Source organism: Sparus aurata, chromosome 17, assembly GCF_900880675.1.
Source record: "Sparus aurata chromosome 17, fSpaAur1.1, whole genome shotgun sequence".
NCBI classification, from domain to species: domain Eukaryota; kingdom Metazoa; phylum Chordata; class Actinopteri; order Spariformes; family Sparidae; genus Sparus; species Sparus aurata.
The window spans coordinates 22,553,660-22,624,207 of record NC_044203.1 but is presented as its reverse complement, the minus strand read 5'-3'; the positions used below and the strand labels follow the sequence as shown (position 1 = coordinate 22,624,207).

The window sequence follows — 70,548 nt, the reverse complement described above, 5'->3', positions numbered from 1 at the left end:
GAAACAGGATCTATTTAGTTGAATTATCATGATGTGATGAGTTGCTCTCCCCTATGCTGTAAATACAAGTCAAAGACTTTTTGGAGAACTTGAGACTCACACAAGTGTTTTTAATATTGAGGGTTTTGGAAACAGTGGACAATATCTACCAAGATACATTTTGCACTTTTCTAACATTTCCAGTGGGTGTCAGCATTACACTGTGAACGTGCTGATGTCAGACTGGAAAAAAAAAAACAAAAAAAACAGAGCAGCTTTCAAACATTGCTGGCTGGTGTGAATTAGATAGTTATTCCAAACTGTTTGATGTTTCAGTTTGTTTCGACTAATTTAGATATTTTTGATGTTTTCCTGTAGGTCACTGGTGTGCTCCTTTGAGCTTCCTTCCTAAGCTTTGAGTTAAAGACACCTGGGCTACTAATACTATCTAATCTCAAAGTCCTTTAAAGATCCAGAATACCAACCCGAGTGAAAAAAGCAGCGAGTAAGTCCACAATAAAAAAAAAAAGAAAGGAAAGGTTAACTGATGTGATGATGACAGACAAGTGCATATCAGGGCGTCTACATGAATAGATGAGCAGATGAGCATGAAGGATGAGTTTGAAGCTGTAGGTCACAGTATGCACAGCTTTCAGTATGTGAGTGAATGACTCACAGCATCTCCGTCTTCAGAGGAGTATTCATTTCCCTGCATTTCTCACCCACTCTGTCTCTCTGGCTCCCTCTCCCTCTCTCCTCCTCTCCCTTCTCTGCCACTGCCCGCGTCACACTCTCTCCACTTGTTCTCTCCAACCTTTTCTTCCTCTCCATTTCCCGCTCTCTATCTCTTTCTCACCCTCATCTCCCCTCCTCATTTCTCCCTCTTCCACTCGTTCTCTGTTAACACAGAGGGGAATGCAGTATGTGGCCGGCTGTGGCTCTGTGGCTGTTGATACTTGCGACTCTGCTGCGGGGTGAGTGACTTTCATCTGTGCTTGGAATGAGACTGTGCTCGAACAAGTGTGTGTTTTCTGCATGTGCTGTTTACTGCATGCCGCGATCTTGCATTGTCCTCTGTGTCTGATAAGCGTGCACGCAGCAGCTCACTCGGAGACTGGGAGAGAGTGTGCTGTTGTGCAGCCAGAGGCAAAAAAAAAAAGAAAAAAGAAATTGATTGCTTTTTGTAAAGAGCAAGCAACCACCTGCAATGTAATGTCTTTACAGCAGATAAGAATACTGATAGATAGATAGATAGATAGAGAAGGGTGATTATGAGGCTACTGGTGGTTAATTTACTATGACAGGACATTATGGCCACTCTGGACTATTAACCTGAATTATAGGCATACCATCTTTAGAGCCATATTGATATTAATTAAGATCCAGTTAGTGAATACAGATTTGACACCGAACGCATTCAACTCAGACCATTTAACACTCCCTCAGTATGTACCGCAGTTTATAAAGCGGTATGGTCCGACATTGTGCAGCTATTTAAAGTACTTTTTTAAACTTACTCAGTGCGCCTCTCATATCCACCAGTGATAGCTCCCTGCACATCTAAGTGATTACCTCATGAAGAATGAATCACGAATGAATCGAAGCCCTTTCTGGAGTTATAGGGCGAAGACAGTCAGTTCCCCCGCTCTCATCGTCGTGAGTGCTGTGTGTGTCTGTCTGGGGTGTTTCAATGTTTAATGGCCTCACTATTTCCTGCACGGGATGAAACCGACAGATTTTACGGCCGTGGAAAGACTTTGACTGTCTGCTGGCGATCAATCAGAGATGTAATTGATTAGGAGGAGCGGGCCTCTTTGTGTCTGCTCCCCCCTCTCCTTTCTTCCTGCCTTCCCTCCTTTCTCTCACACATTTGCATTCTTCTCCTGTCCCGTGTCATCTACTCTACTAAAGACCTTCCATGTTCCTACAAGAGCAGCTCCATCTTTAAAACATAACCTTCCCCATACCCCTAAATGCTCAGCGTCTGTTGTACCTCCACCGGAGCATGTCTCGTTTCTCCCTGTCATCCACCTGGCCTACAATTTCTACACCACTTTTTTCTATCATCGTAATCACACCATTTTTCTGCAGGCACTTTCTCTTCATTGCTTTTTCCAGACATAGCCTTTCTCTTTGTAACTTTCACCTTTTATCTTCTTTGTGAGAATCCTCTCCCCTCCATTAAACTCTGTCTCCCCCCTCTCCCCCGTTCAGTGTCAATGCAGGGTCCTCACCAGCGGTTCTTGCTCAGGGAGCTGTTGAGGGACTACAACCCCATGGAGAGGCCGGTGGCAAACGACTCCCAGACGCTCACCGTTCAGTTCTCCTTTACTCTAATACAGGTCATGGATGTGGTACGCATGGCAGAAATGCATCATAAACACAACTATACACCCATACAATACATCAAAAAAGAGAAAATACACTCCCAAAAAATTATAGGTTCTCAAGTTATTCCGCACATGCCCATATGGGCGTTTAAAGGGTTACTGGTCACTGTAATTGTTCCACCTCTCCACACTGGGTGTGAATAGATCTAGAACAGCTGAAGCAAATACGAAGCTTCACTTGTCTGAATTAATCCTATCCCATTGGAATCTCCCAAACTTTTTAGGTATGATAAAAAAATGGAAATTTCATACTAAAAAGACAGCAAGATAGCGACCTGATATTTTTTAGTCAGCCGAGCCATTTCACACAGAACAAGGACTGGGGAATTTGTCCCATATACTTACATTGGAATCACATCAGATTAGATAAGTAACCAGAGGGGGGGTTTGGTTGTAGCAGAAGAACAAGGACAGAAATTAGTAGAGATAAGTAGAAAAAGAACCAACTAAAATAAGAATAGAAATAAAAATAGAAACTATACAAGAACAAGCAAATCATTTAACACAAAACTGCAAAGCAAAAGTGACAGAGGTATGATTAGTAAGACCAGACAGAAGGTTCTCGTTCAATTCAACCCCACAAAGCCAATCTTGACCTGAATGTTAAAGGCACAATATGTAAGAATTGGCCACCGATTCATTCTCATTTTTGACTGATTCAAGTCTAATTCTTACATATTGCGCCTTTAAGGTTTCATTTTGGGCAAAGCTAATGTCATTTAACTGAATAGTTACAGTTTAACAAACAACACTCATTATGTCATTACATTCATGTAGCTAACACCGTGATCTGCCCTCTCACTGACGTTACATAGTGCAGAAACATTCACCCTGTTACAAGACTGAACCATCAAAATGATTTTGAAGTTGTTCTTTTAAGGTAAAAAAGTTACATAATGTTGCTTCAAATCACCTATCTTTGTTATATTCTCTGCGTTATGCAAGGATGAAAAGAACCAGATCATCACCACGAATGCCTGGCTGCAGATGGTGAGTACGGTGAACGACAATTTATAATGTGATATTGATCTGTGTAGATCTTTTTGTATGCTCCCCATCGCTTGCAGCATCAGCTACACGGTATCGTCCCTGATGCTGGTCGTGTTTCAGCGTTACGATAATCGACACTTGAGCGGGACAAACACATTCGTACTTGATTGCAGATAACTTCATCTGTACGGGGCAAAAACGGGCCGAGCTATTTGTGTCTGTCAAGCCAAGGCAGGTCAATTTTATTTCACAATTCAATTTGGCCTCAAAGTGCTTCGCTCTCTACCATTAAACCCTCGGTTTCATCAAGTTAAACCGCCCCCAAAACTTTAACAGATCATTCCTCTGGAACATAAACACACAAGATAAGATAAAGTAAGATAATCCCTTATTGATCCCTAAGAGGTGGAAATTTGGGTGTTGAAGCAACGCAAGGACAGAATAAGTTCAGGTACTTAAACAGAGAAACTTAGAGAGATTAAATGATTAACTGTGTGCAAAGTAACAATAGAATAATATAGAAACTGACAAGAGCAACTAAACACACAACGCAGAATGGGAGCCTGACTGATACTGTACTTTTGGGTCCAATGTCCATATGATATTAGGGAGTAATAAGAACATATTCATAAACATAGTTTTGCAATGATCCTTTGAATTCAGTTATCACTTGTGGCAAAGATATGCATGGAGGAATGATCTCTTTTAGACTTTACAACTTCATTGTCCAGAGAATTAAATAAAAAGCCGAAGTATTTTTCTGTGTATTGTTCTATAAAAAAACAGACTTTTGATATCGAGGCATATCAGACGACTTATGAGCCGATACTGAGACATCTGTGATAGGTCAATATCAGCCGATAATATCGACTGATCTACATATGAGCTCCCTATTCAGCCAGTGTTGCACTTGAACTCATAGTGCAGTATCATCTCAAGCAAATTTGACATAGTGGATGCCACATGCAAAAGAGTAGACCAATAGTAATAGTATTATTAGTATATAATGATAGTATATTAGTAATAACAGTGTGAAAACTCAGGCTGCCAGTGTGTATCTTTTTTGTCTGTTTTTGTTCACGTGTAAAACCATTGTTGTGCTTGTGTCTCCCAGCAGTGGTACGACCACTACCTCCAGTGGAACCAGTCAGAATATCCTGGAGTAAAGAACCTCCGTTTCACTCCCGACCAGGTCTGGACCCCTGACATACTACTTTACAACAGGTATGTGCGGCACACAAACACACACACACACACACACACACACACATTCTCAGGGCTGCTGCTGCTGCCGAGCTCTAAATTGTCTCATCACTGTGCTGACTCCTTCAAGCGCTCATGATAAGTTCGATGCCACCTTTAAGACCAATGTGCTGGTAAACTCCAGTGGATTCTGTGAGTATCTGCCTCCAGGTATGTTTTTTTTTTAATTAATCAGCATCTTGTCCTCAAAACTAAACTTTGTCTTCAGTCATTCTGCATCCATACAGAATTACTCAAACTGCAGCAAATGAATTACTGCAATCCAGTATTTTCCTCTTCACTTACCTCCAGATGGCTGCACCAAACAACATTTTAATCAAGTTTCCCTTCATTGCATCTGGGATGATTTTACTTGACTTTGATAATTACTGCATTTTCCCCCTTTGCCTTTCAAGGAATATTTATCAGCACTTGCAACGTAGACGTGCGATGGTTTCCATTTGACATCCAGCGCTGCGAACTGAAGTTTGGCTCCTGGACATTTGATGGCTGGCTGCTGGACATCCAGATGAAGGAGGCAGATGTGTCAGGATACATGCCCAACGGAGAGTGGGACCTGCTGGGTAAGACTAGGTTGTTGAGGCACTGGATAACAACATGGTTGCTTAGTAACAATGCTCACATTATTGCTGTACAGCACTGTATCTGACCTGTGAAGACCTGAAAATTAATTGGATTAATATAAATAGATGTTTAAATAAATGGCAGGAGATGTTGTTGGAGTACACCTCATAAACAGAGACAAAACAGGTTTAATGCAAATGTGGCCACATTTCATGAACTTTAACTTAACTTAACTGGTAATCTAACATTTATAAGAGACAGGCAGACACCAACCTTGACTTTCATAAAATATAATCCAAGTTTCAGCTTTGTTCAATCACATCTATGATTTATGATTCTGCTGGTGGCATTTCACAGCTCTGTACATCCCATTTCCCTCTCACTCAGTCACAAATATTCAATGGTTGTAACAAAATACACTTTATATTTATATATATAGTTATATTGAGTGCTTACGAATCTCTACGTGCTTCCATCTTGCCCTCTCAGCCCTCACTGGTGTTTTCTGCATTAAAATGTCATCTGTGTCTTCCGGCAGAGGTCCCTGGAGGTCGTCATGAAGTTTTCTACGACTGCTGCGCAGAGCCCTATCCAGATGTTACCTTTGTGGTGACTTTACGAAGGAGGACCTTGTTTTACGCCCTCAACCTCCTCATCCCCTGTGTGCTCCTCTCATCCATGACCTTGCTGGTCTTCCTGCTCCCTGCCAACTCAGGGGAGAAGATCAGCCTGGGTGAGGACTAATAAGAGGGTGTGGAGAGGGACAGGGGTGACAGATGTTTTTTTCCAGTAAGAGAGCTTGAATATAAGAAAACAAGGGGAGAAAAATATATTTCCTGGGCTTTTTTTTTTAAAAAAAACTACTTTTCTAGAATTTCTCTTACAATCTGTCTGTCAACATTGCTAGAAAACCTTCAGTCAGCTATGCAAAGCTTTGAACAGTGTCAAGAGGGCTGAAAGTGAGGGAGGAAGAGACAGAGAGAAGTCAAAGACCGATAAGGCAGAGGGAGAACGAGACTAAAAGATGAAAATCTAATGAGTTTTCCTACGAGTGTAAGAAAGACAGATGATAGTGGCGACAAGTCAAGTGAAACATGCCAAATATTCTGTTCCACCGAGTGTACTCATGTACTTTCTTCTTCCCTTCTTTGCAACCCACTCCTCCCTGGTGTCTTGTGTCTGCTTCCAGGCATCACGGTTCTGCTTTCTCTGACTGTCTTCATGCTGATGGTTGCAGAGATTATGCCCGCTACATCAGATTCTGTTCCCCTGATCGGTCAGTTTCTTTCGCTCCATGCACATGTGTGTTTCTGTGGGTTTGAGGGGGGAACTGACAGTGATTGTTAGCGCCCTTGTGAGCGAAATGTGCTCCCCTCCTGTACGTCTCAGGTCAGTACTTTGCCAGCACCATGGTGATTGTTGGGATGTCAGTCGTAGCCACAGTCATCGTCCTTCAGTTCCATCACCACAACCCCAACAATGGACAAATGCCCCGCTGGGTGAGTTTAAATATTGTCATACTTATACTCATTAATTACAACCTTTGGTTCTTTTATGCCAAGACACAACTCGAAGACACAAAGCTGTGACAGGTTCTCTGTGAACCTAAACCTGTTCATCTGATCAACCTCACCTTCACTGATGTAGAAATGGGTGTCTGTCAGCTTCTTGGTTTTGCCGACGTTGAGAGGAACGGTGGTTTCAGTGCACAGCTCCACAATATTGTAGATTTCTTCTCATTGTTGTTTTCTAATCCTACTGATGATGTTGCTGTAGTCCGCAAACTTCCCATTTTCTTGATGTCTGTACAGTGCACAGTGTTAACAGGAGTGGGCTGAGCACACAGCCCTGGAGGGCTCCGATGTTCAGAACAAAAGTGGAGGAGGTGCGACCGCCAGTCTGAACTGCCTGCGGTCTGTGTTTCAGTTGCAGGTTGTGGTACTTGAGTACAGAGTCCTAAATTAAATTGTTTCAAGGGCAAGATTGTGTTGAATGTTGCGCTGAAATCAAACAGCATTCTGATGTAGGTTGTTATTGTCAAGTGTTATTTTCAAGGTGTAAAACTAATCAATGAAATGAATGATTACAAGGTTAAAAAGCTGCCTGGACAAGTGTTTTAGTCCATTTAAATGCCTACAGCACATAGTGGGATAGAGATACAGGCAAAATGACCCAAAACAAATATTGAAAGTTGTAAGTAGTAGTTGTATGTTTAGCTTTATCTGCATTGACAACACGGCAAAAGAGCCCAGAGGAAAATTTTACTGCTCAAAGCTTGCTCCTTTATGGCTTTGGAGCCGTAAAGGAGCTCAATGAGAGTTCTCATTTCAGTCTCGTTGTAGTCTTTTTTGGTCTCAAACATTTCTCATTTGTTTCTCCTAAAATTCCTTAGGAGCAATAGGTGAGACTTGACACTTTACCGCTTAAACCTTGCTCCTTTCCAGCACTGGGGAGAAATTCTGAAACTTCATTGAGAACTTGATGAGATCTCCTTTGAAGCTTACAGGGAGCCCAAGTTGAGATTTTCTGCACCTGTTTCTCAGGAGAAACAATTGAGAAACAGGAGAAATCAGCCACAGCCTCACTTTGGTCTCACATAGATCTCATAGTTGTCTAGGAGAAATGAATGAGACACTACTGAGATCTCTTTTCCAATTTTCGTTTCCTCTGGGAGCTGTTCATGCCTACTTTAAATGCCATTAACAGGCCATAAGATAGAAGAGGAAACAAAATGAGAGATTACAGATTTAATATTTAGAAAAAGAAGACGACATATTAAGACTTCTTAAGACTTTTTAGGGAAATTCAGTTTATTCACACTGTTGTTATAACTGGTTGTTACTGGTTGTTACTGGTTGCACTGTAAAGTTTTTGGAGCAATCTCTGGCACAAAAATTTCCTTGAAATCTTCTCCCTTAAATCGGGGCTGAAAATATTATTAATATATTATGTTGGAAAAGCTGATTTGGTGGGCTTAATAGGGAATTTTCATGGAACATTCTTCTGTATCACATGTCAAAAAGAATATTCAAAACAAACAAACAAAACAAACCCACACAGTATCATTCTCCTGTCAATTCAGTTTCATTGTATATGTGTTTTATGTGTTCTCGGGGTCTTCTGCTTTGTTTCCCCTCCTGTTGTCTGTGGTCCCCAGTCTGCTTTCCCTGCACACCTGCACTGCATCTCCTTCATTAGCACCATCCTGTTCTCTGTGTTTTTATCCGCTCATTACCCTCCCCCGTGTTTTCTGAGCCTCACTCCACATGCACCTCATCCCTCCTTCAGTTTAGTTCGTATTTAAGCGCAGTCTTTAGTTAGTCTTTGTTGAGTCATCTGTTGAGTTTCTCTGAGCCTACTATTGTGTTTCACTGTTTCAAAGGTTCTTGTTGTTTTTTCCCTGTTCCTGTGATTCATTGTGAAAAAAAACTTCATCTCAACCTGATCTTCCCGCCTGCTGTTTTCTGCTTTTGGGTCCACCTTCTCTGCACCAGTGTGATTCATACTACAATGAATTGCAGAAAGAAACATGAAAAGACAGGATTAAAACTCAGTGGTTCAACTTACTGGATAAAATAAGAGGGATGAATTAAGATCATTATTGTGCCCAAGTGGCCAAAATGTCACTGCTCAATCTCAGATGGTGTGAAGGTTCATCAGGACTAACACTTCATTTAATACAGCTATGTACCTGATCATGCAGTGCTTCGAATAGTTAACAGTCGAGATGTGTGATCGGTTCAACAGAAATTAAAAGCCTTTTTTTTATTAACCCAGGTCAACAGTTCATCTGCAGTAATGTGAATAAATGTGATAAAATAAAGGCTTGTATGACATTTTTTTTAAACAAGCAACACAGTGATTAGCATAGGCGGGGATAAAATGTTATATCAAGAATTATAGCAGGAGCTGGATGTGCTTGTACTTGCTCAGCAATATGTTGAAGGCCAGTAAAAGAAATCTTGTGCCCTTGTGTGCCAGGTGCACTTGGTTCTGCTGCAGTGGGTTCCCTGGTTCCTGCGGATGAAGCGTCCAGGAGAGGGAGCAGAACCGACTCTTTCCGGCAGCCAGGCAGACTCTCAGAGCAAGACCCTGTCCTCTCCTACCACAACCACTACCACAACCACCATCCCCACGCCGGTGCCCTCCATCCTCCCCCAGAGCCTGAACTCCCTACAGGCCAGCCTGGCTCAGCTCAACCACCCTCTGTCACACCCTCTGTCCCTCCGGCCCAATCCTCAGCCTGTAATCATTCCTAATGCCAGCCACAGAGATCCAAACCCCAATCCACACCCACAGCCCAACGGTCATCTGCTTTACATGGGCTTCCAGACCTTCCAGACCACGGCAGAGCTGGACCCAAATCAGAGAAGCAGAACCACAAGTTATGGGAGAGTTAACAGTGGACTAGGTGGAGGAGAAGGAGAGGGATCAGCAACAGGAGGAGGAGGAGCAGCTGGAGATACACCTATCCATTGCCACCTCCCATCTTCCAAGTTCGGGAGCTCCCCACAGGAAACTCAAGTGTCCCCAGATCCTGATCAGTCGACCACATCCTCTGGACCCTGCGGCCTGGAGGCTGTGGCAGGAGCAGGGCGATCAGCTGCCTTACATACCCACAGCAGTGTGATTCGATCTGTGGCAGTAGACAGCCAGCTGCAGGCTCTCCTGGCGGAGGTGCAGTTCTTAGTCGAACGCGTTAGGGAGCAGGACCGGCAGCTCAGCTTGGCGGAGCAGTGGCAGTTTGCTGCTGCTGTCATCGACCGCCTGTTCCTGGTGGGATTCAGTGTTTTCAACATCATCTGCACCATCGCTATTCTCATGGCTGCACCCAACTTTGGAGAAGCGCTGTCAAAAGACTTCCTCTGACAGACCAAAAGCAGAGAGATCCGAGAGAGCGGGGAACGTTGAGGAATAACACAGATTAAGATTTACTGGAAGCACAATTGCTGTGAATGACACTGGGACATAAAACAGCAAATATTTCCTTTGCAGTAAGAAAGGATGGACTGTGGTACAAGGTGCGATTTTTTTCTCTTAACTCGAAAGTCTGCCATTTTTCATGGTAGAGTAAACCTAATCATGTTCACGTTCACATTCTTTTGCAGTGGAAGCTTGATTGATCGTTTATGTCTTGATCATTTCGATGAATTAAAGTTGAAATGAATAAATACAAAATACTTAACTGAAACCTTCAACAGGGCATCGAATGTCTCATCACAATATGGATGATTGTTTATGGACCAATCGACAACAGTTGAGTAAGAAGTGAAGGGTTTTCTGGAATAGTTTTGTGAATGAAACTGCATGACTTTAGTAAATTTGTTATAGAATATTTGTACTGCCACGATGGGATGCTACATTTAAATGCTCTGTAGAAAAACTGGACACTGATATGCTGCTTCTGAAACAGTTACACTCATGCAGTGTTATTATCAAAGTTTACGCTTTTAGAGTTAATCACTTTTTTTTTTTAAGTGGAGACACTTCAGATGAAAAGATGGAATCCAGATGAAACTATCCCCATTGTATTACTTACTTAATAACAAATATTTTTTGCATTACAAGTTACCTGAAATTATATGTTTATATTCAAAAAAGGGGAATTATACAATTAAATATGCACTAATTTGCATACATTTCTAGAATAAAAAGAACATGTTTCATTTTGCTGATGTATTGGAGGTTTTTGGTATTTTAGAAGTTTTCTCTCCACCGGTCCAAAAAGACATGTTATAGGAGCAAGACAGCCCAAAATCTCTAAATCTAAATCTAAATCTTAATTTAAGGTTTTTCCAAAGTTTCTCTACTTTTAATAGGATCGTCAAAGTCACTGTGATCGTTATCTTTCCACACGAGTACCCTGTTCCTGATTAAAAACAGAAAAAGAAGAATCCTTATCCTTATTATCACAATAATACAGCCAGGACATCATCCGTGTAATGGGATGATGACATTGGTGATTCGCTTCTGCAGCAACTTTATCAATCACATTAGCTTTATTATATACTGCAGTAAGTGCACTGAAGCAGGAAACTCATATTCTGAGAAAAAAAATGCAGCCTATGGCAACAGGGCTCTATTTTTTCCTTTGTAAATCACTTTTCTATAAATCTAAACTGTGCATTAACGTGATATCCGAGCTAAGGGGGGTTGGGTGAAGTGCTGTCTCTTGTTTTTCTGAATGTGGAATTCACTTTTACAGTCACAGCTAGAAGAATATATTTCAAAAAGCCGTGGTTTATATCCGTGATGTGGAACCTTATTTTCTGTGTGTGCAGTGTGTTCAGATTGCAGTGTGAAAGAGAGAAGACAGAAAATCATAGGTCGTGTCAGTTGTTCACAAGGCTTTTTTTTCATCTCATAGATACACACACCACAGCACACTATGAACACACTCATCCCCTCACACTGTTGTATGTGCATAAAATTGTCAACTCCATAACCCTGGTGTCGGAGACTCGAATGCCAATAGTCTGTTACAGACTGAGCGGTAAACATTACGAAATAAGTTGTCTGGCCTTTTGTACTCCCTAGACGTGCATCATATGTTTAATTCTCTGGCTCCCCTGCCTTTCAGTCAAAGTTTCGAGGGATCGAAGTTTAAAATAGGATGCGGAGGCAGGAGACAGCACGAGTGAAGGAGGGGTGGGGTGGGGGCTGGGATGGGGGGACGAAGGTAATGAAGCACGGCAATAAAGAGGGCAAAAGGAAGAAAGAGACAGACAGAGAGATGAAAGGGAGGGCTATGCAGAGGCACAGAGACAGAGGGGGGAGCATAGTGAGGGGGAACACAGAAAGAAGGCAGTTGCATGGTTGAGAGAAACAGAGGAGGCAGGAAAAAAATGTGCTGAGAAGGCGAATAGGAGCCGATAAAGTTTTTAACTGATTGCTCATTAATGAGAGAGGGAGGGGTGGCGGAGGGAGAAAGAAGGAGGAGGAGAGGAGTGAATCCGTCTTCCTCCCCCTCCTCCTCCTCCTCCTCCTCTGGGATGCTGCTGCTGCTAAACTGTACTTAGACCAGCATTTAGGGGTGACTGGACATATATTCTCAGTTGGCAAAGGGCGTCTTTATGAAGATTTATTAGAGGGATTTTGGCAAACACACCTCCGTGTAAAATGATTGACGATGAATTAATGCAAACACTTTATGGATGATTGAATTTGGCTAATTGGTGTCTTGGCACGGCTCTACTCAAAGCTTCAGCACTGAGGCTTTTCATTTGGCTTTCAACTTTCACTCACGGTACAGTATGAGCAGGCAGGGCAGTTCACGAGTGGAGCATCTCACAGTGCATTTCAATGGCCTACTGAGTTCCTTTTGTCTGTGTGGCTGCCGGGGCTGCTGCCTAACACAGCTGAGCGATGCAATTCTACACGGGTAATAAATCTAAGATACTCTCCCCCTGCGGTGACATCCACCTGCTTGCTGTCGACAGCTCACGCGGAGCCGTTTGTTCAGGGGAGAAGCAAACCGAGTCATACAGAACAGAGGGGACTGTTGCGGCAAGCAGGAAAGCGGGATACAGAAAGTGTGTTTGTCATCAAGGGGGCCACTGCAATGTGTGGCTGCAGTCCCACAAATTCGCACCCACATCCACAGACACGTGAAGCAGCACAACCACAAACCCACTCACACATTAAGTGGTAACGTGAGGACCCTGCTGCAGACCTAATGCAGTAACCACACGTTCTCCTCTCTCTCTCTCTCTCTCTCTCTCTGCTGTTCTATTCCACCGCTGCTTGTGCAGTGCTGTCCGTTCTTTATTGTGTTTGCTCATGTGGAAAAAAATAAGAGAGGGGAGAATAAAAAAGGAGGGGAGTAATAGTTGATATTAATGTGGTGTGTTTCATTGGTTTAATCAATTCATAAATGCCAAAGAACTGGGGAAATCTGAAAGGGAACTGCAGTATTTTCTTAGTTAACCGGCTTATTTCTAGTCAGTCAGCTCATCCTACTTTAAAAGTGAAGAAGAGGACATTGCAGGCAGGTTTCCAGGTTTTCCACAGACGATCAAATTCCTCTGGACTTGCATATCTTTGCAAAATAGGAGGGGGTGAAAGAAAACCAGCACAGAGAACCACACTGTATGAACCAACTGAGTCATAAGTCTATGATGCTCCTATCTGAAAGGTGCAAGAAATCTGAATTTTTTTATTCAAGTATGGAAAGAAAGAAATATTTCTAAGTTTGTATTATTACCTCATCAATATTGTAAATATTATCTATCTGAGTTTTACAAAACTACATAGTGCCCGTTTAATATTCCAGATCATCCGTCTTACACTGTAAACATAGCTACAATTCAGCCACAAATTGTACTTTGTTTTGCTTTAGAGGTGTTATTCAATTAAATTAAAGGTCCAGTGTGTCGGATTTAGTGGCATTAGGTTGTAGACTGGACCAACTGAACACCCCTCTTCTCACCCTGCCCGCACATTAGACTTTAAAAGCACAAAATGCCCTCTCTGGAGCCAGAGTTTGGTTTGTCTGCTCAGGGATACTGTAGAAACATAGCGGTGCAACTAGCTCACTCTGTGGGAGACAAGCTGCTCCCTCTGTAGATATAAAAGACTCGTTCTAAGGTAACAAAAACACAACAATAATTAGATTCAGGTGATTATACACTAATGAAATCATAATTCTGAATAATTTTCCAATTTTGGCTCCTAAATCCGCCTTAATCCTACACGCTGGACCTTTAAATGATCATTCAAAGGTGTTATTGAGAACTTTCAGCAACTAAATCTGGCATTTCATTTCCCTCTTCTGGTCCATTCATGTCAAAACACCACTTTTATTTTCATCATCTGCCCCCTCATGTGGTTGCCAGTTTGTTGCACTACCTAACGTTGCTAACACTAGCTACTGATCATGTTGCTAGCATTAGCAGTTTTAACGATAGGTAGCGTTAAAGTCCCTAATACTATCTAGCTAATGTTACAAACGTTACAAACGAGCTAATGTTAAAATTGCCAATGACCTTTAAAGTGACTAGCACCAGCTACCTGACATTAATGTTGCCAACACTACCAAGTTATTTTAACAATGCTAACTCTAGCTACCTTATTGATGTCGCTAACGCTAGCTGACATTAAAGTGGCTAATGCTAGTTAGCTTACATTAGGCCAGTACAGTATGTTGGGCACATACTGTAGAACCATTATACTAACTTGCAACTACCAAGACTACTGGCTCTCAGACGTTGTTAGAAGCTGTAAACGGCTCTTTTTACAGAGTCAGAACTTTTACGCAGACAAAAACCAAAAAAAAAAGCTTGTATCCTGCACCTTTCTACAAGATCTGTACATGTATTAACTTAAAAAATGATGCATCTACATTCAAATGTTACAAATATGATCTTTAAGGTAGGCCGCATCTCCTGTCATATGATAAAGTAGTGGAATGAAACTGATCAACGATCAAGTCTGATCTGTGCAAGACATCTGTCAGGACAGGTCTCTGGCTGAAAGATGTTAGCTCTCAAAATTCAGATGTTCCAACAGAATATCCCCCACCAACAACACTCAATAGCTATTAATTCCCGGGTGCAGGTACTCGATACAGGTCGATAAGGAACGGCTATCTCAGTGCCTGTTGGGTAATTGTCTCCCAGATCTCATTAAAGTATGTTGGAGTTGGGGGGAGTAAGGCAATGCAGATAAAGAGAGAGAGGGAGAAAGAAAATAGATGTGGGTACACAAAGGGAGATTGGGAGAACAAGCGTGAAATTATCTTTACGTGATTAACCTCACTCTGCTTACTAAGAGCCTGGAGGGTAACTTTTAGCAGTCCTCAACTCTCAACTCCCACCTGCTGGTTTTGTCTCAGGTTCCAACACACGCAAACACAAAGAACCAACAAAAAACTAACTTTGCATCAATAAATCGGTTTATTTAAAAGAATATGTTACAATTTATTACAGTAAGCGACATAACCAAACACTTTGTCTTTAATTTTACATTTCAACATGTCAAAGAATCTGCAGGTTGTCAATGTCCCTCCTTTTTCTTAGCGTGGCTCTCTGAAAACCAAACCATGTCGGGTGAAAAAAACTGAACAACAGATGCTGAATTTAACATCGTATCTTACTGAAATAAATAACATTAGTGACATTTAAAGAGAAAGGGGGGAGCGCACACTTGGAGGTGGGCAGATCAGATCATTGTCAGACAATCGAACACGTCAGACATGGTCCAGTAAACAGACAAGAATCCTAGGAAATGCATTCGGCCTTCAGGGTTGCACATTCAGTCTCTCAATTCAAGGCTCAACACATTCAATTAAACCTCTTTTACTAAGGTCTTCTGAAGCTCATTCATCACCCAAAATGTCTCTTGTGAACAGCACCATTGTTATAACAAGCACTCTTAGTAAGAGATGTCAATCGACTCTTAACTTGCTTGTAGTTAACAAAAAATACTGCTGATATTCTCATTACGAGCTAAAAAGGCGCTGAGCGACAATTAAATACTATGATTTCATGATATTCATCGGCAATATCCTGATCACATGACCATATCTTCTTTTCTTTGTGCATCAGTTCATTATTATGTTACATGTATTTTTGCATAAATAAGCCATATCATGACACACAGTATATTGATTTTAGATCATGATAACCAGCCGTATCCCCCAGCGCTTACATGAGAGCACATCTTGTACAAGCTAGTAGCAACTGAACATGTAATATCATTTATATAATATATATTAAATGCAAGAAATAATGTCCTTCTAAAGAGTTTTTAATGCTATGAAGTTACAAAGACTTAAAGGGGCACTTTGTAGTTTTGGAGAAGAAATTTAAACTTAGGATTTTATGAGGTAATAATACAAACTCAGAAATATTTATTTTCTCCATAACTGAATAAACAAGCTGTTCTCAGAGGAAAATAAGGTCCCCAGAAACAGTTTGAAGCTAGAAAGGTGGCAGGGTCCACCACATATAAACAAAGTAAAACATTATGAAACTGCGTTTGTCCTTTAAGGTCAGTTTGTTTATTCAGTTTATTCTGTCATGAAAACAAATAGAGTTTATTTAGTTAGGCATGAAAAAAAAAAAAAAACAGTCAATGAAGATCTTTCTCATCTGAATTTAAAATTCTTCCCCAAAACTACGTAGTGCACCTTTAATGATTATGACAATTACAACACATATTTGCAATAAACAATGATTAATATTTAATATCAGCATTTAAAGTGTCAAGGTTTAATAGTGTAATCACCTGTAATTACATTATTTAATGTTTAAGTGTTCGTGTTTAGTAATTACCGATAATTATCCGATAAATACTGCATGTTATGACATTATCGTTACATTAATGTCGGAATGAGAACATTTACCAGCCTCATTTAGAAGGACATTAAATCAGACTGTTTATTATTACTTTACACTGCAGAGTTGCTACAGAGGCTTCAGTGAATGTGCAGTTATCTTCCTATCTACCATGTTGATGTAAGGTGCAAGCCACCCTTTCTCGCTAAGAAATCCTCTTCCCACTTAACCTGAATCTGGAGTGCATGGGTGGTTTAACAGTACAGCAATGGAGCCGCTACAGAGATAAATAGTGCTGCGGTTTGAATTACAGGCCTATTATAAATCCCGTGGGAGTTCTCAGAAACTAAGTAATCACGGCAGGAGAGCACTCAGGAAGAGAAGGACCCCTGCTGTCTCATAAGGGTAATGCACACTGAACATACTGTACTTCACTTGTCTGATCAGTTCTCTACAATGGCCCCAAAACATTAGCATGGAGTGTTTACGTAATACCATAAATACAGAAAGGTTTAATGAATGGCTTTGCACAGTGCACTCCATTTGATGATGCAGTACATAATCATACTGTAGTCAGTCAGTAAAAGCTGAATGTAAACTAAGTGCGAGTACTATGCCCATTATCTGCATCTTAGGTTACATTTCCCACATTTGGAGGTTGTTAATACTGTTGGATAAAGTGCAACATTAGTCGTAAGTTTAGCGCGTTCCCGCTCATGTGTCAAATCCTTGCAGCGGTGCGCCCTGGATGAAGAAATTTGTCTAACAATCCTACAACATGTCTGTATCCCTTCTCTCGTTTACCACGTTACAATGTTAATAGATTTCTTTTGTAAAAGTAAATTTAGCGGCATAAATATGATAATCAATGCATGTGGCGTAATTCAGCCCTCACTTACATTCTGAGGACCTCGCACTGGCTGGCCTCTTGTCTTCCGGGGGCCCCCCTTGCACGCATAGTAAACATGCACAAACACATTTGCACGCTAACAACTGGCCAAAAAAAATACCAAAGAAGACACTGCTGCTCTGCTCGCTGAATCAAGAAGCTGAGTCTCTTCCTGTGATCAACCCTCAGTATCGCTGATAATGTGTTATGTGTGTTCCCGTTTTTGAGCACTTACAGCTTTCACTTTCCCTTGTTAGTCCACTGATATTTCCTTATTCACTTCAGCTTTCTCTTCCTGGTATGACTGCTTTAGTGGAGGCTCATGTACTGGTCACATTCTAAGTCCCTGCCAGTAAGAAGGGTTTGCATGAGTCCAGTCTACAGAGGCCTCATTTCTTTTTTGACAGAGCTCTGCTTAATGCATGATTATAAAGCACTGGATTCAAGACTTCTGGTTCATGTGTCTGTAGCTTTCTATGCGTTCGTTTATCCGATTTGTTCAGTTGCGGATGTATTGGGGGAAGCTTCTCAGGGTGTAGCTGCTGGGGTGTAAATGATGACCATGTGCTTGATAGCTGAGTGTTGCTAGGGCTGGGGCTGGATGAGGGCCGAACTGAGCTGAATCGATGATGACATTGTCCAGTTAAGAGGTAACAATCTCCCTTCCTAGATGCCTCCATCCCTTCTGTGCCTCAGCAGCTGGAAAATATTCTGTGACAGAAATGGTAATCAAGACAAAGAAGCACAAACTCAGAAACAGAAGACTGAGAAAGTCACAGAAGGTTATTACTGGATCATAGACTGACAAGAGGCAGGCAAAGCCTTACCTTGCCACACATACCATCTTTGCTGCAGTTCTTATTGTCCTTGTCGGTTGCCTCCTCTTCCACCTGTAGAGACACACATCGCAAGTATGACGTATAAGTAAAGGGCACAAATACGTGAGTAGGTTTTTTTGTAAGCAGATGCTCCTTACCTCCTTCCTCCACTTCAGCTCACAGAAGACTCTCTCGAAGCACTCATGCATGTAATTGAACTGAACATCAGCCATGCAAAAATAAAGAGAGAAAAATTACATATTTTCATTTGAAGGAATAGTACGACATTTCACAAAAAGCGCTTTTTGGCTTTCTGGCAGAGACGGCTGATGATTTGACACCACTCTCATGTCTGTACTGTAAATACAGACATGTATTTACAGTACAGACAAGCTAAACTAAGCTAGCCAGCAGCCTAGCTTAGTTTAGCTTAGCACAAATACTGGAAACAGCACAGCACAACACAAAACAAACACAAAACAAAACAAAATACATTATATAAAATACACCTACCAGCACCTCTAAAGTTCACTAAATAACACATTATATAGTGTTTGTTTAATTCATTTGCAGTTTTAGGGAGAATTATGTGCCAGACTATTTCTTGGCTGGGACATTTCACCTCCTAGAGTCTCTGCTCATAGCCAGGAAACTGCTCAGAGCCAAGAAGTAGTGTAGAAATAGCTTTTACACTACTCATTTTGTATGGATTAAACAAACAGGACATAAAGTGTTAGTTAGTGAGCTTTAGGGGTGCTGGTAAGTATATTTTGTTACCATATGACAGAGCCAAAGAAGATGTGTTTCCATCTGTTTCCAGTCATTGTGCTACCAGCACAAACAGCTAGGGGAGCTTAAGCTGTGCTGGTAGGCTGATTTATTTGTGCATTCTTTATGTTAAGATAAACTGGCTGCATGCATTAGCATCATATTCACTGTACACACATGATAGTCACTATTGATCTTCTCCCAAAACTTGCCACAAAATATCTGGTAAACATATTACAATGTAACACTTTTTATTTAAATCATGCTGGTAACTCTGTTGACCCTTAGCAAAGTTAATTTTAGTAGGGCTGGGTATTATAGGGATATTATATCGCTATCATTATATGACTATGTATTGTCTGAGAGTGGACATCTTTATATCATGATATTTATAACATTAGCGTTGTCTTTTCCTGGTTTTAAAAGGCTTTATTCCAATAAAGCGATGTAATTTACTGAACTTACAAGACTGTTCTACCTGATCTAATACTTGTCTTTCTCCACTTATTATATCATTACTGAAGATTATTCATCAAAAATCTCATTGTATCATGTAGTATTATACTCATGTGTAATCATGTGTGTGTGATACTCACATAGGGTGTAAAAATCTTGACCCAGCGTGGTTTCTTCTCTCCCCTTGCATATTCAAAACAAAAGGCCATGCCCTCTTCATCCGTGTCCCACCTCTGCATCTCTCCCCAGTCAAACGCAATCACCTGGTTCTGAACAAGACGGAGGATTTAGTACGCTAACTCACCATACATACAATCTTATGTTTATACAAACGGACACGCAGTAACAAACAGCTGCCCTTGCCTCGAGCGTTCCTTCCTCGGTGCAGGCGTGAAGCTTGAAGTGGTGAATGCTGATGGCTGTGATGACGTGTCCTTTGCGTCGGGAGTCACATGAACAGTGGGGGAACATGATCTCATTGTAGCCCTCGCAACCCCTCATCAAACTCAGATACTGAGAGAGAAAGAGACAAGATTAGAGATAAATATACATAAATATCTACATATTACAATATGAAGTCTGCAACTGACTGGCATTTTGATGAAGCATGCACCTTCTGATGTTTTACTTCATCTAAGCTTTAAACCCATGATGCAGAGTACAGTCAAACACTAGTTGTTCTCTGGAGCCAAACTGATCTGAAAAAATTATAATATACATTTCCGCTGCATATTTCCCTGCAAGAATTTGGGTCTTTGACATCCCAGTCAAACCTACACACTCACTTAGTGAAAGGAGACTTAACAGGTGGGAGAGAGAGGGGTGATATAAGACACACTAAACCACAGTGAGTAACTCTATCTCTCTCTGTCTGTGCAAGTTTCTCAGGAACAGTAGTAGAGTAGCTGTGTGGTGTCTGTCCATAAGTGAGACACTGACCATGGACATTTTCTTCTGCTCTGCCAGCTTCTGCAGCTGGTAGGACTTCTGCTCTGCTTTGATGAAGCCTTTCTTCACATCATCCAAGGCCTGCAAAAATTGAGGCACCATTAGAAAACAAACAAACAAACAAACAAACAAACAAGAGAAACAGATACATATACACACAACGGAGACAGACGAACAAATGCACATACCTGGTGAAAGAAGTAGTTGACAGCAAGCTGGTTGTCATTGAGCAGAATCTCCTCTTCTGTGGTGAAGAGCCACTTGCGCAGGGTGAGGCAGGTTCCTGGGATGGCTGAGGTATAGTTCTGTACATACAGTTTGTGGGGGAACTCGTTGGGGGCAAGCTTACGCACTGAGGAAGGAAGACAGACCCATAAAAGAGAAAAAAGGGAAAACAGGGAGTTAGGGAGGGAAGGAAGAAAGGAAGGAGAGAGTTAAATCATATTCCTATATGATAAGTACTTTTCTTTCCGGACCTTGACTACATTTTCGAGCAAAATAATATTATCTTTCAGTGTGTTCAACAGAACATTTATACATAATATATAATTATAATATAATTAATACTTTCTATGCTCTGTTTGATGCTGATAATGTGACAAAAAGTCACATCGTTAACTAAAAAGGGCTGTGAAGAGAAGTTGTGGGCAAAAAAATAAATAATCTAGATGTAGATGCTGCCATCTGCAAATCCGATATATTATGGCTGCAGCAGTTGCAGCAAGAGGAGCAGATATGTGACAGGGAAACCGAGGAACAGAGTGAGCAAGAGGAGGGTGTAAATTGGTTGAAGGGAGGTGGGTGTGTGCCATGCTACGATGACAAAAAGAATGATGATTAATGCTTTCGGAATTTTTTCAACGTAGAATTAGATTAGATTTCGATTTTTCAAATCAGACTTGAAATCGTGACACCCCCCCCCCCCCAGAGGATAATGGGTCTGAATGACCAGGCCAGACCTTTTTGACAGAGCAAATGAAACATACTCGCAGATTTGTCTGGTTCGCAGGCTACATTTCAGGATCTGAATTTACAATTGTATCAATACCTCAGCACATTAATTAAAATCATCTCTCCCTCTCTTCAGATGTCTAACACATCTTCGGGGTGGCCCGCTAGAACTCAGGGCAGTCGGAGGGCTAGAGGGAGAAAGTGGGATTTCCTTGGCTTGATACTTTTAAAATGTAGCTTGTTCTTGCTGGTTCCTTTGACCATTGTTCAAACACATCCCTTTTGTTTTCACTGCGGCTTCTGTCTTTGTAGTGACAACAGGGCACACACATCATGGAAAATACAGTCCGTGGTGCTGTGTGAAGTAAAGACCTACTTCAGATATTATGTTAAAAAGAATAGTTGATGAGGAATCGAAACAAAGATTGAAAAGACATTTTCAGTGCAGGAAAGGAGCATACACCCAAAGTCAAAACTCAATTACATGTTGTTACTAACCAAAGGTGTGGTTGATGACCTCAAACAGAGCAAAGTAGCTGGCTGTTACACTGTCCATCCCTAGTTTCATAACCACAGCCTGAAAAGAGAGAGGAGGAGACAGAATGAGCAAGGGTGAGGAAATGGAAAACACTGGTAGATGACTATCCTGAGGTCATGGTTATAATGGTTAACAGTTAGACCGGCCTGTGTATGTAATTACCTGGTAAACCTGGTCTGTTGTGGAGTTTTTGCGAACTCTGACAGTGAGCGTGGTTTTGTCGGGCATGGCTATTCTCAACTCCACATCCGACACGCCGTTATAGTTCTAGGCCATGAGAAGGAGAGACAAGCAGTACGGTTAGTCACAGGACCACAGAGGACCACAAGAAAACAACACACACGTAGCTATTTCTTTTTACCTCATCTGATTCGGACAGGAACTCCTGCATGATGTCACTTTCTCCAATTACCCGTACAGAACACACTGCAGATCAGAAACAAATTTTATGAGGTCACGAGTTTCTTTATATGTAGCATGTGTAATAACAGTGGTTATACAACGACGTATCAACAGTGTAGTTACAGACTTTGGAGTGGAAAGTATTTCTATTGGCCTATTTTTCTTGGCCTTATCTAACTAATAAACCCAAGCGAGAATGAAACCAATTTCTAAATTCTGGCTTTAAAAAAGTTTTACAGAAGCCCAACACTTCCGTCTCGCTCTCCCTGACCTTTCTCCAGGTATTCTTCCAGGCCTCTGCGTCGTGCGTCCAGCTGCTGCTCCGACAGGGAAAAAGGCCATTTCCCAGGCAGCTTGGGGAATGTAAAGTTGGCAAACTCCCTCTTCAGGTTTTGGTGTAGGATCACAAACTCGCGGTAACGCTTGGAGCACAGCTGCCTGCCTGCCATGTACACATTATAAACCTGTAGGAGAGAGTGCGGGACAAGAGAATAATGATAATAGAATGACAAGAATTTCAATTAATAGGTCTTCAAAATTAAAATAAAATTCCTGCCCCAACAAAGATCATTTGTAACACTTCCTTGGAACATTAGGCCTGAGTACAGGGTTCATCTTAAAGTTAAAGACACTGTGTATCAAATTCATCACATTAATTCTCCTCCTCTCAATTAGCCGTTTACAGTGTGTATTCATCCAAGTGCACCCACCACAAACTTTTCCTGGTTGAGCTCAGTGTGTTTGTAGCTCGGCACAGAGATAGGGACGGCCTGCTTGTCAGAGTAGTCGTAGCAGGACTGGGCTGAAACGTCGTCTCCAGGATCCAGACAGTCAGCCTCCTGCGGCGGTACAGACAGCACGGCCAGCACCAGTTCCCTCTCTCCGGCCCGGATCAGGTCCACCACCTGCTTGTGGGTCGCTCCCTCTACGTTCACACCATTACTGTTGAAAACATGGAGGAAGACAGGCAGATGTTAGAGAGGCAACACTATTAATAGTTCACTTTTCTCACTGCTGGTGAGCTAACTTTTTTTTACTTTACTTTACAGAATTTCATTATATAAATACATTTTAATCAGAGTACTACTTTCTTAGTTTGCGTCTAAGGCATATTTTGAGGATTGAGCTCGTTTTGGACTAAATTACATGATAATGTTTTACATTTCCAGCAGCAAAAATTTAAGATAACAACAGTAAACAACATAAAAAAAATCTAATACAAGAATACTACACACCGCAGCAAAGTGCCCGAAGACAGACTAACAACAACACTGAAACATTTGTAAGTTTCACAAAGGACGCATTTATACAGGACTGTTGTATTCAGACACCTTAAATCCATCATCATTTTGCATTGTAAGCTTATCTTAAGGGCAAAGAGTGAAACACTAAATTATGAGACAGCCCAACGAATTTAAAGACATTTTGAGATTCCTAAATAGTACATACATTCTGAATGAAATGGCGGAAGATGGATGAGGTGTTAAAGATAAATGGGCTAAAATCTGGAAACAGCTCCTGTTTATGCATGGCAGAATGACAGAGGCCTTGTCCTAAAAAACACTCTGAGTTCACATCTTCCCCCTCTGGAATGGGAACTTTGGTTTATGTCATTAGCACAGCTGAGCATGAGCAACAGTGGGTGTGTGCCCTCTGGCAGGCATGTGTCAGAGGCCTGACAGTTCTGATGACAGCGCTGTAGCAACCAGGCCTATAGTTTACTTTACTCAAAACAGCCACAGTGTCTCTTATAAAAGGTCTCAGCATCACCTCAACAGTCTGTGATACCTTTACGACAAATAACGTTATGTTATGGGTGCCAGAAGGAAACTCAGTCAAATTAAATTTCATTATTCAGTGCTTTGTGTTTTGTGCTACTGTAATGGTTTTTTACAATTTAAACAACAGCTTGCAAATATGTGCATGACTGCATGACTTGAACATTTTCCAAAGACTGCCTAAAATGCCACTTGTTAGTCATTTGCATAACCCAGTCAAAACCTTGGAAACAAGGTCAGCTTGCAAACCTTTTGAATCAAGCAGGGAATCAATAGTAGTGAAAATAACAATCCATGGGGACATTAAATGATAAATGGGAGGGGGGCAAACTTAAGAAAAAGAGGAAAGAACTGTAATCAAAATAAAACACACAGTCTTCAGATTTGCAAGTTATTTTCGTGTATATATCAGCTAGAACTTGTGACAGACAGCTTATCTGTTATATCAGCCATTATATGTTATTGCATGGCTTAAAATGACAGCTGACAACTAATAAATCAATGGCAAGAGATAGCTAAATATGCAGGCCAGAAAAAGCAGGCCTACTGAGGCAGTCTGCACATAGCAAAGCCCAAACGAGTGTTGATGAGACGAGGATTATGTAAGTGTAAATAGACAAAGACTGATGGAGGAGACAAATAATACCATCTTGCAGGTGGAGGAACACATGCCTTGCACAACAAAAAATACAGACTAAGTATATTGGCAGCTCTCTTCGTTCTAGCAGTTTATGACTATAATAAGAACTTGATGTAGTGGCCTTTGCACTTGCACTGTCAGCAGTTCTGAACATGATAAATAGTTTTTAAGTGACTTTCTCCTGCGTGTCATATCTGCAGTCCTTTTGTCTTTATAATTCAAGGTTATAATGCATTTGTTTATATCACAGAGGTAGAGTAAGAGTAAAGATTTTTTTACTTTGTTCTGTATATACTCTTCGTTACACATGTGCAGCAACAGATACACGTGCTAAAACTGCCAGAATATACATTGTACAGCTTTAACACAGAAGTGGCATTGTTCTAAACATTTAACATTATGTATATCATCAAGCTGAAAAGAGATGTCTCGCACATAAGATTATTCTGCATCAAAGGCTCAGAGCAGGAGTTGTTTGTAAATGTGCAAAGACATATTGATTGCATAGCGAATAGCAGAGTACCAGTGCAGCTAGTACACAGGCACTCCACTGTGTGTATACTTACTTAATGTGTGCATACTGTGCCTTGACAGCAATGCTAAAAGGCTCTGGGCACCAAAGTCAAATCTAAAGCTGACAACAACAATAACTACATACAGATCTTCTCATATTTAGGCCTGACTTATCCCTTTATCTCAAATTAGGCTAGTAAAGCCCTAGTAAATGTAACCCACACTGTGGCCGCTTAACTAGGGTAACATGAACATGAGCACAAACAACACATTCAGCCGATAATCAAAGGATGATATTGATCAAAATATCTAATATGGAGATGAAATAAACAGGCAAACACACATACATTCATCCACATGCTCGCACACAAACAACATAGAAATAATGAGGTCAACAAACTGCCAGGTTACTGCAGGCCATCCATTACCAGAGCAGTGTGCAACAGCCAGCCAATGAGATACTGAACTTTAGCGAGCGAAGCCAATCAGAGTTGAACTGAAGGCATCCCTCCCTTTCTGCATCACCTTCTTCCACACAAACAGACATAGTGAAGCGCCAGTACTGATGCTGAGCTGTGTGCTGCGTGTTCCTCTCCATAGCAACAAAGCCTAACATCAGCTAGCAGTCTCCATGCATACTAACGTGGCTGTGAGGACAACCACCTCCATCCGAAATGCAGCACACACACATCAGTGCTCACTGATAGTGCCATCAAAACCATGTGTGCTTCATTTATCAGATTCAGAGATGCTGATGGGAGTGATTTGCCTTGTTTTAATCTTCGGGACCAATGTAAGCACAGCAAACTAGACTAGATGCAGTGTGTAACAGCACTGCACACTGCATCTGCGGTGACATGAATGTGTACAAGGGGTGACTAGAGAATATTTGGCATGCTGTGGACGAGTGGAATAGGTTTCTGTGTGATGGGAATCCATAATGATCACTGGATCCTTCTCCTGTGACACATACACAGACCCTCCTTTCATCAGGAGGAACTGCTACTCTTCCCTGTGAGACCAGTATGATGCATGCAAACACGGGCTCATGGTGGCCGACACTGGTCCCGGTAAAGAGACAGTAAATGATGCTTACACGTCCTGCTTTCCTTAATTTTGACTCACAGCCATTCTAAGGTGACACAATATATGCATTGAGTTTAGCTAAAGCAGTAGCCACTTACACCTCAAGAATCCTGTCCCCCTTCGAAATACCGGCTCTGTCGGCGGCACCCCCCGGTAGGACAGCACTCACATGCTGCAGCGGAGCGTACAGTTCCCCGTTAATGCTGCGCAGTTGCCCTCCTTCACTAACTTGTCCCCGAACATTGAACCCATAGCCCGAGTCGGACTTCACTATTCGGACTAGCCGTGGGCCCGATGTAACGGTGGTTGCAGTCTGGCAGCTGCCGCCGGTGCCCGGTGTAACGTTACCGCTACCGGAGCCGTTACGAGAGGAAGGGTGAGGCAACGGAGGGACCGACGAACAAATTCCTTGCTCCTCGACGTCCGTCATTTCTCTACACTATTGGTATCATCCACTCCAGGTCAGCTGGCGATAAATATCCCACAAACATTAGCTGATAGTAGCAGGCTAATCAGCTTGGCTAGCTAACTGACCGAGATCACCGGAAACAGCCGAAGGCGCCCGATGACTCCCGAGTGAGCCCCGGGATGCGTTCCATGTGGGTCACATCACACTGCTCTCTGAGCGGGTAGGCATCACGAACACATCATGCAGTCAGTTTATGTTGAGGGGTATGCAAGCACATTTCCCCGGAACAAGAAAGAAAAAAAATAAGATGAAAGTTTGGTGACAATAAAAAGAACTAAAATAATAATAATAGTAATAATAATAATAATAATAATAATAATAATGATAATAATAATAATAATAACAATAATAACAATGATAATGATACTGATAATAATATAAAGAAATAAAAAAGAATATTCCCGTAGTAGGTCATAATTGTGAGATAAAAAATAGAATAAAAATCAAGATAATGAGATAAAGAAGGGATAGAAATAAAAAGTCATGATTATGAGGGAAAAAGTCAGATCCTGATCCTGAGATTAACCCTAACCCAGCAGTCGAAAATTATGGTAAATCATAATCGTTTTATAAAAAAGTCAGTTTCGTGACATTAAAAGTCAAAATTGTGAGACATTAAGTCGTAATAAAAGTCAAAATTACATTGTTCTACATGATGTGATTAAAACTGCCACATGGATTTTTTGTTTATTAGGAATGAGTGTAATGAGCACTACCATCTCCTGTAGTCCATCCATCCATCCATCCATCCATTGTAACCGCTTTATCCCTTTTATGGGGTCACAGGGTTTTTTGCTGGAGCCAATACCAGCTGTCTCTGGGCGAGGGCAGGGTGCTCCCTGGACAAGTCGCCAGCTCATTGCAGGGCCCTCACTGATGGCAGAGGCTGCCATGCAAGGTGTCAACCGCACATCAGGAGCAATTTGGGATTCAGTATCTTGCTCAAGGACACTTTGACATGTAGCTCAGCTCAGCCCAGAGCTGGAATTTGAACAGGCGACCTTCCGATCACTAGCCGACCTGTTCTACCCGCTGAGCTACAGCCACCCCATCTCCTGTAGTATGGATCTCAATCTAATGCATACTGTGAATGGTAGGTCACTGAACCACATACCTTGTGGTTATATTCCTTAAGCACTCTGTCATGGAGCAGCACAGCATGGTTCAAATTATTGCACACACACACACACACCTTATGCTTACAGTGTGACAAAGGTGATGCTGTTACATAAAGGTTTCCTAAATTATCAATGATATTTACTCAGAGGTGGAATGTAACAAAGTACAAAAACATCATTACTGTACTCAAGACAAAAAAAACTTCTAACTTTTACTCCCTACACTTTCAAACAGACTTTTTATAAACTTTAGTTTTAATGCATTTGAGGGGAATTGTTGATTATCTTATTTTATCTTGCATCATTGTCACCTTCTCAAGTCTAATTTCAACATAAAAGACGTTATATGACTGAAACAAACAGGGGGGGGCTCGAATGGGAAGAGAAAGCGTGTTGTGACTGAGGCCTAGGTTCATAAATGGCCGATAGGAATGTATTTTAGACGGATACTTTGCTTTTATGCTTTGAGTACATTTCAGATTCTGTACTTACTTTTTCTTGAGTACAGAAACTGAATTGGTACTTCTACTTATACCAGAGTCATTTTTTACACAAATACAAGTACTTCAACTTGATTAATTATTGTATGTACTTTTTGCACCTCTGTATTTACTTTAGAGGAAAGAATAAAGAGATCATGAAACAAAGCAAAAAACAAACAAATCCAGATCTCAGTGCTGGGCGCGGTGTATGATTGACAGGAAAGTAGCACTAGCCTTGTTGTTGGCCAGCTGGCAGAACAAATTATCCACTCCAACTTTGTTTGTGAGCTAAAGAAAGACAAGCAATAAGAGTTGCAAATATCTGTAAAACATAAAAAACATTTCAAAGAGGTATTTACAGCTCTCACACCAGCTCTCTTACAGCTCTCTGATGCTATTGTGTTACAGCCTTTCTTCTGACTCCTGCCCCAGGAACCTCAGTTTGGAGCAGTTTAGCGAGTTCTAGCCAAAAAAGAGGAGAACGAAAACAAACTGAGGAAAAATGTCTGTCTCGTGTCATCTCGACATTACCTACTCTTACACATGTGGACCCATGTGATAACATGTTTTCCACCTGGGCCACCTATGTTATGTCATGTTGAGCACATGTGGATATTATGGTACCACATGTTTAAGCGAAGTGCTAATGGCATGATTCCTGCAGAAATGGTCAGGTAGGGAGGGACTTGTCAGGGCCTTCAGGGGAAATGCTGCACACCTATACTGTCTGGCTCACCTGTAATTAAGTTGGCTGCATACCATGCTCTGGTTTTGGTATATTATTTGCTCATTCTTCCTTTTACACACACCATATCACACACTCACCCATACCAACACTACTGATATTACTGATTTCCACATTTTGTAAATTTGTAGTTTCACCCTTCAAGGTAATGTTTTGTTTGAGCTTCTTCTTTTGTAACAAGACAGAGACGATTTGGAACTAAACTCTCAGCTGTTAAACAGCCCGCAGTTGTTGTTGGAATATCCAACATATCTTATGATTACTGCTGCACGTTCATATGCAGAGAGGAGGGGGTAGATTGCTAACTGCAATATGGACAGGAAGTTAGCTAAAACAAAGACAATGCTTTAATGCCAGATGATCCACTGTATCCAAACTAGGCTATAAAAAAAAGATTTCAAATTTTCAAGATCATGGTGGAAAAAAATAGGCCCACCAACAGGCTTCAGTTTTTCAAACAAAGCATATTCAAACAAGACAATTTCATTTAAAAGATATAAATCAGTTTACTTTTTTTTTTGTCTTTTAATGTCTAACTCTTACTGCTACATTCTGAGCTGAGACTCCCTGTCACATAGTAGTGACTAAAAGATATTTAACTATTTGATTCAAAGCAGTTTGACTAAAACAACTCAGGAAAACTAATGTCAAGTAAGCTTTTTTATTATGAATGACAGAGGTGAATATAAAAGAATAACATTTCAGAAATGTTTTATTTGTCATTAACACGACAGATACTGTGCAAACTCAGGCAAGTGACCCTCTCTAAGTGGAGTGGAGAAGTGAAGTGGACAATTTCCTCAGTGTGCTTGATAACAACGGAGAGTTTATCACTCTAGCACCAGCCCTCAGCAAGGACATACATGTGCAAAGGAGAAAAGCAAAATAAGAGTTTAAGTTTGTGTTTAATCATTTTTTTAAAAGAATCATTTTAACATTACAGCTTTAATTCAGCCCTTTGAAGTGAATAAAGAGAGTAAAGACTGGACTACACAGTCAGCAGTATTTTCTTGTTCCAGAAAAAGGAAGACACGACCAAAACTGAGTTTCCTAAAGCGGGAGTAAGTAGAAAAGGCACGCTTTTAACAGAGAGACCTGTAAAGTGGTTTAAGGTGATGCTCTTTCTAACTATTTAATCTAACACACTGCATCATTTCTTTAGCTCATTGTGTTTTTGTCTATAAATGATAAACGCTAGATAATAGTAGCGGGGTAAAAAGCTTCATATCCCACCAAAATAATAAAGTCAATTAAAAATACCTTAATTTGCAAGTCAGGTAGAGTTAGGGTGGATTTTTAGGTGGTTTTTCTCCTCCGGGTAAAGTTTGACCTGACCTATGCCTGTCAGGGTTATTGACTGAAATTCCACCTATGCAATCGTCACTTTATGTTGCCTCTTTATCTGCAAGAATGACCTGTAGCTTTCCTAAACTGGTTGTACTGGTAAGGCACTTATCTTATTCTAACATTGTCACTTTGACACTTTATACTTTATTTCTGGAGGGTGAATAGAATCAAACATGCAGCCCCTTTGCATGAGAAAGCTGTGAATTCCTCTTTCACATATGTCTATGTTTTACAGGCTATTCATCCGTTATTCTGTCTTGATCTCAGAAACAAAGCTGAAGTGGACAATTTCTTCAGTGCGCTGGATAACAACGGGTATGATGTCGTAACGCACCAGGAGTTCATCACTTTCCGTGTAATCTGCACTCAGAAATAGACACTTGAACCAAATTACTTCAAAACTGTCTTGCTGCGGGTGCTCTAACTTTCAGCTGTATTACAGCCACAAATATAAAATATACAGTCAGAGTCACAGGTGTTAAGAAGGAGAACTTGGTCACATAATATTCGTAGATGTGTTATTATGTTGGCTTCAGGGACTTGAAATGTGCTGAGTTTGAGTGTGAGAAAATGAAGTCTCATCTGCATGTATGTGGAATGAAAGTCAGGGTTGGTGGCATTACACCTATTATGCAACATGTCGAAGAAGAAGAAGAAGTCATACTTTGTTCATCCCATGTAAGTGGAAAGTTTTTTTGACCTATACACATAAATGTATGTATATGGAGAACCCGAGCCTCCCTGAACTGACTGGTTTTACTGGTCTGAGGAGGGGCTTGAGGGAAGGCAAGAAAATACTTGTTTTGTTGTACATTTTGGGGGGAGAAAAGGTGTGTCAACCTCTATAAAAGGATTGTGTCCGTGCTCCTCTCATATTGTTCACTTCTCACTCTCTCCACCTTCACCATCGCATTGCCATCCAACTTTGGTAAGTGGAAATATTGCTTCAAAATATTTTCTATCTCGTTATTTAAAAAAAAAAAAAAGACTCCAGCATTTCCACATTTTGCAATGACTTTATTTTTTATAGTTGAGACCTAAAATGTAGAATTGAGCTTGGTGGAGGTATAGTATGGAGAGCTGCTTCTCAAAAGAATCAACATGTCAATAAATGGTCAGGTTCAGTTTAAATATTACAACACAAAAATTATGAAGTTGGTGAGAATTCAGTAAATAATGATAACCAAGGATTCTGGGGACGAATCATCATCATCAAAAAACAGGAAAGTTGTTTAGAAGGAATATGGACAGTACTTGTATGGAGCACATACCAGTGAGGAGAAACAACCGGTGACGTTAGTGTGCGAGCAGATGCAGTGAATTGTTGTAGTGAATGAAGACTGTCCTGTCACACCAAACTGACAACTTGCTTGATCATGTCTCTTGTTTAAATTTACACTTGAAGTGTAGCAATTACCCCCGAGGGTGGAGAAAAGACGACAAGGCCACAAATGTGCAAAGGAGAAAAGCAAAATAAAAGTCTGCGATGAATCAATTCAACATTACAGCTTTAAATCAGGTGATTCTAAGTGAATAAAGAAAGTAAACACTGGCCTACACAGTCAACAGTATTTTCTCGTTCCAGCCACCATGCCATGGACAACGGAAGACCTTAAGGCCCTCTTTGCGAAGTATGCTGGAGTCGACAATGCTATGACCAAAGAAGAATTCCTCAACCTGGCCAAAGCTGAGTTTCCCGACGCAGGAGTAAGTAGAAATTAAATGGCACGCTTTCAACAGAAACTTGTAAATGACACTTTGATGTGTCGCTGATGATTTACAATATATTAACAACTGCTAATGTTTTTGTTTCTTTAGATCACAACCATGGAAGAAGCAGATGCATTCATGGGCCAACTAGATGACAATGAGAATGGCACTCTTTCTTACAAGGAGGTTAAAAATCTGTTAAAGCCCCTCTGCATGACTTACCAACCAAAATAGAATATAATTAAAAAAATGACTTTGGCCTGATAGCTTCAGAACTTTCTTGCCTTAACAGATTTTTACCTAATGTAAAAACTAAGTGCTTCAACTTGCACCAGTAATACAATCACATCTATTTAAGATATACATGCCATTATCAGAATGTTCTGGGAAGTCAAAGTTGGTTAAACACACAGTTTTTATCACAGATCACTTTGTTGGCTTGAGAGATGTGAAGGAAATGTGCTGAATCTGTGTGTGTGTGTCACGGATTTTGAATATCAGAAATGATGAAAGAAGAAACATGAAATAAATGTGGTCACATTTAAAAAACGTTTGGTGCATGTTCATTAACGAAATACCGGTATTGTGCAAACTCTGGCATCGTACTCTCTGTGCTGCACATCTTTTCTGCAGAAATGCCCTTAAAAGGATCTCTAAAACATAATCTGTCTTTTCTTGAAACATGTTGACGCTAAGTTTTTCTGGAGGGTGAAAACAAAGTAGAGAACATGCAGCACCGTTGCATGAGAGAGCTTTAAATTACACTTTTACATATGCTTATTTTTTACAGTCTATTCACCCGTTTTTCTCACAAACAAAGCTGAACTGGACAATTTCTTCAGTGTGCTGGATTACGTAGAAGAAGAAGAAGAAGAAGAAGAAGAAGAAGAAGAAGGACATGAAGAAGTCATACTTTGTTCATCCCGTTTAAGGGGAAATTCCCTTTTTTTTTGTTACCTTTACACATGAATATATGGAAATCTGAGGCTTCCCTGACAATGGCGGTTCTAGACCAGTTTTAATAGGGGGCCAGGTTGGGGCCGGCTTTTTTGTTAGGGGGAACAAAATCATTGCAAGAAATCTGTCATTGTATTATTAATGCAGACTCCCTGTCAGGGGGGCCACAGGGGGGGGCCAGACTCAGAGTTACTGGCCCCTGTTGGCCCCCCCCCAGAACCGCCCCTGTTCCCTGAACTGACTGAGGGGCTTGAGGGAAGGCAAGAAAATACTTGTCATGTTGTAAATTTTGGGGGGAGAAAAGGTGTGTCAGCCTCTATATAAGAAGGTTTGTGTCCATGCTCTTCTCACTCTCCTTCACTTCTCACTCTCTATGGCAATATCTATTTTGCAATAACTTTTTTTTTAATAGTTAATACCTAATATGTAGTATTGAGCATGGTGGAGGCATTTTGTGGAGAGCTGCGTCTTAAAAGAATAAGCATGTCAATATAAACATGTTGTTTTTTTTTTACAACAACAGTTTGAATACTACAACACAAAAATCAAGAAATTGGTGAGAATGCAGTAAATAATGATAACCAAGGATTCTGAGGAAAAATCGTCTAAAAGGATTGGAGAGTTGTTTGGAAGGTCTACAGGCATGCAGTGGACAGAGCGTGGACAGTGTTTGTACAGAACGCAAACCAGTGAGATAAAATAACCGGTGAAGTTAGTGTACAAGCAGATGCAGTGAATTGTTGTAGTGAATGAAGACTTTCCCGACACACCAAACTGGCAATTTGCTCCACCAGTACTTGATCATGTCTGTAGAAGTTACCCCTGAGGGTGGAGAAAAGCCAACAAGGCCATGAACTTGCAAAGGAGAAAAGCAAAATAAGAGTTTAAGTCTGCGATTAATCAATATTTTAAAAAGAATTTCATTATCTTTATGTACGTGGAATGACTGTCAGGGTTAGTGGCAGAACATGAACGACAGGTGGGTCTGAATAACAAAAAACTACAAAGACGTGTAGAAAGCCTCACAAGTGAAGAAGAAGAATAAAACAAGAGCCATGACTGGTCTAACCTGTTCGGGGGCTCCAATGACTCCACACCTCTTTGCTCAGTTTGTCTCGACCACGAGGCGGGCTGCTCATGGCAGCTTCAGTTAATATCCAGACAACCAAAAACCAACCATTACCAACTCCTATTCAAAAATCTAACCTGATACAAGTGAACTAAATGCATCTCAGTACAGTCAAACTTCATATTCATGAATATATGAATTCCAGTTGAGCATAAATCTGACACAAGACAGGGCCTCAAAGTTATGTCAAACTGCAGCACCTGTTTGCGTTGTAAAGCAGCATCTCCTTAGTGATTTTATTAATTCTTTATTCTTCATAATCAATATAGCAACGCCTAACGATGAAGTCATCAGAAGCAGAACACTGGGATAGCATAAAAAATATTATTCAGCAAAGTTTTATAAAGATTTTTAAGTTTTTAAAAACGTTTTTAAAATAATTTAGGGCTTCAACTCTCAGTACCATGATCCATTGGTTGGTTTGTCGATTCTTGCCACAGCACATGCCCAGAGAAAATGATGACACGAACACTTAAGAGTAAGAATCCAAACACAAGGGGGCAGCACCAGAGAGATTACCTCAAGACGTCGCATCAGTTTTTTTATGGAATGAGCTGGAGATATATATTATACACACTGTATCAACAGCTGTCTGCCTCTCCATCAGTGAGTATTTCCTGTTCTGTGTGTGAAGCATCCGAATGGTGACAACTATGGGATGGCCCCTGAATGGGCTAAGAGACTGTCTCAGTAGTTAACATGTTGTATGGAAAAGCAGATCATGTTTTAAAACACAAGTTTAAAAGCATTTCTGACTGACTAGTTGTGAGTTGCGCAGTCGAGGGCGTCGGATGCCTGAGTTTGCATCGTACCTGTATTTTGCTAGTGAACACGCACAAACCATTTCTTCCATGAGACAACATTTAATTTTGTTGTTTCGCTCATCACTTCCGACATCCAAACCAGTGATACACACAGAGATTCAACACATTTCCTTCATGTCTCTCAAGCCATCATAATTAAACTTCTGTGATAAAACTGTGTATTCTAATAGATGTGACTGAAGTACAGGTGCAGCATTCAGTTATTTATCTTTTTTTTAAAGTTGTTAACAACTGTTGCCAAAGTATTTAAATCAGATCTCACTGAGAGCTAGCACAAAAGTCCCAAACTCTCTGAAAGTAACAACACCATCCCCGTCTCCATCCAGCATGTTGAAGAACTGGTCTGCTTCAGCTTGGTTTGAGGGCTAAAGAAAGAAAAAGAGTTGTGAACAGATTGTAAATCATCATCAACAACAATCATCACAGCTCTCTGCCGCAGTTGTGCCACATTTTTTCCTCTTACTTCTATTGGAAAATTGTCGTTCTTGAGCAGGTCAGCGACTTCTTTCTTGGTCAAAGTCTTTGGGTCTCCATCTTTTCCAGCATGCTCATCAAAGACAGCCTGGAGGAGTGCGATTGACGAAATAATCTTTGACATGGTGGCTGGAATGAGAGCATACTGTTACCTTTCTTGTCCACAGTTGATGTGTTTATTAATTTAACATTGTTGTAACATGGTTGAGCAGCAAAATATTAATGCTTCATGCTTCATTAAACACATGGGTAGGATTTCTGCTTTGGGACGTCCAGTGAAAAGACTGGAAGGAGCCCGATGAACAGCTTGTTCATGCTCTCTTGTAGCCTCTAGCGACGACTGGTTTTAAAATAGAGACAAGATCAAACCACCTTAATCTTCTGTAATTTCCATCAATTTTCACACTTATCTACATCTAAATTTTAACTGTTAGAAACTGAAGATAGATTGAAATGTTAATCCTTTACACCAGGGGTGTCAAACTCATTTTCAGCCCGGGCCACATCAACATTATGCTTGCCTTTAAAGGGCCGGTTGTAACTGTAAGACTGTATGAATGTAACTACTCCGTAAAATATTGTAACAAATAAGTGTCTCTGCATTTAATTATTATTTATTCAACTGTACAAATATTGAACAAGCATTTACATAAATGTAAAAATATATTTAAGCACATTGCTCTGTAATTATAACTGGTCCCTTTAATTTATCAGGTTAAGAAACCCACCATTACTCCATCAATCACAGATCAAACTTTTCCAATTAATAACAAAGATAAGCCAAATATGATCACACACAAGTTATTACATCAACTTTGTTCAAAATGTTTTTGTCACTGTTGAGTTGGGCAGAACTATGGCACACAAATAATTCTGAGCTGCTAAAACACGTCTCACGTGTGTGGCATTTTAGAAAAACAAAAAGCAGAGAGCCTTGCAGAGGTAATGAGAGATGGTTTTGATTACAGTAAATATTTGAATACATACACCTGTAAACACACTGAATATGTGGCATTAACAGAGCACATGAAAAACACCAGGAACTGAGGCTGAGTTGCTTTGACAGACAGGAAAGTGGGCAACATTGTCCTGTTCCAACTGGGACCTCCACAGGTGTAGTTTTCGCTGGAAAGTTGTGACCATGTCGGACTTCTTGTGTGATGACTTCACTAATCCAACCAAGCCCGTTTTTCCTCCACACATTGCAGATGCACCATCGGTAGTTAACCCATCAACTTGTCCCACGGTAATTTAGTTTTACTCACGGACCTTCCCACCGCATCAAAAATGTTCCTGCCCGTCGTCGTCCCATGCATGGCAGCTACATCCAAGAGCTCGTCGCTGACGGTGAAGTCTGCCTTCACGCCTCTTATGAAAGTGGACAGATGCGCTTTATCCATGTTGTCCGCGAAAAAGCAGATAACTGCGTGACTCTTCGGCCAGCTGTGTTGTCAGATTGTCTGCTAGTTCCTTAACTCGGTCTGCGATGGTGTTTCTTGACAAACTGATATTGTTAAAAGTCTGATTCTGGTCGGGGCACACCTGCTCACACACCTGCTCACACACCTGCTCACACACCTTTAGCTTGCACCGCTTCACAAATGCGCCCTCCGAAAAACACTTGGACGCTCGGGTGATTTCTTCAGCCACAATAAAGCTAGCTTTCACTGCTGCATCACTTTTAGCGGTAGCTTTGGTGAACACGGGCGGGCCTTGAGTTTGACACATATGCTTTACACACTCTCTCACTCAGTAGCCACATAAAGCTATTGCACACATTATACCTCAACTGTTTAGACAAATGAAGCACAAAAAGTATGACGCTGTATTTCAAAAAGGATAATATAGACACATTTCCACTTACAAGAGTCGGATGAGAAGCTTTGAGGCTTTAGACGGTGGAGAAGAGGAGGATTTGAGAAGAGAGCGCGGACGCAGACCTTATTAAACAGAGGAGGACCCACCTTTCTCTCCAAGCCCCCTCCCCCTGTTCTCTCTCACCTTTATTCATCCTTTTTTTCCCTTTGTTCTTCTCTCCAGAAAAACTTAAAAAATATAGAAAGTCCCCCCATTTTGAATTTAGATAAATTTTTGCTGATTTGTTCATTTTAATGCTTGAGTTTGTAATCTGTATTTTTGTAAATTGACACACACGAAACATTTCTCAAAATGTGACAACATCTATTTTTGTTTTCCTTCTTATTCACCTCTGGCATTCAAAATCAGGGATACACACACACAGACTCAGCACACCTGTTAAATGTAATGACATGTGAAACATGCAAATTATATGTATGTGCCTGTAATACAGGTGGAACAGGACCGCACTCAGAACAAACATAAACATGAAAATGTGTTAAAGAGGCATTCATGACTGTCTGTTGCAATGGTGCTATGTGTTTTGTACTTTGTTCTCACCCTCCAGAAATACTTACACAAGTGTCAAACTGACATTGATGGAATGAAGTCTTACTTCCCTTTTCTTCACAGATAAGCCCCTTAGCAGTAAAACCAGTACAGGAAAGCTGCTGGGCATACTTGACCTCTAGATAATGACATCTGGTTTTCTTTGGCCTTGTCAAGAGAGAGAGACAGAGAGAGAGACACACAGAGAGAGAGGGACAGAGAGAGCGTGAGAGAGAGAGAGAGAGAAAGAGAGAGAGACAGAGAGAGAGAGAAAGAGAGAGAGAGAGAGCGGAGGATATGTAGCAGGGGTTGGATTCAAACCCCAGGTTGCTGCTTCAAGGACAAAGTCTCTGCACGAGGTCATGCGTCCCACCAACTGAGTTACTTTGTCTCACACACATATCTTTTCAATCCTGTCCTTGTCTCCAACCATAAACCATATTGACAGAAGAACTGTACCCAACTACAATTTCGGTTATTGTTAACTGACTTGTTTATTTTTGTGAAATCATTTTTGGATTAAACTACCCAACAGATTATATATGAGTTAGAGAGAGCACCACCTTAAACCACTATTATAGCTCTACAACTAGACCAGACAGAATCTGCCAGGTAGTTATAACACGTGTTATAGATATCAGCAGATATAGATTTGATACTTTCAAAGGTACATTTTCCAAGGGTATGCCAATTTGTTTCCTTGCAGTTTCTCTTCAGCTGCATATCGTTCAAGAGATGACAGCCAGCTGAAGCTCTGGATTATGCCAGGTTTGAGCAGTCTACCTTGGTCTTCTCATTTTACAATCTTAATCAAGACATGTATTTATAGATTTGGTTGCATCCCTAAATCCTAAACAACCTTGCCAATTATACCATTTCACTGTGATGACGTCACATCATTAGGTGTTGCTGCATTGATTTTTTTAAGAATTGTTATTGAATGAAATCACTAAAGGAGATGCTGCTTTACAAAGCAAACAGGTGCTGCAGTTTGACATGACTTTGAGGCCCTGTCTTGTGTCAGATTTTGCTCAGCTGGAATTCCCATAGTGCTAAATAAACTGTTTTGACTGTACTGAGATTAATTCACTTGAATCCAGTTATACAACATATACAACAGGAGTTTGTAATGGTTAGTGACAAACTGAGCCACAGAGGGACTGAGGTGTGGAGTCATTAGAGCCCCAAACAGGTTAGACCAGCCATGGCTCCTGTTTTATTCTTCTTCACCTGTGAGGCTTTAGACCTGCCTCTCATTTAGGTTTTCTACGATGTGCATAAAGTCAGTTCCTTTATTCTTCAGAAAGAATTGTTTGGGGAAAATATCTGCCATGAACACTTTTCATATTCAAACACAAGGGGGCGGCACTGGATGATGTGTAAAGCATCTGAAGTGGTTAACTTGGTGATGAGCATAGAGGGATTCTAAAATACTGAAAAAACAGCCACATTGTGTCCAGTTTCAAGAGTTTGTCGTTTGCACCAGAGTGGTTGCACTTTATATCTGAACAAATGAAATAAACAAACTCTCAAATTGACCAGGACAAAAAGATTTCAAACTGTTTCACATACCTTTCTAGCTTCAAACAGTGTTCTGGGGCAACTGAGAACAGCTTGTTTATTCAGTTATGGAAAGAATAAATATTTCTGACTTTGTATTATTACCTCATTAATATTTTAAATACTAAATTCTGAGTTTAAGTTTCTTCTCCAAAACTGCATAGTGTGCTTTAAGGCAATACATTTCATATTCATCTCTGATGTGAAATTTTGACACTGTCTTGACTCTCCAGGCCTTGCCAGGTGTTCCCGATAGAAGAACAAGTGTGTAAATTTTACCATGTCACTTTAGTTTGATGGAAAAGGAATGAGCTGCTTATATGGCTTTGAGTTTTTGTTCATACATCCTGTACGTAAGCCAGTCTGGTTTTATGGGATTCAATCTGAAAAGCTGTTTTTGCCCCTCCATCAGTGTTATTTCCTGTTTAATGTGTGAGGCATCCAGTCACATAACAGCCTGCTGGAGGGAAGAACGTTTACGAGGGTAAAATGAGCCACTCGCTTCATCTAGGTAACCATAAACAGAAAGTTGTCATGTCACCACTATTTATGGAAGTGCACTGGACATTTTTATATCAGTATGTATAATCCCTAGAGGGCTCAATTTACTCCTGCTTCTCATTTTACTCTCATCTTGGGGCAAATTGTGCCATTGGACTACTTTTTCTTGATTGGTCATTGTTTACTAAAATCATCATAGCTTGTTTTAATTTCCATGGGTACACAACAACCAGAGTTATATATAGCAACTATTTCTTGAGACAAACACACTTTTATTTTACGGCAAAATCATCATATGTAAGAAGTTGCACATCCCACCCCTGGTTTCGCTATGGGATGTGCTCCCTGAATGATGAGCTAAGAGACCGCCACTTACCTTTCACATATTGTATGAACAGCTACATAATGTTAGAATGAACACACACAAAACAATTTTCAAATATGACATTTAATTTTGGTTCTTCATTCATCACTTCTGATATTCAAAATCAGTGATATACACACAGAGATTTAGCACATTACCTTCACATCTCTCAAGCCAACAGTAACAAAACATCTGTGATAAAACTGTGTGTGTTTACAAAGTTTTATTTCTCAGAACATATTGATCATGAAAAGTGAATTTTTATGTATTTGACTGTAATACTGGTGCAAGTTGGAGCACTGAGTTTTAAATGTATTTATTGATTTTTTTATCATTTAGCATACATTTAGTAAGACAAGAAAGTTGTGAGTCAATGCATTTTTATTCCCCATGGCAAATCACAGTCAGGGCTGCTGCAAAAGTCACAAACTCCTCAAAACTAACAACACCGTCCCCGTCGTTATCCAGCGACTTGAAGAATTTGTCCAATTCGTTTTTGGATGTGGACTAAAGAAAGAAAAACAATAGGAGTAGTAAATAGATCATCCATCCAAAGATCAAACATCCAAAACATGTCAAAGAAACATTCACAGCTCTCTTTAGAAAATCATGCTACATCTCTCCTACTTACTCCCGCCTCAGGAAACTCAGCGCGGAGCAGTTCAGAGAGTTCCTTCTTGTTCAAAGACTTTGGGTCTCCATCTTTTCCAGCATGATTCTTGAAGACTGTCCTGAGGAGTCCCATTGCTTTAGGGAGATCTGTCATGGTGGCTGGAAAGAGAAAATATTGACTGTGTAGTCCATTTTCTACATAGCTGTGGTAATGCCTCAAGCTTCACTAAAACACATGAATTAAACTCTGCTGCTTTGGGACATCCAGTTAAAAGACTGGAAGGAGCTCGATGAACAGCTTGTTAAGATCACCAGTGTTAATGCATAACACACTCCTTTGTTTGTTCTGAGAGAACTTGGACTCAGTGCAGACAAAAATTCTTCGTCTTCCTTTCTTGCCTTTGCATCTGTCATGACATGATGAAGAAACCTAGATTTCCAGGATCCCCACGTTTATCTACTTCTAAATCATAACTGTTAGAAACTGACAATAGACTAAAGTGTTAATCCTTTCCAGAAGCAGCTCTCTGCACTGAGAGTGACCACACCCAGAAGCACATTCATGACACATAATTCCACTGCGCATATTAAACCTCAACTGTTTAGACAAATGAAGTGCAAAAGTATGATGCTCTAATTTTCAAAAGGGTAGTTAAAAACATATTTCCACTTACCAAAGTTGGATGAAAAGCTGTGAGGCTTGAAAAAGTGGATGAGAAGGATGTGAGAAGAGAGCATGGACACAAACCTATTTATATAGCCTAGAGGTTGACACACCCTTTAGCCCCCACCCTTCTTTCTGATTTTTCTCCCCTTTTTGTCTTTCCCTTTTTCTCTCCGGAAAAAAATCGTATGACTGTGAAAATCACAAGCCTGGAATGTATTCCTTTTTGCTTTACCTCCAAAATAAGCCCCTTTCAAAAGAGGCATCAGAGCTTCCCCATTGATATTGATCATCTAAAAGGATTTTTTAAGATGTAACCTTTACTTATTGTAAGGGTAACATTGTAGTTTTGGAAAATTGTCAGACTATCACGGCTTGTCTTTGAGGTCTATGAGAAACCACCGCATGCAAAAACCATGGCTGGGTGCTTGATATATGTTTTTTCCTTCGTTTTCTATTTCAGTTGATATTCTCATTTAGTTGGTTAACATTTGTTTTAGTTTCCTCTCCTGACATTTGAACATCAGTGTCCACTCTCAGCAACAAAACATTTCAAGCCCCTGGTGCCAACATCATATCCTGTCTATGATTAATCTGTGGGTTGAGTCAAGATTTCCTTGTAGAAACACGTGATAATGACATGTTTATTCAGCTTCCAAACACCGAAATGTGCGATGCTCTTGAAATGCAAGGAATTACTATTCATTCTTTCTTTCTTTCTTTCTTTCTTTCTTTCTTTCTTTCTTTCTTTCTTTCTTTCTGTCTTTCTTTTGATGCCACAGTAAATTGTTTATTTTTTTTAAAAGGAGCTAAACATATCTGAGGACTCATGAAACTTTGCACAAAATGGTTGAAATGTATTTCATGGCTTTCAGTGATGGGTGGGGCAGCCCCTGGGATTACTTTCACTTACATGTACACAATTCAGTACATTTGTGTATCACACTTAGGCCTACAAATAACTCCCTTGTTGCCAGTGGCGGTTCTAGACCAGTTTTAATAGGGGGGCCAGGTTGGGACCGGCTTTTTTGTTAGGGGGCACATACAACCCGGAAAAAAAGATAAATCCCTCATTCAGACAAAGCAGTGTTTACAATTTCAACAATTTTGATTGGGTAGTAAACTGCTGAGACACTTTATTTCTGCCTTTCCCTTCAGTACAAAATCATTGCAAGAAATCTGTCATTGTATTATTAATGCAGACTCCCTGTCAGGGGGGCCACAGGGGGGTCCAGACTCAGAGTTACGGGGGTACTGGCCCCTGTTGGCCCCCCCCCTAGAACCGCCCCTGCTTGTTGCCTTGACCATTTGGAGTTTAGTGCTCATTTTTGTGTTGTTCTACTTAAATAAACGCGTCCTAGAGCTTTGACCAGATTGATTTTAAATTTTGCCAGATTAATCTTAACAACTTTGAGATGAAAAGTTATACAAAACTTGAGTTTTCATTGAAGGGCACATTCGATAATAGTCTCAGCTTGAAGACACTGACAAGTCAATATTCTATTTCAGTCATAGCTCAACGGGAAATTACATTTTCTATATTTCTTACAACAGTCCCTGTGGCTAGTTTGAAAAACATGCATGACATTTGCTGCTCATATCTAGCGCACCTACATCTGCACAACTCTCTTGGTGACACTGCCTCAACCCGCCAGGAATTCAGCCATTTTGAATTCTTCTACTCATTCTTGGCAATTTGTAAGTGTCAGACTCCTCCTACAGCTTTAGCTCTTAGCACCTTTGTGATGAAAACTACAACTTCACACATTTGATAAGAGTCCTATTCTGAACACATTTACATGCCAATATTTGCTTACATTCACAGTGTCCCCGAGTGGCAATTTATTATATATTTTTTATAAATGGTGCCCTCCTTCTAGCCAGAGGACAACAGCCACCTCAGATATGCTGAGAAAACACTGAAGGCCTTCAAGATGCTGTATTGTGAAGATTGTGAGTTTTCATTGAAGAGCGTGGCCATAGCAGCCCCGCAAAAGTAAATGAATCACCTTGAAACAGAAAATCGATGTACAGTAATCCCACTATACATGGTTAAATCTGCCCCAAACAAGTTTAATAAAGGACCCTGCCTGAACGCATCAACATGCCAGATTTCGCTTACAGTCGTAGCACCAACTAGTGGCAACAGGAAATAACACACACTTATGTACTCCTGCCAACAGAATGACCAAATCCACCCAAAATTTGGTCGGAAAATCCTAAAGGCCTTCATGAAGCATCAAGGCAGTTACATAATAGCCCACTGTATGTCTAACTATGGGATGGCCACTTAAATTAACATAGGTAAAAAGGTAGAAATTGTTAAATGAACAAACAGACAAGATTTCTCAAATGTGACAACATTTAATTTTGTTGTTTCACTCATCACTTCTCATATTCAAAATCAGTGATACACACATAGATTCAGCACATTTCCTTCACGTCTCTCAAGCCAACATAAAAAAAATCTGTGATTAAACTGTGTGTGTTTAACCAAGTTTTACTACTGAGAGCATGATTTCCGAGGGAGCACCATAGTCATAGCTGCTGCAAAAGTCACAAACTCTTCGAAAGAAACAACACCATTCCCGTCCATATCCAGTGATTTGAAGAGTTTCTCTGCATCAACTTGCTTTGGCTAAAGAAAGAAAAAAAATTGCAAATAGATTGTAAATCATCAACATACGTCTAACAGACATTCACCGCTCTCTGCTGCAGTTGCGCTACATCTTTTCCACTTACTTCCATCATTAGCTCACTTCTGAGCAGGTCAGAGGCTTCTTTCTTGGACAAAGTATTTGGGTCTCCATCTTTTTTAGCATGTTCGTCAAAGATTTCCTGGAGGAATATCATTGACGCAAAAAGCTTCGACATGGTGGCTGGAATGAGAAAATATTGTTACCTGTCTTGTCCAGAGTTAATGTGTTTATTAATTTAACATGGTTGTGGTTGAGCAGCAATATGTTAATGTTTCATGCTTCATTAAACACATGGGTAGAATTGCTGCTTCGGGACATCCAGTGAACAGACTGGAGGGAGCCCGATGAACAGCTTGTTAAGATTAGAAACATTCATACGCATGACACTTCCTTGTTTGTCTCTTTGAACAGGTCATTTGAATCAGGGGTATATAGCCTATTACATTTCTTTTGACTATTGGTTTTAAACAAGAGACATGATCAAGTAATCTTTATTTTCTGAATGCCCACAAATGTTCAGGATTATCTAGATTTAGACTGTAAGTGTTGGAAATTTACAATAGATTAAAATGTTAATCCTTTTCAGGAGCAGCACTGCACACTGACAGTAACCACCACACCCAGAAGCTAAGATAAGATAAGGTAAAGTAAGGTAACTTTATTTGTACCCAAGGGTAGATTTGGTTGCAGTTAAGAAGAAAGCTAGTTCATGCATCTCATGCCACAAAATGCTATAAAGATAAATGAAACATATTTCTGCTTACCAAGGTTGGCTGAAAAGCTGTGAGGTTTGAGGAAGTGCAGGAGAAGGATCTGAGACGGGAGCAGGTACACAAACCTTTTTATATAGAGGTTGACACACCTTTTTGTCCAAGTCCCCACCCTTCTTTCTAAATCTTTTTTTTAACCTTTCCATCTTCTTTCCAAAATCTTTTAAACTCTTAAAATCACAATCCCTGAATATATTCTTTTGTGCTTTCCCTACAAAATAAATTCCCAGTAATCAAACCAGTAATACTGATCCAAAAAAGCTCCAAGTCATATTCGCATGTGAAAGGTTGCTTTAAGTCATGGTGTTGATATAAACTCATTTTATTCTGCATGATAAAGGAGCATCAAATTCCCCACATGCATGTATATCCATAACCTAAAGTTCATCCTCTTATAAACTGAACATTTTCTTATTTCTTAGGGCAAATATTGACTGTCAGTTTTAGAATATATATTTATATATATTCAAATTTAATGTTTCCTATTTCATTTAGATCTATTTCAGTTAATGCACATGTTTTATTTTACAATAATAGGTCACTTAATTTATTACTTTCTGACCATTTAAAAGACATCCATGCAAACATTCTTGCTAACACTTGATGGGACCATTGGGGTGCACTTGTAAGCTCATTTTGCTGTGAGTCATTTTTCCTAGTCATGGAGCATTTTTCCCTTGCGGTATTCCTCACGTTAAGTACAGAATATTACTTCCAACACTGTAGTAGCATTTTGTGTACAAACTGTCTTTCTGTATGGTCATTATCACATGGAGTTTCCTCTACTTCTTCATATCGGCCCAACTATGTTTCTCCAGGGTTTCGAACACAGCCTATGTACTGAACACTCAGTGCCAGACGATGAAACATTTAAACAGCTAAACATGAGATTAAAGCCTCCAGGCTTTGGTATTTTGGGCGGTACCCTCATCAATTAACAACTTGTCTCTGCACACACAGACAATATGTTGCAACTATAGGTTGTTGCTTATATCATAACATGTTGGATATGCGCTGGAACCTCTGACAGACAGAGTGAGTGGACGGTATTAATGTGAGAAAGAGAGACCGGCACCGACAGTAAGAGGAAGTCAAAAGTGGAGGATAGGCGTGGGCAACAGACACTGACTCACTGGCAGGGAATGTTTGTGGCTACCAAATATGCTTCAAAGGAATCAGTCTGATGACCCTGTCCTCCCTCCACAAGCACATCAACATCTACTGATATTATCTGCTCAGTACATCGCGTATCTAAAAAGTGTGATGGTTTCAGAAATATTGTGATAATTGTCAGGATTCTTCCACAGATTCAAACACATTAGGGACTGTGTTGTTGGACTGCATGTACACAGAAGTTTGTGTTTTGTGAGTTCCCATTGTGTAGTGCAGCTGCTTGTGGTGGAGTCCTTGTGGATTACCCACTTAATTAGAAGGGCAGAGTAACAAACATGTTCCTCTACACATTTCCTAACTGTACTCTACTTATGCAGTGAGTTAGATTTCATGTAGCAAACACAAAACAAGTTTAATCTCGTCTGCGATTAGTTGTTAAGGTAGTTTGAAGGTGGGATAGATTTGCAGGAATGCACCAGAATGTGATGTTTTGATACTAATTTAATTTTTTTAGATTAGATTAGATAGGCTAGATCCCACAACGGGACATTCACTTGTTACAATACCTCTGGATGCAACAAGTACAAGAAAGACCAATGTCCGTCTGCAAGTCTACTCCACCACTTTGGACCCAACTGAAATTCACCAATATTTTGTAATTGTGTCATCTGTCGCTGGACTATTGATTTTGTTTTTAAAGTAAAACAACGGTGTCGGGGTACTTTGATAAGTATACAAGAACAATTTAGTAAATATAGGCTACTTAAAAAAATGTCTGTGAGTCACAGAAACCCTGCAGTGTAACTAAGTCTTCAGAGAGAGCTCTCTCTATTTTTGGCAGTCGTTGTGTGCTGTGTACTCCCTGCCTCTCTCATGGAAACATCACCAAAACTTTCCACTACAACCCAGTGGTTGATTGTCTCTCTCTCTTTCGCTCTCTCTCTCTCTCTCTCTATCTCTGTGCGTGTGTGTGTGTGTGCTTGTTTACCTCGGGCAGAGGATTTCTCAGTGGAAGTAGTTAAATTACATTATTAGGAAAGAAAGAAAGAAAGATAGAAAGAAAGATGAAAAAGAAAAAGAAAGAATGAAAGAAAGAAAGAAAATGCAAAATAAGTGTTCACAGTCTTTCACTTCCTGATTTTTGTAAATCAACAAACAGCATATGCAGTCAATTAATGTTGTTGATCATAAAAAAGCCTGTAGCTGCAGCACACTTGCGCAACAGTTTGTCATAACCCGTTTGAGTTCATTTTCGTTAATGTGCTACGGTTTGGTTGAGCGTTCCTCTGGAGAGGGCGTGATCAGAATTGGAGCTTCGTTCTCTTGGCAGCTGTGTGGGTTTAGCAAAAACAATGCTGCTGCTACACGCAGTTTGCCTCACGATGAGTCACCATTGGACAGCAGGAAATATGAGTGCAGCACAATGCAATCCAAGTTTGTTCATAGTCCGACTTTTCTTTTTTCTCTGTTTGTGCTGGTTTCTATGGTTCCTCTGCTTTGTCAGTTCCAACCATTACTACTTAACCTGGAGCGGTTACTGACAATGCACTCTTGTAATACAAACTGTTTGTGATGGGACTGTTTGCAGTCTTTTATTCAATAAAACCCTTCTTTTCTACACATGCACAGACGTTATCATTTCCTCTTTTCACAGTCATGAACTCCATACACTGCAGCAAATAATTAAACTGCAACAAAGCAACATTCATAAAAGCGCTTAGGGTGTCTTAGGAGCTTTCAGTTGTTTCTAAACTCATGTTTGGCTGTGTGTGGATTGTAATTATAAATGGATATCTATCTGCCCTTAAGGCAGTTATGGGTGTTTTCTTTTGGATGATGTTGCAACAGCATTATACAGTGTCTGAGGTTTCTGTTGTGCGGGCGTTGATTGAGTGACTGTTTTTGCCCCTGTTATATAATGTTTGATGTTTGTATGGGAAGCATTTTGTATGCAGAATATCTATTGCTCGCTTTTCTTCCTTTTCCCCCCTCATATTTCTTCTTATAAACTCAAATTTGCCATTTAAAAAACAACAACAACAACAACAACAACTGAAATGACTTACAAGACACTCACAAAACACAACCAGCAATAAGGAACAGAGGAGCCACCTGTGTGTCCTCATTCAAAGGTGAAGGGGCTGCGGCATGGCCAGGTGATCACTGTGGTGGAGGCCTTTGATGGGAAGAATGGCTCCCTCAGACAAATTTAATTTGTATCTGTAGTGTAAGAAATGTCTAAATGTTGCATATCCCCAGCCTGCAGTGTTACTACTTACTCTGAAGATGGATTCTTCTGGGGCAGAGTCTTCCATGTAATTCTCATCAGTGATTTCATCAATACAGACATATCTGTGCAACATGTTTCTTCTTGAGAGCAGGGAAAAGTTTTTTTAAGTGACATGTAGACAATATGTACTAAAACATGCATTCACTTCATTAACCTGTGTGTGTAAACTCCTCTGGTCTTCAGGATCAATTATATATGTTTGTGCAGCAGGACAGGTATTGATGTTTATTTAGTTTTACGCTACTTTGGGTATAGCTTTGCGTCTGCAGCCAGTAATTTTGGGGCCTCGCAGGCCACTACTGGGCCTCATTTGTTCTTTCACTTATATATTTGAAACTGGATGTTTCGTGTAATTTGGAATATTTACTGTAGTTCCACAAGAGTGCATTTAATCTGTCAGTTGTAGTAAGACACATTCATGCAGACTGCAGTGTGCCTGCAGAAGTGCCTTCTGTTCCCTTGCTGGCACAAAGGGTTCACATAACCCAACATAGCCTGTTCTGAACAAGAGCCTGCAGCGCATTGAGTCACTGAGAAGTTATATACATGATGGTAGGAGCATTTACACAAAAGCAAATTCTGACTAGAGACAGAGCTCACACGCTCCAGAACAGGTTTATTCTGTTTATTCAGCTTGACAGGTGCGTACAGGCGTTGCATTCAAACCAATTATTGACAGATAGATAGATAGACAATAGACAAACAGATAAGCGGTTGAGGAGATGGAGACTGAGAGAGAGAGAGAGAGAGAGAGAAAGACAGAGTAATAAACAGGGAGCTGTGATGAAGAAGCCCACATTATATTCAATTTAATAGTTTTTATTTATTCTAAGACAATGTTGAAGAGTCCTAAGTTCTGTATTGTAGGCAACCTGATGTTTTTGTCAGTTTTTTGAAAACATTTGAGGTCTGAGCATGTGCTTTGACACGTTTCATACACACGCACACCCACACACACACTCTCTGCAACTGATCTCTTCATCTCTTTAGCCCGGAGAACAGATTATTACACATTACAGCAGCTGTAGTTACCCTGAGATTGGGTTCAAGTTATAACAAAGAAAGGAACAAAGGTGTTCATGCCTTTGAGGATGAACAGAAAATGAAATAGTTTTCAAGATTTTTGCAGATATTCTACTGTCAAGTCCTATGAAATCTCTTGATGTTGGTAAATAAGATACATACAAGTAAGAATGTAAAAGTAAGAAGCTCAAATTAAAGTCAGTGTAAAGCAGAAATAAATTGGTGTTATGAGTTTGTCACACCACAGAAACATGTGTCATTGACCACTGAGCCAAATTTAAAAGATTAAAAAAAATTGCCAAGTATATAAAATTAGGTCTCAAAATCATGGAAAAACAAGCACTTCTCTCTGCTGTGAAACGCTGGGGGCGTGTCAGTTAGAGGTGCTGGAACCACGCCCACGCACGGGAGGGGAGCCTCCTCCGTGTACTGTACAAGGACGTAAGCTACAGTAACAATGGAAGCTAATAGCATCATCGGTGGACCCAGCCCGACCTGTTTGAGCTATCAGAGCCAGAAACTGACTCTGAGTATGACACTGATGGTGCTCAGCCTCGTTCCTCACAGTCCATGTTTTACATTACACACAAACGTAAAACCCCATTCTACATATAATTCCTTGTCATAGCTATATTGGTGCACATAAAATATTACCTGTGGATTATCATTGTGCTGTCAGATGGACTCCGCTCAGGGAATGAGGCCAAAGCATGTCATGATAAACTGCAATAACATTTGCTAACATTACATGGGCGTGACAGGATACACGATGTAAAATCACTTTCAGGATTTGCACCTTCAGCAAAATGCATTTAATTGCCTAAATGTACAATATTTGTAACATACATAAGCACACACTTACACTTAGAGCTTAGATCTGGCCCAAAAAAAATCAAGCCCGACCTGACCCGAGCCGAGCCCGTGCAGTGATGCCAGTAACGCGTTACTCTAATCTGACCACTTTTTTCAGTGAGGAGTAATCTAACGCGGTAATAAGTCTTAGACTCACAGTTGCTGCCAGTTTACAGGCAATATTTTGTCATTTTTGTTGCATGTGTCAGGCTGTCCTGCACTCGGAACATGTTCAGTATCTGGATATGTGACGCCTTTTTTCTTTCTTACCACATTTTCTGTTCCATCAGGACTCGCCCTCCGCATTCACACTCGCCAGGTGAAGAGAGATCTCGTCTCCAGCTTGGCTGATATCAGACTGAGAGGAAAGTATCCTCTTTATAAGGGCAGAAAACACGTTGGCTTAGATTTGTATGTGCATGCATTCATGTAAAAAGAAAACAGCTGTGGTGATTCATGTAACAGAAATCTGGCGAAATCCACACGAACCAGTCCTTTTGTTTCATATTCTGTCTGATTGAGGGCTTCATCATTGCTTGGAATGGATAAATGATTGTGCTCTTACAGAGAAAAGTAACATCAAGTTCAGATTTACATAGCAGTATGTTCAATACTCAGTGTGCCTAAAATAAATTGTAAGTAATTGGGTATTCATACCTCAAGTATGTGTGTATAAATGTGTCGCATGTGTTTTGTTTGTTTGTGAAGGGTTGTTAATCTAATGTTGGGAAATTCTTCTTTTCATTCAGGAGCTGTGAGGTGGAGCTGTGAGTGAAAGCCTATTGTAGAGAAAATATGTGTGATTAGAGTTCATCTGAGACCAAAAAACAGTGCGTTGAAAACCTCTTCCAGATATGAAAACTGAGGCTATTTGTTTTGTTTTGTTTTGATTTGACTCAGTCTGCAACGTATAACAAACGTTTGTAAGCCTAAATCTAACCACATTCTATTCTACTTCATTAATTCTGACAATGGAAGAGACTTCTAAAGTAAATGAAATGTATTCACGTGTCAGTGAAGGTTTTGTTCACTTTTTAAACTTGTATGAACGTGTTTACCATTATCACTGAGTAGCTGCATCTCGTTACACAAGTACTTGGTTCAGTCACCAGTGGGTGGCAGATTCAGATTCAAACAACACGGACAAGTGAGTGCGGAGTGTAGACTGGTAGCTGGAGCGGTGCCAGTTTACCTTGAGCAATACATTGAACCCCGAACTTCTCAAACGATTAATTATCTGTTTGTGCATGTCTGCATATTTCAGGGCTGTGTGTGTGAAAAAAAACCCACAACGAAGTAAAGCACTCTTGTTTCATTTAAGAGGGATCAACAAAAGCTTTAGTCTTCTGATGTCTTCTTCTTATCATTATTGAATACATATTAAAATACATTTCCAACAGTTTGGGAGACTTGCTAGACTCACACACAGTCCGCATTGATCTTCTCATCTGTCTCGGTTAGACTCGACCCCCTTTTTGGAGTGTGTAGTACGACTGTGACCTGTTGCTGTAAAAAGTCTGTAGGTATGTACACACTGTGGCAAAGTCATTACAGTCAAGCTCGCACAGTCTGAAGGAGAGAAAGGACTGATATACTCCTACAGCGAAGCTCTGGTTGAGGGCCGATCGAAGGCGGCTGCAGAGACTCAGCTCCGAGGTAGGGAACTCCACGAGGGTGCCACATAACTGCATTACTATTTGTCAGGTGATACATTTCATCAATGTAGAAATATTACAGATTCAGAAACACTCTGAACTAGCATGGCACTCTATGGCACAGCAGAGTGCATTCCTCCACAAAGGCCCAACTCGAGGCTAATCCAATATAGAAAATATAACATTTTGAGGATCCAGATTTTTATTTAGATCCACATCAAATTGCACTCAGCCATAGATAACAGCTTGATTTTTGCCACCAAGAGCCATGCATTACTCCCTGACAAATTGTCAGACTAAATTAACTAAACTGAACTAAATTGTCAAAAAACGCTCACAATCAAACAATGTTAAAGAAAGAGAGAAAAAAAATTCCTGCATCTGCCTCTAATCCAGATCCAGGATTAATGATGTGGCAAAAGTGCACATGACAAGGCAGAAACCACCGTACATACAGATTAAATGGGATTACAAAGTTATTTTTGATGTCAAGTCAGCCTCTTGCCCTATGTTAGCTGGGAAAAGAATCCTTTAATCGTAAAACTAGTAGAACAGGAATTGGTGCGCATGTAGGCATAGAGAAGAATCAAACACACAAAAACACACCCACACACACAGACGTGCATTATTTTCTCAGAGACTTACCCTGAGTAACCCCAACCAGTATTCCCTACCTCCTAACCCTTATACTAACCTGAGTCCAAGTCAGCACCCTGAAATTTAAAGGTCAACTTGATAAAACATATTTAATAGACAAACCATAAACAATCCACTTCGACCAGTGATAACCTCTGTGTCCGAATGGAATGGCACAAAAGGACTGGCACTACTGGTTTGTTATTTTCCTGACACCAATGCCCACATGTGTTTTTCTTTGTGCATGAATGCATGTACAAAAGTCAAACATTGTGTGTCTGCTCTTATAAAAAGGAGACGTTTACCTTAGTCTTACACCAATCCTATCTGGAACCAAGCTGGTGGCACAGACGTGATCTCTCTTCTTCACCTGGTGAACGTGAACTTGAAGGTGAGTCCTGATGCAAGATACTGAGGGAGGGAGTTTGGTGGACAGACAGAACATGACAAAATGATTTCCAGATACCGATACCAATAATGGGTGGGATAAATCTGACACATGCAGCAGAAACGGCCAAATATTGTCTCTAAACTGGCAGCATTGTTGTTAATCTAAAACTGAAGAGTAGTTTCTTACATTTGCTGAAGCTTTATTTTGTGCTACTGCGAACACAAGCAGCACTGGTCTTTATCGTCCTCCTTTGTTTGACGTTTAATTCTTACCTGTCAGCTTTAGTTTAACAGCATGAAACTTACCAATATCAAGAGATTTAAGAAGACTTGACAATGGAGTGTCTGCAAAAACCTTGGCATGGATTGTATTTTCTGTTCATCCTCGATGTTGGAAAATCACATTTTCTTGCAATTATTCAAAATCAGTCTCAAACTTTTTGTCCCACTACAGCTATGGCTAATAAGGATTGTGATCAAGATTTCTGTGAGGAGCTGAAGAAGTTCTTTGACAGCCGTGGCGGGAGCGTAAAAGTGCGGGAGCTCAAGGAGTGGTTGGCCGAAAATTGCAAAGGCCGTAAGAACGAAGTAAGGAACTCGACACACTCACGTTACATGGCACATTTACAATACACATGCATATCTACACGTAACACACTCACTTGTTGTCCCTCTTCTTATTCATCATTCAAATGCAAACTGTAACCTTAACTGTAATAATCTGTTTTCCAGGGTGGAATCAGAGGGCTCTTTCCGTGCATGGAGCAAAAAGCCGATGAAGATATCACGCTTGAGGAGTTTAAGAAATGCTGGGTCGAGAAGAAAAACAAGGGATGTTCCTAAACAGAATGTTTACTACAAAACCCTCAAGATTGAAAAATATGTAATAAAATAAAATAATCACAATAATAGAGTATACACTGACAGCAGAAGCCACATTGGTTTTGAAAAATGTGTCCATTCAATATTGGCTTAGAAAAAATAAAAACCATGCCTTTGATCTAAGCTTGTTTGTCTTTTTATGCACACAACACACAGCTCTACCTATACAATCTCTTACTCAGGTACTACAGTAGATGTGGTATTTCATCTTCATGTTCTTCATTGAAATTGAAGATTTTTCAAAATGTTGGAACTTTCCGTTAAAGCGGGTCAGTGACTGAAGTTTAATCCAGATCCAGGATGATTGAGGTGGCAAAAGTACACACGACAAGGCAGACACCACTTTACAAACAGATTAAATAGGATTAAAAATGTATTCACCAGACTCTCGCCCTATGTGAGCTGGGATTGGCACTGTCTCTGTACAGTATTAGGTGGCATTGATAGATGGACGAAATTAAAACACGTTTTCCATCATTCCATCGTGTGTCGAAGTGTCTTTGGGCAAGATACTAAACACTAAACTGCCCCTGATGGAGCTGGCTGAGAATTAAATATCATCGGGTGAGGAAGCACTGTATCACTCCTGATGAGCTGGACTGCACCTTGCAAAGCAGCCTCTGCCTCTTCTGTGTATGAGTGTGTGTTGAATGGGTGAATTTGGCAAGTGTTTAAAAAGCAAGGTTTGAGTGGTCATTAAGCCAGAAAAGGACTGTATGAAGGAAAGTCCACTTATTTGCCAACTCTTCACCTAACCTTGACCCAAGTGTTATGGTCACACATATATGGGAATACAAGGTCACACACACACACACACACACACACACACACACACACTGACCTATGCCCAACATATTCAGTGGGAGGAAATCAAATGATTTGTTTAACAAACATATTTCCTCCCCACCTTCGATCATCTGCTCCACCCATAAAAAATCCGCTTTAAGCAATGATAAAGCCTCTATCCAAATAGAATGGCACAAAAAAGACTGGTACAGCTGGTTTGTAAGGATTTTCATTATACAAATGCCCACATCCATTTTCTTTGCGCATGAATGTATGCACAAAAGTCAAACATTGTGTGTCTGCTCTTATAAAAAGGAGACGTTCACCTTAGTCTGACACCAATCCTATCTGGAACCAAGCTGGTGGCACAGACGTGATCTCTCTTCTTCACCTGGTGAACGTGAACCTCAAGTTGAGTCCTGATGCAAGATACTGAGGGAGGGAGTCTTGTGGAGGGACAGAAAATGACAAAAGGATTTCCAGATACAGAGCAAGATGGGTTGGAAAAGTTTGACACATGCAACAGAAATGGATAAATATTGTCTAAACTGGCAGCATTGTTATTAATCTAAAACTGGAGAGTAGTTTCTTACATTTGCTGAAGCTTTATTTTGTGCTACTGTGAACACAAGCAGCACTGGTCTTTGTCGTCCTCCTTTGTTTGAACAATTCTTACCTGTACGCTTTAGTTTAACAACATGAAATGTACCAACATCAAGAGATGTCAGAAGACTTGACAATAGAGTATCCACAAAAACCTTGGCATTGATTCTATTTTCTGTTCATCCTTGATGTTGAATAAGTATTAAGTCATATTTTCTTTTGATTATTCAAAATCAATCTCGAATGTCTTGTCCTGCGACAGCTATGGCTGACAAAGACTGTGATCAAGATTTCTGCAACACCCTAAAGAAGTTCTTTGACAGCCGTGGCGGGAGCGTAAAAGTGTGGGAGCTCAAGGAGTGGTTGGCCGAAAATTGCAAAGGCGATAAGAACGATGTAAGGAATTGACACACTCGCGTTACATGGCACATTTACAATACACATGCGCTTCTACACATAACACACTCACTTGTTGTCCTGATTCTTATTCATCATTCAAATGCAATTTAAACTTTAACTTTAACTATAATAATCTGTTTTCCAGGGTGAAGTCAGAAAGCTCCTTCCGTGCATGGAGCAAAGAGCCGATGAAGATATCACGCTTGAGGAGTTTCAGAAATTCTGGGAAGAGAAGGAAAGCAAGGGATATGGCTTAATAGAATATTTACTACAAAACCTTCAAGAAAGACCATCAAAATGTGTAAAGAAAAAAAAGAAGAAAGAAATAGAGAGTACAGTGGCAGACACTGCCTACACCGACAACAGAAGCTACCTGTACCTCCACTGAAGCCTGTTTATTTGAGTTTAAAAATTGTTTTTGAAAGATGTGTCCATTCAATATTGTCTGAGAATGAATGGAAACCATACCTTTGATCTGGGCTTGTTTGTCTTTTTATGCACACATCATACAGCTACACTGATACGATCTCTTACTCAGGTACTACCATAGATGTTGTATTTCATCTCCACGTTCTTCACTAAAATAGTGAAACATTTTCCAAAATGTTGTAACTTTCCTTTAAAATGTGTTTGTCACTTTCCTTTTTCTTTTAAAGAATATTTGAAAAAGTGTACAAGAGAAATTCAATGATGAAAAAGTAATTAATGCTGAGACATTCTTAAACTTTATTTTACTACACTCCTGTGTATTTTGGGATCTTTTAAATTACTCCTTTAAGAAAAATGGGGGTTAATTTATGCTCACACAATTTACAGCTGCAGATGAGGAGAGCGTTGGCTGCCATAGCCAAAATTATGACAAAATATGTTAGATATTCTGTAAAAGAGGGTATAGACTAATAAAAAATAATCTATTTCAAGAAGAGTATTTAAACTCACATGCAGTTCACGAGAGGTCCTGACATGCTTGTGAAGAAATCCAACACTTTGATATACTTGCTCCACCTGCAGGCTGTATGGAGAATGCAGCACAGTATATGGGCCAGCAATGGGTGTGACTTGGACTTAGAAGAAGTGGTGAGGGCACTCAAGTTAAGTGTCTCTGAATGACCTGAATTTCCTCCAGTGCTGAATCACATTCTGTGGCGATTAAAGGCTTCTTAACACAAACGTTCAGAATCTACTCTTCGCAGCGTACATGTACATGACCTCTGATTTGTTTAATCAAAACTTGTGCCTTCATGTGTAAAAAAAGGAGACGTCTCTTGTCACCTGTTCTGCCGGTTTTTTCTTATATAACACTAATGGTAAACCTGCAGGACCTGTTTTGACAGCACAGCGGATTTCTCACAGGAGACACATTCAGCAACATCTCGTTACCAGCCCCAACAGTGTTGGCTGTTATTGTTTTTCACCCACTGAGTCGGCGAGTGTGTGTGTCATCGTGGCAAAATGTGGTCTCGCCGACATTCTAGGTTGTTCAGCCAATCACGAGTGCCTCACAGGAAGGCAGAGGCATGGCAAATGAGAACCAATAAAAAACTATGGTTGCTTTTTCAGAGACGGGCTGGAATGTGAGTGAGTTAACACCTTGTGGGCTGGATGGAAACACACTTGACGCAAAATCGATTATAGATGCATTAAATGTGTGGTGCCACGCAGTCCCACTGTACGGAGACATTCCCATTTTTCACCAACTTCTTCCCGAGCAGAGAAAAATGTGGCACTCAAACTGCTGCAGGGATTATTGGGCAACAACAAATGCCAAAACAGTAAGACTTTACTGCTCATGTTCTGTACGCTAAAGGGTTGAAACTTTAATCATTCTTTAAAGGAAACTTGTTTTTTTTTTTTTATCCAAGAGACAAGTTATAAAAGTGGGTTTATTCATGTGAATCGACACAAACACAGTGCGTTAAAAGACCAAAAGAAATTACTTTTGTGACATGAGAGCAAACCGATCTGACTCCAGCTGTGAAGAGATGACCCCCGTGTCACCAGCTGTCCCAGGTGAGACCAGAGAGGCACTACATAATTGCAAGTCCATTTGTTTGCCTGACCATTACCCTTAGCCTGACTACATTCTATGTCTTCACCCTAGAATTTAATGATTTATGTTATGAGGTCAAGCATTTTTTGGTCACCACAAAGTTTTCAGAACTAACTCTGAGAGTGGGCACCTGGTTCTCGGACCACAAATACAGTCTGAATGCTGACGTGCCCATCGCAGGGAAATCCAGTAATTGCCTCACACTGCCTTATCGACAGTCAGGATTCAAACGGTGATCTCGGGCCTGAGGTCTGTGCTCTAACCTCTTGGCCACTGAGCTGGACCAAAATGTGTAAGGCATGTCAGATTGTGCGTATAAAAGTTGATAAACGTCATTATGTGTTTTTCATGGCCTTATTGTGATAGGACAAGAAGGGGTGACGGAAAAAACAGAGACAAGGAAAGAGAGTGGGTGTGACATGCGGCGGAGAGTCATAGGGTGGGTTCAAACATAGACTACACCTACATCTAACATCCATTTAACTGGACAAGTCGTCACCATGTAGCAGGGGCGTTGACAGGCCTGCAGCTTTACAGGGGCACAGCACCCCCCCATCCACTCACATACACACACACACACAAACAAACACATCCTCATTATATTAGTGCCAAACAGACAAATGCACTATGAATCTGAATAGCCTTGCGTCTGACCAGTGTCCTCCTCAACAGATATATCTGTTTCTATGGAATCTGTTACCTCAGTGTGATGAAGTGATGGTCCCTCATGTCTTTTCCCTCTCTCTCATCTGTCTCTCTCCTCTACTTCCTCACTCTGACTTGACTGTCCACCTGCATCTTCTCCTGCTTTCACCTGTCACAGGAGCTGTCAACTACTCCATTCTGTGATCATAAACTGTCTGTGATGAAAAATAGACTCAATGTGAAATTTCATCTGGAATTTTACATGGGGGCACAGCGCATGTTTATCGGGGCATGTGCCCCGGTAAAAAGTGTCTGGCAACGCCCCTGCCATGTAGGTGGTCTTGGGTTTGAATTTTGTCCCCAAAACTAGCCAAAGCCAGTAACACAGACACACACACGAAACACACTGACCTACACCAAACATTTTGGGCTGGAATGAACTCTACTCTGCTTTTTGTTTGTTCACACATATTTCTCCACAATAGGCTCCACCTTGCAGCTCCTCAATGAAAGGAAGAATTTCTACCCCACCTTTAAACAAAACATTTCAACACATTTCACAGGTGTAATCAATGACAACGGATCCAAACATGATAGTAACATAAACACACACACACACATACAAATGCACTGACCTATATCAAACATTTTGGGCTGGAATGAACTCTACTCTTTTTTTTGTTTACACATATTTTCTCCACCTTGCAGCTCCTTGATGATGAAAGGAAGACATTTCTACCCCACCTTTAAACAAAACATTTCATCACATTTAATAACACATTATTAACGTCAACAAGTAAAAACATAATTTCGGCAGCGCATTTTCTGTCTATTCAGTATGGAACAAAAGGACTGGTACAACAAGTTTGTGGGGATGTGTTCATATTGCCATTAAGTGAGTCACCACTTGTTTTCATTGTGCATGAATGTATGTACAAGTGTCAGACATTGTTTGTCTACTCCTATTAAAAGGAGACGTTCCCCTCGGTCTGACATCAGTCTCATCTAGGACCAAGCTGGTGACACAGACGTGATCTCTTCTTCACCTGGTGAACGTGAACCTCGAAGGTAAGTCCTGATGGAAAGATATGGGGGGAGGGATTCTTTTAACATTTAAGATGTTTAGATACCGAATGTGATGAGAGGGAAAAGTCTGACATTTGCACAATAAATGGTTGAATGTTGTCTGTAAACTTGCAGCACTGTTGTTAGTCTAAACCTTGAGAGTTTGAGCTTTCTGACTTTAGACTAACTGCACGTAGCACCAATATCGAGAGATTTCATGACTTGACAGTAGTGTGTCTGCAAAACCCTTGTCAACAATTTCTTTTTTTTCCAGTTCATCCTCTATGTTTGAAAAGTATTAACTTTTTATGACATTTATTATTCAAAATCAATCTCGACCTTTTTGTCCCACTACAGCTATGGATAAGAGAGAAGTCCGCAAAACGATCAGGGGGCTCTTTAAGAAGAATGGCGATGCTGATGGAAAGATAAAGAAGGAGGATTTGAGGAAGCTGTTGGAAGAAGCATTCGGAAGCCATGAGAAGAAAGTAAGAAACTCAACACACTCCCTTTACGGGGCACAGTTACGACACAGGTCTATTCAAAACACACCAACTTGTTCTCCTTCTTCTTCACCATTCCGATGCGTTTCGTGCCATTAAGTGTAATTATCTGCTCTCCAGGATGAAATCATTGGCAAGATCATGGATGCAGCCGACAGCGACGAGGTCACCTTGAGGCAGCTGAAGAAATCCATGGCTAAAAGCTGCGACCAAGGCAAGGGCCAAGAACAGAGAGATTCCTTACATTTGCTAAAGCTTATTTCTGTGCTGCTGCAACACAGGCAGCACGGATTGTACTGTTAAACTTGAACTTTGACTTACCTGTTAACTTTAATCCGACTACATGTAATGCACCATGTTTGCAAAAATCTTTGAAACAATTGTATTATCCATTCATCCTCCGTGTATGAGAAGCATTTACTCATATTCGCTTTTAATTATTCAAAATCAATCTAAATATTTTTGTCCATCTACAGGTTGTAAGGATGAGGAAATTGAAAAAGCCATGCTGGACCTCTTTGAGGAGTACGATGGAGACGATAGCGGCGCGTTGGAGAAGGCGGAATTCGAAAAGATGATCGATGAACTACTTGAAAACCATCCGAAAAAGGTAAGAAAGTCAACACACTCGCCTTACGCGGCACATTCACCTGTCATCCTGCTTCTTATTTATCATGCAGTTATGCATTATGCATTATTATTTATCATGATACACTTCATGCTGTAATTTTCTGTTCCCCAGGATAAAATCAAGAGGAGGGCCATGAAGCGTCTCCAAAGGAGTGACAACAACATCAGTAAAGATGAGTTTGAGAAACTCATGCCACTCATAAAGAGACTCTACAAGAAAAAACTTGAGGATCCAGATTCTGCAGAGGATGAATAAACAGAATTGTTACAGCAAAACCCTCAAGAATGACCATCAGAATGAATAACAGAAAAACCTGTTTATTTGAGTTTGGAAATTGTTTTTTTCAAAGATGTGTCCATTCAATATTGTCTGAGAAAAAATAAAAGCAATGCAATTGACTCTGATGTGGGCTCTTTGTCTTTTTACGCACACAACACAAAGCTGGGAAGAAAAAGACAGACCAAAGGAGGGGAGGCAACCTAATCTCTTACTCGGGTTTAGGTGATTACACCTACAGTAGGTGTGGTACTTCATGTTCTGGGCAGTGGTGTTTCCTTCATCACATTAGGGCACCATTATCTCAGTATTCTGTATCCTAAAGGGAAGTACATCGAAGCTCATGTAGAACTTGTTGTGAGGTCGACAGTGTGCTGGCAGGTGCTTGTGGAGATATACAGCATTGTGGTACACTTGCTCCACCTGGCAGGCAGTGTGGAGAATGCAGTATATAAAACATGAGCAATGGTTGTGACACTGACTTAGGAAGTTGAAGCGATTCAAGTCAAACAGGTCATCCATCCTGTTGTTGGCTCAGCACAAAAAGAAAGAGGAACAAATCAAATATAACATCCCCTCCAAAACTATTGGAGCGAGGCCAATTGCTTTACTTCTGATATCAAAAGATCAATATGAGACAAGAGATCAGTATGTCAGCATCCATTTCCAGGTATTTACATCTAGATCTGTTAAAAATCATAGTAGATAGCACCTTTTGTTTGAACCCACCCATTTTTCAAGTGAGCGAAATGATTGGAACATATACGATCGACCAAAGATTGTGTCCTATTACAGTGATTATTCAAACAATAAATAGGGCTGAATGTCTACTCTCGGTTTCAGCTTTGGGTTTTGCCTCTGCAGATTGCATTTATAGTCAAAAAGGTAACCAAAATAAAGACCACAGAGCTATCTATGGGAGAAAAACAAGCAATTATGAAGCTGAGAGAGGACAGAAAATCAATCCTAAGAATATTGGTTGATTGGAATTTGCCAAAAAAAGTACAGAGACGAGGCTCATGAGTTCTGAAATAACTTAAATCTCTCAATTTTGTGAGTTAGTGAGTTGGAAAAACACCCCCAATAAACTCTGTGAAACACTAACATTGAGAAATTCTTAATTATCCAGGCCTTCTGCTAAATTGGGCACATGCTAAACATTTGGTTCTTTTTTTCTTTGAGTAAAAACCATCGTGTCTGTTTATCCCAGTGATGTGCATGTGGATATTTCTTTCCATGTTCTGACGCTCTGTCTTTTCTCTCTCCTACACATGAGCGCTCTCTCTCTCCACTTCTCTGCTTCATATCTATACCCACAAAGATCTTCATATCTATTCCTACAAATTACTGCCTCATGCTTGTAAGCCTCCCCCAACCTTTCAAGTTGCAGTTACTTCCATGTAGCTGCTTGTATTTAACTGTGAAACTCATATTCAATACTGCACAATACTGTGTAGTAGGTAAACTGGAATATTTGCTGTCTTTAGTTAGAGACTTTTGTTACAGAGAGGTACAGACGACTGACAGAGGGCTTCGTAACATGGTGATGTTGTTAAATAATGTCCAGAAATGTTTTTTTCCAGAGCATTACGATGTCACAGTAGAGTTGACCTTTGACCTTTTGGATAAAAATGCCATCACTTTATCATTTCATCCTTTTGTTTTACCTTACGCTATCCTGTTAGTGAGTTACTGCCAACAATGTGACCTCAGTGACCTGCTTCCGAGATGTAACACCAATAGATGGAGAGATTCATTTGTCCCTGCAGTGATCAGGCTTTTAAATGACGTATGTTGAATGTTTTTTTCTTTTTGGATGTGTTTGTTGTATGTTTGCTACTTGCTGTGAAACAAATTGCCCCTAGGGGATAATAAAGACTCTTGAACCTTGATGTACAAATGGCAGCTCGAGCCATTATTTCATATTGTTGTCTGCAGCAGAAAATGTTTGTTGACAGACCGGCTGCTCAGCCAGTCAAAAGAACCTTACAGGGAGGCAGGAGCACGGCAAAGGAGAACCAATAGAAACACAGGTCTGTTTCTAGACAGGATGCAAAGTGAGTGAGTCAACACAAATCAACAAAATTGCATTTAAATTGATAATATTTACGGTCCCACAAGCTACAACTCCACCAAGCGAACCAGTTCCATTCAGTTTATCTTGTTATAAGTTACAACAGTTATCCAGAACCACTTTAATGTTGCGGTATGGACACGTTCTCATAGTTTGCATCCATTGTTTTCCTGAGAGGAGCAAGTCTGCTATTCAGACTAATGGAGACATTATCAGGCAACAACAAACCCCCAAAACAATCAGAGTTTAATGCTGACTTTGTGAAGAAATATAAGCATAAACACATTATGACTGCTGATTTGTTTTGTTCATAATAAATGATGAGCTACAATTTCTCAGCTTGTTGATGGGTTCTGAAATAGTTTTTTTTAACAGAGAGATATTTTCTGAGAGGTAAGTATATACATTTTCGTCGATCGTTATGGACCTGACATTTCCATTAAGGAAGCACTGGTGGTGATATGTGCACGGGAGACCGCAGCAAGTGATGTCTGTTGAATGTTTGATGAGCCCAATCTCATTTTCCTCCGACAGCGATGACACCGAACACCCAGGTGTGCAGTGATTGCCATAAACAGACGAGGACACACACACACACACACACACACACACAGAGCACTTCAGAAGTTCATAGTCGTTATTTTAATGTCAGAAAGTTTGGAAGGGAAGGTTCTTCAACAACCAGTTTACAGAGATATGAAGATGATGAATATCACATTTTGCATGCATGTTCAAACCACATGTCACTCGAGTTGGCCCGACACCAGTATGATCTGATTTCAAGGTCTGCAGCGATAGATATAACATACAGTATGCATTCTGCATGTGTCTTACGTATAAATGTTTTTAAATGTGTTAGAAATAATTTAAGTGTTCGTATTTAGTCCTCCTGTTCACATTCTTGGTTTTTGCCCTTGCCTTTCTTGCCGCCCTTGCCTGTCTTCTTACTGTAGTAGCATTTGGCCAGGTCGCTAACACACCGACAAAACTCCTTGAAGTTGACCTCACCATCGTGGTTTTTATCCAGCATCTCCATGACCTCCTCGATGTCGTCAGCGTTGATCTTTTCCTGTAGAATACATACAGTTTAACAGGCACTGAATGAGAAGCAGAATACTGTGTGTTTGTTTTTCATGGGCAGATTTGTGCGTTGCTTACTTTTAACTCAGGACTTTGTATTTCTTGCTCCAACACCTTCTTCAACTCCTCTTTGTTTAACTTGGGTTTCTTGCCTTCTCCATCATTAGCATACTCCAGAAATATATCCACCATGGTTGTAATGACCTGGTCCAGACGAGCCATGGCTGGTGCTGGAGAAATAGGTTGTTATTGATTGAGAGTAATTAGAAAGACAGGAGTAAATACCTCTAAACCATGCTGGATGCACAGAAAAATACTTTGCTCTGTCTTGTGAAAACATATAAAGTGTGTTAATAGCAGTGTGGTAGAGACACGTGGTGTTAGAAATGTTTATAGACATAAGCATCAGATACAATAGCCAATAGAGGACCAGCAGCAACTCTAGAAGCTGGTTGACAAATGCTCAGAGCAACTTCTGTTTGAAATCAATCTCAAGTTATAATTAATAGTAATGATGAAACTTTACGGACAACCATCCTAGCATTTCCATTGCATATTTCACACTCTGCATCTGAATTAGATGTTTTACCTCGTGCTTTTTCTTCCCCTCAATAAAATCTCCCTTCCCCGACATGTTGCTTTTCATCAGTACTCACCGTCGAGTTCAAGTTCGCCAGGTGAAGAGGGATCACGTCTGTGGCAGCAGCTGTCCCAGGTGAGACTGTTGTCAGACTGAGGGAAAAGCCTCCTCTTAAAGAGCGGACCCACTCTGTCTGACACACACACTCACACACCCACACACACACATACACGCACAGTGGCAGAGAACCGCACACACAAGCTCAAGTGTGATTCATCCACTGGAAATGCAGCCCCACTCCGCCCAAACTGGCTTTCATCGGTTCTGTCTCACAACTGTGCCACACTAAAGAAAATGAACCCAAGTCAACTTTTGTGTTTGTTTTGGGGCTGGGTTTGCATTTGTGTTTGCTTGTAAGAACAAAATGGTTGAGCTTGCCTGTGTGTTTATGTTGGTGAAGACATGGAACAGACTGTACAAATCGAGTCAAACCGCTGCTCAGTGAAGCCTTCTAGAGGAAATATGTGAGCAAAAGTGGAAAATTACAGTGAGAAGGTCTCTTCTGTGCCAAGAATGTCATTTCTGCTTGTGTGAGTGTGTCTGGACATACTTTGCCTCTAAGTCTGCATGCACAATGCACCCACTGTATATCTTATTTACCTTAAAGTCTTGCACATATGGTCAGTAACAGACAATCAAAACAATGCTTCATGCTTCATTTAGCTCCAATTACAATGTTAAAAGATTCATATTTTAATTTAAGTACGAAGACAAAAAGAAGTGTTCAAGCCAACAGTGTCAGTTTTATACTTCGAAAACACTTTAACACTTTAATGTGCAAATGTATCTATGAATGAGAATCTCGAAGTACACCATCGTGAGCACTCTTTGCTGTGTGTTTGAACATGTTTGACTCTGACGTAAGTCTCTCCAATTCATCCTGCTCGACTGTTATGTAACTCAGCCTCCATTTTCCACTCATCTGTTCCAAGGCAGCAGAAAGGCAGCATTTTCTTCTTCTCTTCCCGTCTCATGCCCCCCTGCCAAGTCCCTTTTTGTAGGTCAGTTCAAACTGTCCAGCGCCAGCCTGCCGTCACTTTGGCCCTATTACTTTCACTTATTGAATACTATCAGATTCTCCTTGCAGGGGGAGGAAATGAAAAAAGAGACGGAGGATCATGTGGCTTTAATTACAAAAAAAAAAGTTCATCTTTCCACACTCTGCTGGCCGAGGTATGAGTTACAGTTTCACTGCTGGAGAGGTTGTGTACCTCTGCAGTGGTAAGTCTGCACCACGAGCATGAACACTGTACAAGAAGAGGGCACTTATTAAATAGAAATAGCTTCAAACTCCCTCCTTGATATAAACATTCTGTCCTTGGAACAAATGTTTGAAAGACAGGTTTTTTTTAATATACAGAATGTATATGATACAGTGTTTAATGTAATTCATACCAAGCTGCTGAGGTTGTTTTCTGTTACTCATCAACACAACCCACCAGACGAGCACAAAGGTGAGCCAACGCTAGTCAGCACCGGTCAGATACAGGGAAATTCAAAGTGCCTTACAGGGGCAGAGAAATACATTAACAATAAGATTTTTCTTTATTATTTTTATTCACAATTGCATTTAAAAAGACAATAAAAAACTAAACAAAAATCTGATAAAAAAAAAATAAGCAACTGTAAAGTTCAAAAGAAAGCTAGGATTGAAGTAAAAACAATAATGTTTTACGTTATCATTTAAAATGAGCTGACCACCACTATGTTCGAATAAAAATGCAGCGAGAGGGCCCTCTTGGATGCTGGAACATGATAAATTGTCCTTTAATCACGACTTAGAACTGCAAAAAAAAATAGTGAACAGCAATACAAAGATTCACCTTGACATGATAATAATGTTGAAATTGTCCTGAATTGTGTGGGAACGGGGCTTATTTGCGTTTTGGTATGCACAAACACAAGAAGTAAAGGTGCAAATGGGGGGTTGCAGCTGGCTGTTGCTCAGCTGCACAGCAGGTCATCGTAGTTCCCGCATCGTCATCAGTGTTCAGTTTGTTTCTGTGGACATTTACACGACCTTATCTGCACAAACCACTTTACTGCACACTATGAATGTATAGTGTTACCTAGCTCCTCGCTCGGAGTCAGAACTGCAGAGAAGCTGGGCGTCCTGGGTGAACGGCTCCAGTGTTTAAATGGTTTTAAAGAGTTTCCTGACATCTGGTGGTGGATTGAAGACATCACATGACCTGCTGCTTTGAAGGGCGAAGTTAAGCTTCAGTGTTTTCTCTTTGTTCAGTACTTGCTAAAAGCTGACATGTAGACTGAGTTATTTTAAGCTAATTTAGTTGTAAGTATCTTTTTTTACACTGAAAGTCTCAGTGTCTAATTGTGGCATCAAACCCACTTTTCTTCCAAAATCTGATCTGATGGTATCCCGACGTTATCATGCTGGTGTACCTTCTGTTATTCAGATGATTAACTTGTGACAGTTTTCATTTCAGGCTTTAGCAGCGTGTCGATATCCCTGAACTGGGATTTCCCCTGATTTCTACCTCTTATTTGTACAAAAGGAAATGCTCTGTCAGCTGATCTGTGGGGTTCTCCTATTCCAGTATCCTGCATGAGCTCCTCCATTATTGACTTAGTTGCTTGAGGTGTCCTCTGAATATCTGTGGAAACAACAGCCAACTGCCCCTTTCATTTAATCTTACCTTGCAACCCCGACACATTGTTAAAGCCGGAGTGCAGGACTTTTATAACACTGATGAATGTCTTCTAGATTCAAGCCACTGCCGAATGAGTTCACACACTGAGGATTCAGCCGAAATTGTGCAGCACACCAGAGTCTTTAAATGAAGACACCTCAGCATCAGTTGCTCCAACAGCTGTAGACATTTAGCTCATTGCAGAGAAACACAACTGCCTCAAGGGGAGACAAAAGTTCCATATTCCAGCTTTAATGTTACTACCAACATCTATGCTCTGACGGGCAAGTGAGAAAAACAAGTTCTGGGGGTCCATTTCCTATGTCTAATGATAACATTTATTTTTATGAATTGAGAGCAGGTGATTAAAAGGCAGTTTGAAAGGTGATCTACAAATAAAGTTTGATCGATTCATTGATACAGCTACAGAAAAATGGTCCTGAAGAGAAAAAATAGTAAATCCAAAACTGTTTTCACCTATTTCACAGATGTGTTTTTTTTTTTTTTTAGGAATATAGAAAGATTATTCTATGATTGAATGAATGACTTTGTTTTAAACCTAAAATTAAAACAACATAATAAAAACAAATAAAACAAATGTAATAGTGTCTGTAAAGGAGTCAGTAAAAGTAACACACCAGAGCACCAGTTTTTTTTTCTCACTTGCCTCTCAGGGCTTCCATATTCTAACTGTTACAAGTCAACATATCTGTTTATCTTCTACATATCCTCTACATATCTTCTACAGCATTAAATGCATGTTTCTTCATCCTCATTCATGCATTTTAGGGTGTTTTTAGTTTTGTTTTGTGTCCTCCTTTCATAGCAAGCATTCTTCAACTCCTCCTCTTTGTTGGCAAGTATCCCAAGACTGAAAAGATAACGACGGCTTTTGCCCTTAAACATTAAAAACCCAGAGTCATTTGCTGTCTTTTAAAATCTGCCTTGTCTCACACATGCTGGGTCCATGGGGCTTATACAAATGAATTTAGGATTTATTAGTGGCCCGCCAACTTCATTTCAATACACATAGAGTATCTTTCTTTCAACTTCTATCTATCAAATTCCATATCTGGTTGGTCCATGTGGTGTTAAAGTGTAACTCCACCGATTTTACACATCTAAGTGTGTTTACAGGTCAAGAGTACAACTGTATCTGTGAAAACAGAAGTATGAAGCCTTTGTGGCTCCAGAAGCTACATGTAATCTGATCAATTGCCTCCAGTGATGTCACTCAGTGACTAAGATGAATTGTGGGTAATGTAGGCACAAGGTATCGAAAAGGAAGAAGAATAGAAAAAGATGATATCTCTGGTTTTGCTGTATAATTTTGATCATTTATTTTCAATTTGTTCATAATGACTTTGAAAGTGTTAAAGTGGTGCAGTAAACCAATGATTCTCACAACCTGATGCCTACACTACCTACAATGCCACTGAGTGACACCTGAGAGACACAATTTATCAGATTACATATAGCTTCCTCTAGACCCTCAAAAGGCTTTACACTACTTTTTACACATATGCAGCACAGCTCATTAAGACCTGCGACCACACTTTAATGTGCTGAAATTGGTGGCGTTACCCTTTAAGCCCTTAAGGGATTTTCCTACTTGGAATGAAAAGCCTGCCAGTTCTACTTGAGTTAGATAACAGAAGAATTGGGGGGATGAAAACACAGAAGAATGAGAAATTAGTTATCTAAACTGGAGGAACGCCATGAGAGAAACACAACCGTCTCCGAAAAACCATAAACCTTCACGCCTACCAAATCTTGTGCACACTTACAGGCATCTTTGTTTTGCACAACTCTAACCCACTAACTCATGAACTCATGACATCCAGGCATGTGTGCTGCGGGCAAGTTCTGGCCTCATCTGATACTAGCACATTCCCATATTGAACCACTTCCATGATATAAAAAACTGCTGCCTGAACTGAACATTCAAGGCATATTTCTGGATGAAATGATGGGCATCAGATGTGAATTCATACCGTCTGTGGTATTCTTGTGGAGTTTGCAAAACCACTAGAAAGAGATGGCACAATAAAGACTTACAACCCTGATCCTAAAAAAAATGGTGGGACGTTGTGTAAAAAATGAATTGAACAAACGTGCACCTGGAAATATCTATGGAGCTGATGCAGTCAAACATTTGATTTATTGTTTTTCTACTGTTTTCAATCGAGTATGTGTCAAAAAAGGACGTAATGTTTTAGACAGAGACCCAACTGTTTTGAAATCAGGGACTCAGAGTAGAGCTTTCGTATCATAACTAAAAGAGCAATCAGACAAACACAGGGTGAAATCTGGTCAAAGGTAGTTTTTACTGATGAATCCGGCACATATTTGTGCTGAATAATTCTCTTACACTCAAAAAACAAAACAAAAAAAAACCCATCAACATCATAATTTTTCCTAATATCCGCCCATCACTTCTTGCAATGCTTTTGCTGGAGATTATAGCATTTGTCACAGGCCATCGAGAGGCCGGCGACGAGGGGAAGGAACTCTTCAAAGCTCAACTTGTCATCTTTGTTGGTGTCCAAATCTTTCATGATGCATTCCACAGCTTTGGGGTTCTTCTGGGTCTGAAAAAAGCATGAGAAGGTTCAGGGTTCAATGCTTAAGTAAAAGCAACAAGTTATAGATACATGTAGACTGATCGTATGTGTATACTGAGGAGGTTAGATTTTAATTGAACACAAAAGGATTCTTACTTTCAGGAATGTGGGTAACTCAGTCTCAACTAGCTTTTTAAATTCCTTCTTGCTTAGGTGCTTTTTGTCTCCATCTTCATCGGCATACTTGTGGAAGAGGAGGATCAGTTTCTCCATGCAAACTTCCAACTCCGACATGGCTGCAGAAAGCAAGTGCTGAAAGGAAGAGGCAAGGGTTTGAATTTCACAGGAAATACACACTTGGACTTAAACTTATCACTAGAACAGCTATTCTAAGTCCATGTGCAGAATAATATTTACCCTACATATAAGCATGAAGAGTGACGCTCTGCTGTTTAATCCACCAAACATTCCATCTGCACTACACCACTTACAACACCAAAACAGCCTACTTTACATATCTGCATACAAATGAACTGTGAAATGGAACTTCCTACACATTTTTTTTACTTCTACCTCTGTGAAATATAACTTGAATCTTCATTGAACTGCTGACATCGGGGCATTGCCACATTCAGTTAAAGCAAAATGATGTAGAAAGTT

The 70,548-nt window shown here is 40.3% G+C and overlaps 5 protein-coding genes and 4 long non-coding RNA genes across 12 annotated transcripts in view; 3 read left to right on the top strand and 6 right to left on the bottom strand.

Moving 5' to 3' along the window:
* Positions 1-604: 604 nt before the first annotated feature.
* Positions 605-11,428, top strand: LOC115568022 (neuronal acetylcholine receptor subunit alpha-7-like). Of its 2 annotated transcripts, none has more exons than XM_030395054.1 (10): positions 605-953; positions 2,194-2,333; positions 3,315-3,359; positions 4,477-4,583; positions 4,693-4,772; positions 5,018-5,185; positions 5,725-5,919; positions 6,376-6,462; positions 6,576-6,685; positions 9,168-11,428. In XM_030395054.1, the coding sequence occupies exons 1-10, from the start codon at positions 902-904 to the stop codon at positions 10,053-10,055; spliced, it is 1,872 nt and encodes a 623-aa protein (XP_030250914.1). In that variant the 5' UTR covers positions 605-901; the 3' UTR covers positions 10,056-11,428. The 2 variants fall into 2 exon arrangements, with proteins under 2 accessions (XP_030250914.1, XP_030250913.1); XM_030395053.1 differs by having other exon boundaries at positions 4,474-4,583.
* A 4,838-nt stretch (positions 11,429-16,266) lies between these two features.
* snx27b (sorting nexin 27b) lies at positions 16,267-26,851 on the bottom strand. Of its 2 annotated transcripts, none has more exons than XM_030395093.1 (13): positions 26,348-26,851; positions 22,943-23,174; positions 22,504-22,696; positions 22,192-22,256; positions 21,993-22,097; positions 21,791-21,869; positions 20,530-20,693; positions 20,333-20,422; positions 19,757-19,906; positions 19,534-19,662; positions 18,328-18,387; positions 18,179-18,241; positions 16,267-18,062 (listed from the first exon to the last, which is right to left on the bottom strand). In XM_030395093.1, the coding sequence occupies exons 1-13, from the start codon at positions 26,677-26,679 to the stop codon at positions 18,018-18,020; spliced, it is 1,707 nt and encodes a 568-aa protein (XP_030250953.1). In that variant the 5' UTR covers positions 26,680-26,851; the 3' UTR covers positions 16,267-18,017. The 2 variants fall into 2 exon arrangements, with proteins under 2 accessions (XP_030250953.1, XP_030250952.1); XM_030395092.1 differs by having other exon boundaries at positions 18,193-18,241.
* Positions 26,852-31,215: 4,364 nt separating this feature from the next.
* On the top strand, positions 31,216-32,669 carry LOC115568156 (uncharacterized). The gene is made up of 3 exons (XR_003981339.1): positions 31,216-31,338; positions 31,996-32,117; positions 32,229-32,669. It is a non-coding gene; the product is annotated as an uncharacterized LOC115568156 (long non-coding RNA).
* A 2,380-nt stretch (positions 32,670-35,049) lies between these two features.
* Positions 35,050-37,493, bottom strand: LOC115568157 (uncharacterized). Its single transcript, XR_003981340.1, has 3 exons — positions 37,369-37,493; positions 35,494-35,633; positions 35,050-35,395 (listed from the first exon to the last, which is right to left on the bottom strand). It is a non-coding gene; the product is annotated as an uncharacterized LOC115568157 (long non-coding RNA).
* Positions 37,494-40,400: 2,907 nt separating this feature from the next.
* LOC115566665 (protein S100-G) lies at positions 40,401-41,752 on the bottom strand. Its single transcript, XM_030392578.1, has 3 exons — positions 41,622-41,752; positions 40,967-41,106; positions 40,401-40,842 (listed from the first exon to the last, which is right to left on the bottom strand). The coding sequence occupies exons 1-3, from the start codon at positions 41,683-41,685 to the stop codon at positions 40,717-40,719; spliced, it is 330 nt and encodes a 109-aa protein (XP_030248438.1). The 5' UTR covers positions 41,686-41,752; the 3' UTR covers positions 40,401-40,716.
* Positions 41,753-43,959: 2,207 nt separating this feature from the next.
* Positions 43,960-45,147, bottom strand: LOC115566666 (uncharacterized). The gene is made up of 3 exons (XR_003981065.1): positions 45,075-45,147; positions 44,354-44,490; positions 43,960-44,249 (listed from the first exon to the last, which is right to left on the bottom strand). It is a non-coding gene; the product is annotated as an uncharacterized LOC115566666 (long non-coding RNA).
* A 6,790-nt stretch (positions 45,148-51,937) lies between these two features.
* On the top strand, positions 51,938-53,804 carry LOC115567726 (uncharacterized). Its single transcript, XR_003981250.1, has 4 exons — positions 51,938-52,014; positions 52,944-53,040; positions 53,494-53,627; positions 53,772-53,804. It is a non-coding gene; the product is annotated as an uncharacterized LOC115567726 (long non-coding RNA).
* Positions 53,805-63,572: 9,768 nt separating this feature from the next.
* s100w (S100 calcium binding protein W) lies at positions 63,573-64,950 on the bottom strand. Its single transcript, XM_030392822.1, has 3 exons — positions 64,690-64,950; positions 64,112-64,263; positions 63,573-64,022 (listed from the first exon to the last, which is right to left on the bottom strand). Exons 2-3 carry the CDS (start codon positions 64,253-64,255, stop codon positions 63,834-63,836), a joined length of 333 nt encoding a protein of 110 aa, XP_030248682.1. The 5' UTR covers positions 64,256-64,263; positions 64,690-64,950; the 3' UTR covers positions 63,573-63,833.
* Positions 64,951-69,632: 4,682 nt separating this feature from the next.
* The window catches only part of LOC115566668 (protein S100-A1), a 2,476-nt gene continuing 1,560 nt past the window's right edge, over positions 69,633-70,548 (bottom strand). For both annotated transcript variants that reach the window (XM_030392582.1, XM_030392581.1), the window contains exons 2-3: positions 70,045-70,200; positions 69,633-69,915 (exon numbers count right to left, since the gene is read on the bottom strand). In XM_030392582.1, the coding sequence (XP_030248442.1) occupies positions 69,757-69,915; positions 70,045-70,182 (297 nt within the window). In that variant the 5' untranslated portion in view covers positions 70,183-70,200 and the 3' untranslated portion in view covers positions 69,633-69,756. The remainder of the gene's footprint in view (positions 69,916-70,044; positions 70,201-70,548) is intronic.

Bases quoted from the DNA above. Each gene is read 5' to 3' on its own strand.
- LOC115568022 (XM_030395053.1), top strand. From the start codon at position 902: ATGTGGCCGGCTGTGGCTCTGTGGCTGTTGATACTTGCGACTCTGCTG. The intron at 2,334-3,314 runs GTACGCATGGCA...GCGTTATGCAAG, and splicing joins TAATACAGGTCATGGATGTG to GATGAAAAGAACCAGATCAT. The intron at 3,360-4,473 runs GTGAGTACGGTG...TGTGTCTCCCAG, and splicing joins CGAATGCCTGGCTGCAGATG to CAGTGGTACGACCACTACCT.
- snx27b (XM_030395092.1), bottom strand. From the start codon at position 26,679: ATGACGGACGTCGAGGAGCAAGGAATTTGTTCGTCGGTCCCTCCGTTG. The intron at 23,175-26,347 runs GTAAGTGGCTAC...TGTTTTCAACAG, and splicing joins GGGGACAGGATTCTTGAGGT to TAATGGTGTGAACGTAGAGG. The intron at 20,423-20,529 runs GTATGTGCATTT...CAATTTTTGCAG, and splicing joins TCAACTACTTCTTTCACCAG to GCCTTGGATGATGTGAAGAA.
- LOC115566665 (XM_030392578.1), bottom strand. From the start codon at position 41,685: ATGCTCTCTTCTCACATCCTTCTCATCCACTTTTTCAAGCCTCACAGC. The intron at 41,107-41,621 runs GTAAGTGGAAAT...TTCTCTTTCCAG, and splicing joins CAGCTTTTCATCCAACTTTG to CCACCATGACAGATCTCCCT. The intron at 40,843-40,966 runs GTAAGTAGGAGA...TTCTTTCTTTAG, and splicing joins CTGAGTTTCCTGAGGCGGGA to TCCACATCCAAAAACGAATT.
- s100w (XM_030392822.1), bottom strand. From the start codon at position 64,255: ATGGCTCGTCTGGACCAGGTCATTACAACCATGGTGGATATATTTCTG. The intron at 64,023-64,111 runs GTAAGCAACGCA...TGTATTCTACAG, and splicing joins TACAAAGTCCTGAGTTAAAA to GAAAAGATCAACGCTGACGA.